The 72,089-nt window shown below is 40.3% G+C and overlaps 1 protein-coding gene and 3 long non-coding RNA genes across 6 annotated transcripts in view; all 4 read right to left on the reverse strand.

The window, feature by feature from the left end:
• Positions 1 to 1,220: 1,220 nt before the first annotated feature.
• Positions 1,221 to 12,676, reverse strand: ZFP64 (ZFP64 zinc finger protein). The gene is made up of 6 exons (XM_056354809.1): positions 12,428 to 12,676; positions 11,649 to 11,888; positions 10,164 to 10,325; positions 9,109 to 9,171; positions 8,242 to 8,493; positions 1,221 to 4,395 (listed from the first exon to the last, which is right to left on the reverse strand). Exons 1-6 carry the CDS (start codon positions 12,480 to 12,482, stop codon positions 3,095 to 3,097), a joined length of 2,073 nt encoding a protein of 690 aa, XP_056210784.1. The 5' UTR covers positions 12,483 to 12,676; the 3' UTR covers positions 1,221 to 3,094.
• An 18,203-nt stretch (positions 12,677 to 30,879) lies between these two features.
• Positions 30,880 to 47,852, reverse strand: LOC130156525 (uncharacterized). Of its 3 annotated transcripts, none has more exons than XR_008824447.1 (5): positions 40,010 to 47,852; positions 34,992 to 35,153; positions 33,969 to 34,123; positions 32,996 to 33,832; positions 30,880 to 31,790 (listed from the first exon to the last, which is right to left on the reverse strand). It is a non-coding gene; the product is annotated as an uncharacterized LOC130156525 (long non-coding RNA). The 3 variants fall into 3 exon arrangements; XR_008824448.1 differs by having other exon boundaries at positions 32,996 to 33,137; positions 33,676 to 33,832; positions 33,969 to 35,153; XR_008824446.1 differs by having other exon boundaries at positions 33,969 to 35,153.
• Positions 47,853 to 47,982: 130 nt separating this feature from the next.
• Positions 47,983 to 53,913, reverse strand: LOC130156268 (uncharacterized). Its single transcript, XR_008824364.1, has 3 exons — positions 53,328 to 53,913; positions 51,464 to 51,643; positions 47,983 to 48,879 (listed from the first exon to the last, which is right to left on the reverse strand). It is a non-coding gene; the product is annotated as an uncharacterized LOC130156268 (long non-coding RNA).
• A 3,980-nt stretch (positions 53,914 to 57,893) lies between these two features.
• LOC130156577 (uncharacterized) overlaps positions 57,894 to 72,089 on the reverse strand; it is a 21,268-nt gene continuing 7,072 nt past the window's right edge. The window contains exons 4-5 of the long non-coding RNA XR_008824477.1: positions 59,149 to 59,231; positions 57,894 to 57,992 (exon numbers count right to left, since the gene is read on the reverse strand). This is a non-coding gene — a long non-coding RNA (uncharacterized LOC130156577). The remainder of the gene's footprint in view (positions 57,993 to 59,148; positions 59,232 to 72,089) is intronic.

The raw sequence follows: 72,089 nt of genomic DNA on the forward strand, positions 1-72,089 counted from the left end.
AAACAAGTATGTTGAGGGCAGATCAACTTAGATTCTTTCGTATTACAATAAAGGGAAAAATATAATAACTGGTATTAAAACCTAGATCACCGATGGACTGGTTAATCCTATTCAAAGACGTAGCAGAGGTTTTGAAAGCTGAGAGCATAATTTGCTATCACCATTTGTGTTGCTCAGTGTTGTAGTTTGGCAAAAAAACCCACAGTTGGAAGAATTCTCCTGCCCAACTCAACTCTAGTTTGATCTTGGTTGTAGTTTATGATTTACTTTGCTATGGTAGTGTAACTGTGGAGCAGTGCTGGACCACTGAGGTGACCTGAAGGTGCTCCCTCCCCCTGCAGATCAAGTAGACTTGGATGTCCCCCTGCACCGAGCCACCCCAAGCTTGCCCTCCTGCAGCTCAGCTGTCCAGCACACACGCCACAGCCTGGGCAGCTCAGCCCCGCCAGGCCCTCGTGTTCCTGGGGAAGCGACTCCAGTGCTGCACATGGTCTGGAACCACTGTACGCTGCATGAAAAATGTGTATTTACTGTTACCCAACTGAAAGTTGCCCATCTTTCGCCACTGTTTACAAAAACTATTGTTACAGAAACGCTGTACACAGCCTGATGGTGTAGACCAAGCACATATGTAGACATACATTTGGAGATGGGTTAATAGCGAAGAACTGCTACTATGCCATGCATTTTAACTCAAAGATAACACAGTGTTTGATCTATGCTGTTCAGCGATCATTTAAAACCTGGATATCAGGGACCACATATAAGATGATCAAGCACTTACCTGTGATGCCTTTTATCTTCAAAATGCTTTACAAGTAGTCTCAGCACAGCTGAAATGTGATCACAGAAAACCATCCGGTCTGTGCTATAGGTGCAACAACGAAACAATGACTGGGGAGCCACAAACCAGCAATGCCAGCGTTAAAATTTAAAGTATCTAGGCTTTCAATTTATTGTTCTCAATGAATGTTCTGCAGTGATCTCATGTAGTAAAAGCCTCCCACCTACTTCTAATTTATGTAAAAAAAACCCCACAGGTGTACTCCATGACTTGGAACTGGGTCTTGTCAAGTGCTTAAAACACCTGTCTGTAGGGAAGAGGTAATTAACAGGTGACAAACCTGTATCACCAGAAAAGTTGGAAAAGCAGCATAGGAAATAATAAACCCTGAAATACAACTGTCAGCTTAGAAATTTTGCTTTGTAGGGCAAAGGGCTAGGAAACAAGCCTTTAATAATGACTTTAATTAAGCACTGATGAACTCTGTCCCTCTAACTGGGGTGTGGTCTTTTCTGATATCCACAAGCTTCAGGCACTGTCAGACAGTTCAGATCAAAAGCCAGATTTTTAAACCAAGGTTATTTGGAAGGTTTTTTTGTTTTTAAAGGATATAAATTTAGAATCAAGGATTAGGAAGGCAAAAAGAGATACGGATCTTCAAATATACTATTTCCTATAAGTAATGAAGACAGTGATATTGGAGCATTAAAGTCTGAACAACCCTTATTTCAACAAAATCCAAAGGTCACATTTTCAAAAACAACCTGTACGACTGTACTTGTGAGTTATGATTGCATTTTCCTACTCGTCATTCTAAAGCAGGAAGCCTTACACTGTAGATAGAGTAATACCACACAGGGAAGGAGTGGGGAGCATCCCCCCCACCCCCCAATAAAGGTTGTAGAAGCTAAAAATTTCAAACACGAGGCCTGTTCAGAAAGCAGCCCTATGTATAAGTTTTCCAAGCATGTTTCTAGCAGATAAAGCAATCCTTCAATGTCTCCCACTTGCAAATACTGTGAAATTTAACTTGACTTTGATTCCCCAAGAGGGAATCTCAGAGCTGGTTTTGATAACGGTCTCTTTTCAGTCTTCATGTATGTTAACAACTGTCCTTGGGATGCTGTCTGGCTGTGAAATGATCTCCAATTTTTGTAGATCCAGGCACCTACAGAGCCATCTATTTTCTCAAGTTGAGAGTCTGTTCTTTAAATAGAGAGCTTGGTAGTGAAGATAATATTAGCTAGCACTACAAGAATGCTCACCAGATAGGACTATAATTGCATAGTTCAAAATACAGCCTAGAATTCATTCATTATAGAAACATCCATCATATAATGGTAAATTACTATCTCATTGTGATCCAATCTGAATTTATGCCAGAGTTTCAGACCATAGATTAGAATCTATTCATTTTATATTTCAAATGGAATTAAATGTTTTTCTTTTTCCCCTTTAACTTGAAAGGAACAGAGCCAAAGCGTAATGCACTTTTATCACCCATGCCACAAAAAACAAGCAGCATCAAAATAAAAACAAAATTTAAGAGTGTTTGTAAAAAATATATTTGCAGTTGTTTTGCTCTTTAAAACACAGGTGCCTCTGACAGAGATCACTGTGCCATATACATAATTTGCAAGAGTGTTCCTGCTAACAAAGTTAGTTATTACTGATGGATGGACAAAATTCTTTTGTTTGCCACAAACAATCACCTGGTCTTCCGCATTAAGTATTTCCAGATTAAGTACCAGGTGCTAGCAACTTGTACAGATATTAAGGAGCAGCCCCCTTAAATTTTACCAGGGCTGCATCAGACCCAGCAGTAGACATTTCTTACAGAACAACAATCAGCCAGGTGCAGTTAATGTATACATAGCATGTAACTGAAACGGACTTCACTTAAAAATAAACTGCAGAGTGGCTTGGACTGTTACTTTTTCATGTGTGCATGAAAGAACAAGTCTGCTGTGAAGGTAGCTCATCGTAAGATGAGGCTTTCTCAATTTTAGTCAGCACAATACAAGAATCATATTCTGGGAAGCTTAGGGCTTGGTGAAATTGTCAACAGCTGCTTTGATGCTTAGATTTTACAAAGAACACAGCCTCCAATTTCAATAGAGGCACATAAACATACACATCCTCTCTTTCACATATAAGATGTATGTTTCCACATACAGACAAGCAAAATGTGTAACTGCAAGGTATTTGCCTTTGTAGGACAAATCCTGCATTCCCTTACGTCCTATGCATTTCTGCTGATCTCAGCACTGCCTCTGAGATTGAAATTTGTTTAGTAACAGTACTTTGTGACTAATCCGGTATGGAGTCTGCTGGACACAGCAAAGCTGTATGGGCTCCACTTTGAATGATAGAATAGGTCTGCTTTGGGGTGTCTGTGTGAGAGGATGAAGAAAAGATAGGAGGAGGGGGAGCTGAAGTGGACACTGTTATACTCTGACCTCCATCACTAACCACAGTCACTTCTGTTGCTCCTTCTTGAATCAAAGCATTAAGGCCTTCTAAGTCAGAGCAGCTGATTCCAGAGCTGGTGATGAAAGCTTGGTTTGCTGAGGCCTCGTGACTGCTGACGGGAGCAGCAGGAATCAGAGTCTGATGTAAAGCACTTCCATCGCTTTGGTCATGGGTTGTGAGAAGAACTGCTGGTTGTGCCACAGGCCCTGCTTCACTTTGAGCTATGGGAGGCGGAGGTGGTGCCAGCAAACTGACTTGGCCCAGAAGCTGCAAGCGGCTGTTGGCTGAGAGGTCTTCCTGATTCTGGCTAACTAATGTAGGAGGCATAACATTCACTGATGCAGCCTGAACAATACTGTTAGTCTGAGGGACCTGATGACCCACAATGATCTTGACCCTTCCCTCATTGTATGGAGAAACCTGAGCAGCCTGAAGTGGGACCTGGAGGTGACTGACAGTAATTGGGGCACTGGTGTGCCGACTGGGATCCATCTGGAGCTGCAGAACAGCCAGTTCATTATTTTTAGATCCATTATACATACTGTGCTGCTTCTTATGACTCCTAAGAGAATCTTCTCGGACAAAGGAAGCATCACACAGGTCACACTTAAATGCTCTCTTGGCATCCAATTTGGCAACTTGCCTGGAGCCACCTTGCTTTGGCCTATCTCCTTCCTTCTTCTCCACAGTTTGCTTCTTGGTCTTGACTTTGTCGCCATGAGCCTTCCTCACATGAGTTGTCAGATTGCTCCGCTGCTTGGTATCAAAGCTGCAGAATTCACATTTGAAAGGACGATCTTTGCAGTGAATTCGCTCATGCACTTTCAGAGCTGCCTTGTTGGAGCAAGAGTAGTTGCACTCGGAACACTTCACTGGTTGTTCTGGCTGATGAGTTCTTATGTGGTGCCGAAGGCTTGTTTTGTTTCCACACTGAAATTCACACTCTGGACACTTGAGAGTATTTTCCATGCTGTGCTTGATACGGATGTGTGATTTCAAGTTTCCTTTCATGGCACACCGGACCTCACAGAACTCACATTTGTAAGGTTTCTCACCAGAATGCACACGCATGTGCCTTTTCAAGTCTGAGTTGATTTTAAATTTAGCAGGACACATCTGACATTGGAAAGGAGCATCTCCTGTCAACAAAACCAAGAGTTAAAATTAAGATGAGACACCAAGATTCACTGGAGAGACCAATACTATGATGAATTATGTACAGCTGATTTGTTCTAAATACCTGTAAACTCCCAACATATTTTCAAGATGTAGAGAACTTTAATGGCACAGTATTTATCATCTGGTCTGACATATTTGTGTGCAAACTCTCCACAAGCATGCTTGCCCACACCTGTTGCTTTTTCATGTCTGCATCTGTAAGATACTCTCTGGTTTTGGTTCATTTTGTGTGTAAAACTGTTCAGTGTGCTTCAGAGAAGGGACTGAAGCTTGTAACTTGTCCCTCTTTAGCAACAGTGGATCTCAACTAGTGTTTAATAAAAATAAACACAGTAATTTTAACAGCTGCTATATTTTTGAACCTTAAGAAAACAACAAACACATCTACTTCTCAAGTTTACACTACAAGATGTACAGGGAGGCTTGCAGGTTAACTTTAAGCATAGGTAAATGGTAGGCTACTGCAGAAACAGATACTCAATGTGCACTGTTACTGCTCAACCTTTCCTTACTGCCTCAACACATTCCTTACTGCCTTTCTTGTACATTTGTTCACATGGTGAGTTAGATCAGCTGATAAGAAAAACTGATTACTTTTTTTGGCCTGGTTCATGTGGTATGGCACAATATTACTGCTGGCACAGGAAGGCAGTGGAAACTCTTGTTGAGAACATAGGGAGATGCAGGGCCAAAAGTCCATACCTAGGTCAGTGTCAGGTAACTGTACAAATATAGCATTACTACAGTTAGAGAAGAGGAAAAAAACCAAAAGGGATCACAGCTACAGAAACGCAACTGGAAAAGACAAATGTGAGACCAATGAAACATGCCTGCAAGTATGTGACTCTAGGGCAATGTGCTTACACAGAGAAGTAACATTAAGCTTTTGTTTTCCTGGCATTTCAGCAACCAGGGAAGAGATATTTGCACCGTGTTTCATACGTAACCACTTCAAGAAAATTTAGTATCAGTTTGTATTCATGCAAACGGTATAGAAAATATTCATAAGTGCTTTTTTTTTTTTTGAGAGCAATGCTGATCCAGAAACCTAACAACAACAGTTGAAAGCCTGTCAAATTCTTAACTGATAAAAAATGGAAAATGAACCAGAGTCATCTGCAAGATCTCTATAAGCCTATTTATGTCAGACTACCTACAAGAATAACCATTTGAACTGCCGGGATCTAAACCGCTATTTTGCATTTTCTTTATTTGCAGGCTTGTGTCACAACATGCATAAGCAAATTAAGCTGTAGCTCTGTTTAGTCCATAATCAATTCAGGGTAAAGACCAGTGACTCTGTTCTGAAATAATTTAAAAAAACATCCAAAACAAACCTACCAACCCAACTAAATAACTGTTCACTTTTTCTTTTTAAATCTAAATATATAGTTCTCTAAAATCTACCTAAAGACTTCATGCTCAGGTATTTTATTTTGAAAAAGTAGAAGACTTGGTTTTTAGGTTCTAAGACACCCTTGGTGGGAGAAGGAAAAAGAGACTGTACTTAGTTCAGCAAGCATTTCTCTTCTTTAATAATCAAACTGCAAATGGATTTATTTTATAAGTTAATATTTTATAGAGTTTGTGATAGCTGTATAATTTTGCATAATTTACTTATCCAGCTACGTATGTCATAGGTTTAGCTGCATATTTTTCAAATCAAGTTGTGGCCTACTGTGCTAATCCATGTATCTGTTTAATAATTGAGATACATGGTGTATTATCTATATTAAACAGATTTTTATTAATGAAGATGCACTGTTTGTTCATCTAGTTTATTTTAGTCTCAGCTGCACGCTCAGCTACTGAATTTTTATCTGCTTTGCTCATGAAGGCACAGTATGTATTTCAATGACTTAATTTTCACATACAGGATGGCAAAATGTATGAAAAAGAATTAATAATTTTACAGAATATAGCAAAGTATGTTGGTTCAGTTCATGTAAAGAGCGATCTATTACTTTTCTTCATATTTCTGTTCATACATAATTGACACTGACAGAATATAGCTCAACAAAAAGAGTGTGTGATCCTGGAATTAATTGTAAGAGTAGTTTTACTCAAATTAACAGGAAACTGATCTTCAGATGACTAGTTCAACAAGTAATGCTATGTAGATGATCTCACTCTGAGCAATGTAGATTAGACTCACCTTCTAGAGAATGACTAATTCCAGTAAGCAATATATTCTACATACCAGTCTTACTTTTCTCCTAAAACTGGCTGTGTGCATAACAGCTTAGTAACCCAACAAGAATGAAACAATTACTTTCAACATTCTTGTGCCTCCTTTCAGCAAATCAAGAAAATATTTCTTTACAAAAGAGGATTGTTTTGAGGAAATGGATGAGACAACAAAACTGAAGACTTGAATTTTAGCATAATTCAGTTGCTAAAAATACAACAGACTGACCTGCCGAAAAGAAAGAAGGTAGCCTAAACCCCCTTTCCCAACTACTGCAATATTTAAACTCACAAAAATCTGTCTGCTGGAAATACAAGAGAACCATGATCATCCATATCTTCTCCCACAGCCAAATTCAGAGCATACCTGTCCATGTCCATAAATGCACAAGTATGCACGCTCTTGTATGACACGCGAAAAATGCAATACTGTATTCTCTGATGACTGTGTTTACTAACAGATAACTCCTCATAACAACCCATACTATTTTGACTGACCATCACATCATCTTCTCCAGCAATACAAAGAGGGAAATTTGTAAAACAACTGCCTGGCAGTCCTGCCTATTCCATCACAGGAGATTTGTGAAGTATAAAAGATTCTTTTCTGCCAGAGACAGATTGGTTTAATGCTCCCCTCCTTCACAATGCACAAGGATTTATTTTGAGTAGATAAAAGAAATAAATCCCCATCTTGCACACATCTGAACTAATGTTGTTCAGTACTCTAATTCAGAATCAGATGTAGGATAGGTTCAAAGCTAATCTAGTAATCACTGAACCATAACCACCTTGCAGCTAAAATTCACAGAACTAATCAAATGTATAAAACACAACACAGAAAGTAATGCAGTACCCTGGATTAGGTAAAAAACAACATACAAAGACAACTGTATAAAGACAACTGTACAGCAGTGTCTCTGCAGCAAATGTATTCTAGGAACAATGTATAGAAGAGAAATCTGATTGAAATGAAACTTTGGCAAATAATGCAAATATAAAATGATACAATGTTTCTAAGCCTGGAGGCTAAAGCTTTCTATCCATACAGCAAAAATGACATGGGCAGAATACAGTTCCAGCTGCTCATACTACACTGTTAACGTCCATCAGTCTGCACATGGAAGGTACCACAAAGAAAGGTCTACAAAAGATGTAACTTCAATTGCTGATTACTTGATAACTTACTAATCCAAGAAAAAAAAATTACGCAGTAGAGGTTTGCGCTGATATAACTAGTTCAATTTTAAAGTAATTTCAGTGTTTCTAATATAGCAGACCAGATTTGAGAGACACAAGATAGGAACCTAGATGCTCTTAATCAATCAGATCCTTCAGTTCTACTGGTTTGAGAACATCTAATATGCTGTTTCAAAATAATTTTAAAAGAAAATCTACCAAGAGTCATATCTGTCTTCTGATTATTTCCAGGTACTTAATAGTAGAGCTGTATCGCTCTACTAGATTCTGTACCCATGAAATTCACAGAAGCTAGATGCCTAGGTGCTTTTGAGAACTCAAATAGGCCCTTTCTAGCATCTCTTGATACCTCTGTGCCTTTTGAAGTCTTCCCTATGACCTTCAAACTTTTACAGATCTCAATTTTAGTATAAACGTACCTGTGTGGGATCTGAGATGTACAGTTAGCTGGCTAGAGTTGCGGCTTGCATAAGGACAGATCTGGCATTTAAAAGGACGCTCATTGGAGTGAATGCGCTGGTGCTTGTTGAGGCTGCTGCTGTCAGCAGCTGCATAGTCACAGTGTTTACATTTGTAAGGCTTCACCCCAGTGTGAGAACGCATATGCATCTTCAGCTTATCTTTACGACTAAAACATTTGTTACAAACTTCACATTTATGGGGCTTGTCTCCTGAAACAAACAGAAAAGCATCAACAAATCAAGATTTTTTGTACTATAAGGATGTTGTTGCAATAACAGAACCCAAAACCTAAAAACCTGAACACTTAAGAGAAATGGGACTAGTTTTCAAAAAACTGACCCTGGATTTTGGCAGCCATCCTATCAGCTAAGAACTCTTCTATGCCCCAGAAGGCTGCATGCACATTGCAACAAATTTAGAGGCCCTTTGGAACTTTCTCCCTGTATAACTCTGAAATTGTTGTTTAGGGGAAAGGGAGGTGAAATGCTGGAATCATTGTTCTATATGAAGAACAAACTAGGTTTATGCACTACCACCACACTGCAGCCTGATAAACACATGGTCTGCACCCCCAGAAATTTACCTGTGCCTTAAATTAATGCACAGTGTTCATGTCTTATAGCTGCAAAGTGGTACTGCTCACAGTTGAGCATGCCATACCCAAAAAGGGGCAATCCTCCAGGCACAGAGAACTACAACACTAGAATGTACAGACATACATGTACCTTCTAACAATAGACACATTATTTTGCAGGAAAATAGCTTTTGGCAAAAAACAAAAAGGAGGAAACCAACCAAAAATAAAATATAGCAACTATAGAAACCTGTGTGCGTTCGTAGATGACGTTCCATATCCTTCATGCCATAGGAAGTCTTGAACTGGCAACCTGAAAATGGTAAGATTAAGATCATTAAATTAATGGAAAATCTAACAAAATATATTACTACCATATTCCCACAATATTCTGGGCATTACATTTATTTTCAAGAACATTTTCTGCAAAGTTCAGTATTAACAGAAAACAATTTTATCATCTTGTTTACTCACATCTACTTCAAATAGTGACTGGCTTACCTATGAACTTTAGTTTTCTAACGTTTCCCCTAGGAGGCAATTCACTCCCTACATTACCATTTTCCGTAAGCTTTGAAACAAATTCCCTGGAATCTCTGCCTATATTTGAGATGCTCTTTACAGTACACAGGGGATGCTGGGGGGGCTAATTCATTCCATGTATAACTTCAATTGGGAACGTGGGTAACAGCTCACCGTTCAGGAATTCTGTCCCAGTAGGAAGTGCTGCAGTTTGAGAGCACAGAAATGAATGCTAAGCATTTGAAACGTGCCTTTCAAATGAAGGCAAGCTTATGAAAAGAGAACACAACTTCTGCTACCATTAACTTGACTACTCATCTACACGACTGTCTCTGCACACGTCTTCTGAATCTTGCATGGTTTTTACTCTTTAAGGTCTCCAAACACTTTGGCTCAATCCATCCTTATAAAAACACTGACCAAACACAAAACATTTAACTCAAAATGCTGTACGTTTCTCACATACAACAACACAGTTAGCAAAAAGGTAACAAGACTCTGATCTTACATTGCTGTAGGTGTAGACGTGGGCCAAAGTCTATACACAAACCCACTGCAGCATCACCAGAGTATACCACAGTACAGGACCAAAGTCCAAGGACATGTGAAATCAACAGCAAAACTACTACTGGTATCAATACATCACACCCTTAGTAAGGAGGGTTGCATTCCAGGTTCTGCACATCTTAACTGCTTAAGACAGCCAGAGCTACTGTGCCTATCATTACATGAAACCTACTGATCTTAAAATGAAAAGGAAGAAGGTAAGAGTCCACAACTTACCTGGATAGCAGCAGTTTAGCTTCTTCTGTGTAACTGAGGAAGTGGATTTTCTTGAACGTACTTTTGGTGGTGCAGAGACGATAGCAGCAGTTGGAGGCTCACTGCTCTCACTGGGCAGGTATGTTTGATAGCCATGCTCAAAAACAAACTCTGGTGCAGAAACTAAACACATAAAAGACCTTTATTTGAGAACATTAACTTCCCCAATCAGAAAAATCTAATAAGTTTCTAGGTTCATTAATTACTTCTCTGTTTTTTCCAGCAACATTCCTGTTCCTGGGTTCCTATTCACCTGGCAGAGGGGGAAAGGAAAAAGGCTTTTCCCTCCCTTGCTATCCTGCTATCAGTACAACCCTATGCAGGCACACTTGTCTCTCTCTGAATCATATCTGACTGCACCATTCAGTTTCTTCCGAAGTTCATTTTTTTCTGATGGCAGTCCTGGATTTGCATTAATAAAGGTATGTTTGTTTTTCCAACACTGGCTGTGCTACAGTCCGAAGAAGAAAAAACCTGAACTTATTTATATAGCAAATGTCAAAAGGCATCACATATTTTTTTTTTAAATTGTTAACGAAGTTCGGCCTCTTTCAACTATACTCTTTTTAGCTGTTACAAGAATACCAGGTGAGACTCCCTCAGCCAAAGTAGCAGCTTTTAAATCAATTAAACAACACTATACCCCAAAAGTGCAGAGGGATATAACTGCCTTCATTTTAAAGATGAGTAAATATGAAGCAGAAAAATGACTCATCCAAAACCCACACTGAGTTGAGGAATTATAATACAAAAATTCCTGGAAGCGAGCCCTAAATTCAGTGTGTTTCACTGCTCTTCCACATTCTCTGCCCTAATCTATCTAATTAAAATAAAATAATTTGGATTTTAGTAAGGTCTCAGACCAAAATAAAACAGAATATAACCACATATAGAAGGGCAAACCTTCACACGTGGAACAAAATTCTAGTTTTATTAAAATGTCTCAAGGATCAGGACCTCACTTGAGCCTTCACATAAGTAGAAATTTTGAGTAATATTTTCCCCGCCAATTAGTTGGGGGAGCAACGTTAGGGAATGCAGTGTTCTCACATAAAAAGGCCTGGATTGGTGCCCGACAGCAATTCTGTGTCTGTTTTTCATCAAGAGCACTCTTAGAAAAATAAAATGTATAGTAATTTGATTATTTTTCATAAGTATTGACAATTTTAATTAGTTTGTTCACGCTGGTTATACAACAATCAGACTTACGGAATCTTCTAAATGAACTCGTGTATCTCAATTAGCAAATGAAGTACCTATTGTCATACCAAACCCACCAAGGCAGTGCAGCATGCCACTTGTTTTCCTTCCTTTGCATGCAGGTACGTGATGACTAAAACTTATTTTAGCTTAGTGTGGTGGGGACAAATGAGCAGAGGGCTACGAAACATTGCTGCTTTGCACAAGCTGGGTGCTTCGAGCTCCTGGTATGCAACACCGCAATACCTGTGATGGTCTGGGTCTCCGAAGCGATGGTCCTGGTTGTGGTTTGTGCCTGTGTGGACGGCACTGTTTCTTCCGACACAAACTGGACCGTACTGGCGGCCCCAGCTGTCGCACTAGTGAGCTGGCAGCCACTTTGCTTGTGCCCAACGAATGCGTCGAGGTTATTGAACTGCTGCTTGCAGATGCCACAGATGTGGATGTCGGGGGTGAGCTCCACCAGCACGGTGGTGCTGCCGGGAACTGGGGGAACAGGAGCACGGTCAAAAGCTCGTCCTGAGGAAACCGGGACGGCTGAGGCCGCCCCAGCCGACACATGGCCACCCTGCTGACCCTGCGGGCCCGGGGCTGCCCGGCCAGGCCCAGAGCCCCCCTCCTCCCCGCGGGCCCGGGCTGCCCGGCCCAGCCCAGAGCTGGGGGGGACACTCAGGGCACGGCGGGGCCGCCCATGCCCGCCTCCCCGAAGGCCTCGGGGTCCCGCGGGGGTCCCCGCCGCCGCGCCGCGGGGAGAGCACTCGCCCAGCGGCCGCGCCCCGCGGGGCTCGCCCGGGCCCCGCCGCCCGGGCCGGTGCTCCCGGCGGCCCGCAGCCCCTCACCGCCGGGGCGGCCGCGGCGCTCACCCAGATTCCCGGGTTCCCCCCCCAGTCAGGTTCCCGGGCTCCGCTCCCGCCCGTTTCATGCGCTACTCAGGTTTCGGGGCCTGGGCAGGTCCCGGCTCAACTCGGCTTCCGCCGCGCGGGCCCCGGAGCGCGCATACCCCGCTGGCGCGCAGCGGCACTTACACTGCACAGGGCCGGGGAAGGCCGGCGCCGCCCCCCCGCCGCCGCCGGGGTTCATGGCGGCAGCCAGCCCCGCACGCCGCCTCTACCACCGGCAAGGGGCTTATTACCGACGGGGAACCTCTCCCCCCGCACCTCTCGGCCGCCGAGCAGGGGCGGATGTGGAGGAGCCGAGCATGCTCAGTGGCAGCGGCGGGGCTGCGGCTGTCCTCACCGACCGCCGGGCTGAGGGCTCCCGCCGCTTCCCCACCCCCCAGCTGCTCTCCTTTCTGCCGGCCTGACGGGCAGCCCCCGGCGGGCCCTCACAAGCCAAATGCCGATATTAGGCCCTGTGGCCGCCAACGCGGGGCCTGCGCGGTCCGTGAGGGGCGAAGCGCCCCGGCTGAGGGGGGGGCAGCCCGCCCCGGCCCGGCGCTGAGGCGGCCCAGCCTCCCGCCGAGGCCTTCGTCTGAAAATTGGGGCTTTAGTTTGCCTCGCAGTGCTTGTGTGATTTGGCAACGAGTTTGCGCCGACACTGGGTTTTACATCTTGGGGTGGTAGAAGCAGTGAAAACTGCCTTGTGTTTTGACTTTTTGGGTCATATTGCTGGTCTTCATTTTTTTTGCTACCACAACACTAATAACTATGCAGAGAGCTAAAGGGATTGCACGGGCATAATTGCCAGTAAACCACTCTGATATTCCCGTTCTTTCATCAGCCGGCCCTCTCAGGACCTCTGGTTTTACAGGCCGTTTGCCTTGCACGAGCCCTCAAGTTTTTCTTCAGTCGTGCGCACCCAAATCTCACAGATAGTTTTGTTAGTAGTGCCAGATAAGAAGCTGACACCCACTGAAGTTACTAGAAAGCCTCTCCATTGTTTGGGTGGGTTTCTGGGTGCAGACCTTGCTGTGCATTACAGGCAGAGTGTTCCTCAGGCTGAGGTTTGGAGGGAACTCTCCCCTGTAAGATGACAGCCATTTTTATGGGGAATTGATGTATTTTGCACCAAGTTCATTTAGTGCTTTGCAGCAGCTGACTGAGTCAGCCATTTTGGAGTGCCAGCTCACGAAAAGTTACGTTGCTTTGCTCTATATTAAATATGCAGCTATTCAGGAAAGACCCACGGCATTATGTGTATGCTGAGTAGAAAATGAAAATTTGGAAGTCAGATAGCCTTTATTTTGGGTCAATGCCTTTTGGTACTTGAATTTCACCAAGCTGTAAGACACAAAAAGCTCTATTTGCATGCTATCAGTAAAGACTTAGTTTGGCAGCTGAAGTGTCTCACAGACACATTCCATCTATGTGCACTTTGCATCCAGTTCAGGCTCCTGCTGCCTCCAGACTTGTGTTAGGCACCGATATTTCTTCTCTGCTCTGGGGAGTGCGCAGTAGTGGGGAGGAAAACACTTACCTGGCGTTACAAGGGTAAAGTGGCAGCAGAGGGAGGAAGGTGGACTAATGTGGGAAACTGGAGACTGTGTAATCTGAATGAATGTGAATGGGAAAACAGACTATTAATTCTGCTTTCTGCTTGCAAATTTGATTTTGTTGCTGAATGGTTTTATAGCAGTGTAGATGTAACTGTGTATTCATTAATAAATGCAGAATATAGTTGCTGTATGCACTAAACATACCCAGAATTTCAGATGCCAGTTCATATTACACTTGAAGTTTTATTTTCCTGGGAAAGTGGTGTCCGCTTGACATTTCCGTTGACCCATTTTGCCAAAACAATATAGCACAGACATGGGATTGTTAGGGGGCCAAGATAAGACACAAAAGGTGATAATCCTAGTTCCGGCCTTTGAAACATGCTAAATGTGTTGGTAGCACATCGTAGTGCTGGTTGCAAGGATCAAATTTATCTCACTTAAAGACCTCAGGTATATTTTAATGCAATTTTAGATTAAAATTTTTATTAACGCATTAAAATACTAACAAAGGAAACCAAATAAACTCCACACAATGCATATAAAATGTGGAACATTACTAGGAGTTTCAAAATTTATTCAGGACCACCCCTCCCAGCCCCCCTTCTCCTCCAAAATAATAAAAATTAAGGAATTTATATTGACTCTGGAAATACAGATGGTTTTATGTTAGCATGGCTACACAGCCAGCACCTATAAAGCATAGCACAGAAATAAGAGTACAGTTAGTGCTGATGAGACTGTTTTGGGAATATATCCAAAAGAAATTAAACCTTAGAGTAAGAGTAATCAACCCAGATCTATTTTTCTGCAGTATAGATTGAGCTGTAGAACTGTAAGCTGACTTTTAACTCATTTTGCTGTTTTTTCCAGAACACTATGACCCATTTCCAAAGCTGACAGAGCGTCTGCCTGTCTCTCTATTCCACCAATTATAGTTGCAGTCACAGGTGTACTTTGGAGTACATCATAACTTATTTTTATCTCTTTCTCCCTCGTTTTAATGCCTTTTCATTAGGATACAAGCCTGCTTGACTTGATTAGGAAAGAATAAGCATTGCGGTTTGTTAAAAGTGAATTTTCACTTACCAAAGACCAGTAATGACAGGCAGGCTGTGTGCCCCCTTTTGACTGCCAGAACAAATACAGCAGGGAAAGAGCATTGCAGCTGTACTCACTGATGTGCTTGCTCCTTCAGCCTGGGTGTCAGGGTAACAATATTTAATTGATACAGGGATAGTCTGAGGTTGCACTACTGAGTCAGATATGAATGGTTTCATGTCTGGTGTGTTACCAGCGCTTTTAGAAACATTTGCTACATTATTCAATTGGACACTATTAACGGGAGGTGTTAAATTAACTTGCAGGAAAAGATTCAGAGCTAACTGTACTGCTGCAACTGGCATCTGAAAGAGGAATTCCCTCCACCCCTTCCATCATTCCTTCCAGCTGTCTTGCAAAAAGCGCTTGGTCAGTAGCAAACTGCTTAGTTCCCTGTGCTGGCAAGGTCTGAAAGCAATTGGAAGGAAAGTGCTCAGTCTTGGACTGCTCTTGCGTTGTTCTTCCCATTTCTGGTATTTCCCAGCATGCTGCAGATACAGCTTGGCTGGGAATTTTCAGGCCTTTTTTCATAGGGGAAGAGGAGATGGGGCCAAATTAATACTTGTCTTAGGGACATATGAATTTTGATAATGACTGTGCTGGGAAAGATTTTTGAGGTCCAGGCAGCTACACGTGGTTAAAACCAGAGGAAGAAAGACAGCTGTACAAGAAGAACCAGTAGCTTGCAATGCAGGCGCCTGTTGTTCAAGTCTTTGGCCTTTTATATCTTAAGGGACTGTTAACTGTCAAATAGCTCTCTCTGGGTTTTGTTTTACATGCATGATTAGAAGAAGAAGAAGAGAAAACCCCAGTCAACAGGCACTGACTTCAGTGTAATGCAGAGCTTGAAATACTTCTAAAAATGCTTCGTTTCTTTGGGATAACAGCCACTGTCAGATCCATTGCTATTTACAAGAACTCCTGCCATACGGCACTTCCAAATATAATCATGTAAGGACCTGTCTTTAAAAACTTTGGACTTACAGTTATGTCGCCTCTTTGCATAAGACCTGCGTAGTGAAATGTTCTCAGAAGCACACCAGTATGTGCATAACATAGCTTGCAGAGATACCGGTTATTGGTGCACATTTACAGTGAGAGCTCTTTGAAGCTGGCACTACTCACTGCTTGTGTTTCAATGGAACTTAGCCTGATAAAGACTCAATTCTTGCTTTGGCATGAACATTGAAAATACCATTATTATCTTATTAATAACTAATAACACTTACAGATCAGGACTTTATTGAACGATGTTCTGGACAGAGAGTTTTCATTTTCCTGCATGAGGATTGATGTCTGAGAGTATAACACCGTACTGAGCACTTGAGTCATCGAGCAGAGCTCTGCTGAGATCACACTTGACACTATTTCCAGCCTTTAAGGCATAAATCAGTATGCATGTGTAATCTTCATCACCCTTAACCTGACTGAAATGAAAATACTGCAGTGCTTCAGGCTCCCTACAAGTGCAGTGCAAGCAAACAAGGCCCAGAAAAGACAAATGTCAATCACGAGAGAGAAAGAAAAAAAATCAGACAGAGGCATAAAAAAAGTCAGGCCTCATCAGAGCCTTGGAGACAGGCGTTCCTGGGCACTGTGTTGGACAGCCGTGGCCTCAGTGCTTTCCTGGAGACAGACATTTATGTACGACAAGAAATGTGTAGACTTTTACCTTCATACAGAGCTTCCATCCACCCTCCTGTCATCTGAGATCACACAGGGGCAATGTATCCTACCTTGCAAGCTCGGAGGAAAAAACCCCCACAAACCCGAACCCATTGAAGTACTGGGAAGAGAGTTATCAGTTGAGCTAGACAGGAGAACAAACCCTGACACAGAGAAAGCCCTTTAAAATATTACGTGATTTATTGGTCCATTCACAGTAGATGGAGGAAGATGGGTTTAAAAGAGAAAAAAATTGATGGAAACCAGAGGTATAAATGAACAGACGTACCAATAAGATGTGAAAAAAACCCCAACCGTATTGCAAGAAAAGAAAAGTGGTCACTGAAGAGGGGAAGCTTATCTCTCTTGAAGGCCCTGGCGCGAAAACATCACAAGTGACATCGGAATGTGGCCTAGGGGACAGACAAAAAAGGAAATGTAAATTGTAATTAAAATTTTCAGACATTAAAGATAGAGACAAATGAACGGTGGGTTTAGAGAAAAAACCCAGGCAATTAAAAGAACTTAAAGATTCAAACCCAATTTTTAGCATTTCATAATTATATTGATGGATAATGACATACACAGCAACATAAATCCACTGAGCTCAAATTAATTATGTTAAAATAATAGCTAATCTGTCTCTGTGTTGATAACATAATTATGATGATGTTTTCAAATGTTTCAAAATAATGCCATTTCAGTTCATAATGCAAGGTGGGTATTTTGCTATTTAATGTATTTGCTATTTATACAATATTTTCAGTGGCATTGCTTTCCTCTACAATAAATAAAGTCTAAATAATCAGTTAGTACCTTAAGATATTTCTTACTGCTGTATGAACTGTAAAATAATTCAATATAAAAATATTATTCACTGAAAAAGCACATTGACATGTGTGGTTAAGCCTCAAATGAGTACTGTAACAAAATAGAAATGTATTTTTGTGTTGAGATGTCTTAATTATTTACTGTCAGAAAGCAGACCTAAATCCACACTGGGGAAATTTTCAGGGTTTTATGGGGTTAACTGCGCTACTATGATACACTGTCTTTCACACTGTCTTTCATGTATGGAAAATACAGTTATGATTAGAAAAGGTACCTATACTGTTTCAGGATTGAATTCAGATTCTTAGGGAGTTTCTGATGATGTGCAGTTGCTTCTCAGCATGAACTGTCCCTTACCGGCTGCCTGGCAGCCCTGGCTGGTGCAGTCTCCTCGCTCCGTTACCCTTCATGCAGATGGAGGTGCGGCAGGACCAGTACGTGGGAGCAAGTGACCAGTGGGAGCAAGTGACCAGCTGCATCAGTGGACGTGGACCTGAGCTCTCCTGGTTTTGTCACTGCCGTAGCTGGGGCACAGGCAGGCTGCAGTGGCTTGGGGCTTTGTGCATGAAAGTGCTGTTCTGATAGCAGGCTCTGGTTATCCTTAAGAAGATGTTCTATGCCCCTTTTTTCCCCTGAGAGTTGTGTGGGCTTCAGATTTTTGTGGAATTGGAATATCCCTAAACTATTGTAAAATTGTTGGATTTTTTGAAGGCTGGTAATCTTTTTTCCCCCGTTAATCTGTTATCTGCAATTCACTTCTTTCTTTGCAAACCATTTCTCTGCCATACCTTTCCTTCCTTCCTGCACCTCTTGTATCTTTGCATTTCTGTTTCAATTCTACTTTTTTTCTAAATGCAAATTGGCTTTTATCATAATCTGAACAAACTTCTAAAACAAACTTACGTTATTATGATGATGAATGTCACACCTGAAAATAAACTAGTTAATTTATGCAATATATTTCAGCACATTTTTATAAATATAGGAGTACAGTAAAACCCCACTGGGACAAACATGATAACAAATAAATGCTGGATCTAAGATTGTGTAGCTCCAGTCTAATATTTAGTCATTTTTATTATTATATTTGGGTTAAAAATGGAAAGCAACACCAGCAGAGGGACTCCCTTGATACTCAGTGGAGTTTTGCCTGCTCCCTAGCAGGGCATAGAGGTAATTTTATTCTAGAAGCTTTAGAATGCTTTACAAGTAATAGAAACCAAGTGGGAAAAGCATATTCCATATTTTAGTTCTGACATTCTCATAGAAAAGAAAATATGTAAAAAATTAAAGATTCAAAATACTTGCCTGTGATTCAGTACGTAAAGACTTTCTGGTGTTTTTCAGAATTCCCTTGAGACCTATAAATGCTTCTGAGCTAGAAGTACCCATTGTAGCTATAGTCACTTACGCCACTTTATCAACCTAACGAGCCACTGAGTGATGCTATTCCCAGGTTCAACTCTACTGGGGAGGGAAAGTAGAAAACAAAACTGAAATTTAGACAGAATGGAATTCCTAAGAGCCAGGACAACTAGAATTTATTAATTCATACACTCCAAAGCTTACCAAAAATAATCTTTTTCCTTCAGTTTTTCGCTATAAATCTTACCATCTTTCACAAAGTCTGTGCATATAGAAAAGACTGCAGGGTTTCAGTACAAGCAATGCCTGTCAGTTTGCCACAAAACCACCTTTATTGGGTTGCCTCTTCACACAGCTGTGGTTTCTGCAAAGGTTCATAAAAGTGGAATGTTTTACTGACAGTAAGAAGGACTTCTGCTTGTATCTTGGTTGTTAGAGAACAAACCTCTCCAACTTTTAAATCACAAGATTTCTTCAGCTAGATTAGTTGATGATAGGTAAAAAGAAAATCCCTAATTATACATCGGTTACTAAATACCACGTCCTGGGCATGGGAGCTACAGCTCCTGACAGCTGCAGGTTTTTCTTACGAGGGAAGTCCTATGCTGAGTTTACTGGGATTATTCAAGTGAGCAAGAGCAGAGTTTCTTTTTATGCTATTGTAGATTACATTTGATATTGTTAGAATGATAACCAAAGTATGAGAGACACTTTGTTTGTATGCAAATTTTAATTAACTCGGCCCTGACACAGAGAAGACATATGACTCCCGATCTTCTTTGTCAGAAATAGCGTGCAGAGAACTCTGCAACTGAACTGTAAAAACATACCGCTATTTTACAAAGCATCAGAGGATATTCCGGCTAGAAAATTCTATCTACTTATCTTGAGTTATCAAATTATTTAGCTTGGTCAGTCCTGATGCAAAATGATAATGGTGATGATAATTAAAAAAAAATACTGTTTTTTCACCACAACTATTCTTGAGCTCTGTACCATCCACTGCACAAGAAAATAATTTAAAAAATTTAATCCTTCTGAAAGATGTCATTAGCTTTGTCTTCATGTGACAAGATGTTGCTACTTCATTTTTTCAGGCACTGAAAAGATCATGAAAAGGGTAACAAACATGAGGGGGCACCATCTTAAATTCCTTTAAAGTAACATCCGCATGCAGAAATCACAACTAGGGAAATACTATCTGGATTTCAACTGCTACTTATCTTAATTTTACAATTAAATCTTTTATCATGATAATATTCCCCATGGCCATACGGGTTTGCTTTCTGGGAATCCTGTAACAAATCCATTGATCTATTGTCAGGCTTCCTGAGTTTCAGAGCCTATGGCAGCATATTCATTAGAAGCAAATTTTATGTTTACATTGGAAACTTGAACTTAAGAATTAAATTTATTCAGTCAAGAATCAGAAACATAAGATCTTCGTGAAGAAGGCAGAATATAATATTCTTAAAATATATTTGCTCATAAAGAACTATAGTATGAAATGTATCTCCACAAGCTATTTTCTGAACAGGGCCCCGGGGGGGGTGGGGGTGGGTGGGGAGCGGCGGAGCCTTTTGACGATAAGCTCAGAAATAGACAAAAATGAAGTATCTGATAAAAAAAAATTATTAACTCAGATCTGTTGAGTGACACACCTGAAAGGTCTTCCAGTAATGATAAAACTGTGATGAAAATGAACCTTTCATAACTAGGATCTACTTTTGAAGCAAACTGGCTCTCTGTTTCTGTTATTTTTTCATGATTTAATACAAAACATACAGAAAAATAAAACCAGAGTCATATTTTCTGTGTTTTTCTTGGAAAATGCAATGAGAAACATCATCTACAGCATCCTGCCTTCTCTCCCTTTCTCCTTTAGGACCAGCACAGCTCTTAGGATTTGCTGAAAAATCTCTATTTTTGGAAAAGCGTTTTGCATGGGTGTTAGTGTCCGGGAGAGGGTGCTGTTAGGTTGTAGTTGTAATTTTTTTTTCTCTGTTTATACGGAACGACTGATAGAATTCAGTATACTTTCAAATCTCCTTCCACACATTATCTTATTTTAGGCTCATTAGTGTGAAATTCCATTTTAAATAGCATAGCCTAGCTCTGAAAACTTCAATACCAGCATAAATTCTTCCTCAGCTATATTAAGCAGAACACCTAACAAGTTTAAATTCCAAAGGTCCTTTGTGTCCCTTGACTAGTTGTTACCTGTATCTTACGACATAAAGGTAACTTCGGGTAATATAGTTGCCGTTCCCTGGGGTTTTCATAAAATTCTCGTGAAAATGAGATGCACGTCTTGCAAGGATATTTCTTTGAATGCTCACAAATGCTCACAAAGGGAAAAAAAAATATCTCTGAAAACCAAAGAAAGAAATAAAAACACATTGCACACCCAACTTAGCGATTTTTCAGTTTAAAATAACTTCACTATCATTATCTAATTAACAATCACCCCCTTCTGGGAGGTGAATATGTTTACCTGCATTTTGCATGTCAGGGGAAACTGAGGCAGAGGGGACTTGGCAGCTGTAGCCAGGCTGCAGGCAAACGCCCTCCTTCAGGCCCAGCTGCCCAGGGAAGATGCTGTCATTTTCAGGTCCTTGTCACCACCCCTGGTGGCTCACGTAGCTGCTTCCAAAGTGAATTTGTACTTGCACCCTCATGGCCACAGCTCCCATTTCTAAGATGAGGACTATCAGACACACCAGCTTAGGATGTCCTGTAGTAATTACTTAAATGGGGCCTGAGGAAGATGAGGGCCCACCCTAGGTTGGTGATACACACTTCCAGCCCCTTTTTAATTGCTGGGGAAGGTGATAATTTGCCTCCTTCAGGATCACACCTGCTCACCCAGCTCATTCTCTACATTCTCAAATGGGCATTCAATTCCAGGCAAGATTTATCCTGTGCGATGGGTCAGCATAAAGCGTACACACTTGTGTCAGCCTTTCTACCCAGGATTGACTTTTACCCCAAGTTAATCTTTTGACTCTACTGCTAAGAGAGTTGGAGAACTGCACTGACCACTTCAAGATCGTAGGTTGAGCATCCTCAAAGAGTGGCAGCAGCTGAGTCAGAGCAGCAGGTGTCATTGTCAGGCAGGGATGAGCAGCAGCACATGGGGCAGTCCTGAGGCTTAGGGACAGAGGAAGACTTACTGTTTATGGAGGTTTAAGATTTTCTGTTGCCAATCCTTCAGTCACACCAAAATTCAAAAAGAACTTGATACCTACAACTATTTGTTACCTAAAGGCCCTTCATCTTAACCATCTTCCAAGTCTAAGTTTGTGGTTAGTAACAGTAAACAGCTACTACCCACCCTATAAAAAGTATTGTTTTATTCAGAAAGCTTGGAGAGCAAGCTTAAATTTATAATTGTTACTGAATTAGATCCAGCACATTCTGTGGGCTACTTATTTAATGGTATCTACCTGGGATTCCTAAGCCACTCATGCATATATCTAAGCTTAAAATAGTTGGTTGCCTTTTACTTTTTAAGGAATAAAACTACCCTGCAAAGTTTTCTAGCTGACATTCCTTGAAAATCAGCAAAAGTTTGTGCAGAACATTTCGGGGAGAAGCGATCAACATTTTCTAGAATTTATGGGACGAACCACCTTTGTGTGAGGTTCACATTAGTAATGTCTCCTATTTATGTTCAACAAAACCTGAACTTGCACATGTTGTGGTGCCTTTGCTTCTCAGTTTATATTGCAGCTGTTCTGTGCAGTAGGTAAAACAAAAGGTTTTAATTAAAACTGACATTGCTGCACCTTCTGCTGTTAGTGACAGTCCTGTTGAAAAGTATCATGAGAAGTGTGGAAGCCCACTGCAAGAGCCTGCCCTCCTGTTTGCATCCCAGCATTAGTGTGCCTCTCAATCTGGCAAGTGAAAACATCCCTTGAACATTTTTTTTTTGATGGAGAATGACTTTTCTGACAAAAATTGTTGTGCAAAGTATGCAAACAAATATTTTTCATTGCTAATTTTGGGCAAAGACTGAAGGAAATAAAGATCACTCGGTGCTTTTGAAGCTATCAGCCAAGAAGGACATTCTCCATCAGTTCCCAGCAAAATGTTTCCAGCTTTTCAAGGAAAAATAAAACGGGTTCACAGATTTAACTTTTCCAATTAAAAATCAATTTTTCACAGAAAGCCGTTCTGATTAGTTTTAATGAGAGGTAAGCAATTGTAAATGACATCCTGTGTCTACAAATTATGCATTTGGGTTCAGAGCTGCCCTGCAGCCTCCATTTAACACCAGAAGGACCTGGTTCACAGTCTTGTCTTGTACCACTTTGACATTTCAAGGATTCACAGGAGCCGGTTTACTGCAGGGCAATGCCCATTAACCCTGCCTAGCAGGGCACGTGAATTCTCAATTACATGATGCCGTGCGCCCTCTCCCCATCCGTTTTCCCATTTAAAGCTTCACTTTTCCCTTATAAAGGAATTAAAATATTTACAGGAAACCATTGCATGGTGTAACTACAGAATCAGGTCTAGTGAGGGACCCAGCAATCTTTAGCTGTAACACTGCCCCATATGGACTTCATTAGCCTATAATTTCCTAATGTATGTCAGAGATGAAGCTGAAATGATCCTGAATTGTGGGGGAGAAAGCCTGGCTTAAAACTACATTTTCCCTCCCACTCATTTTGTGCACTCAGCCAATTAAAAAAATTCTGTTCCTGATTACATTATTTCTAATTGTAAATATAATTATGAATGCATAAACTGAGCCACTGAGGCATGCATTTAATTCTGAAACCTGAAGTCATATTTCTGCCAACATATTCTAGTGAAAAGTCAAATAGCAAAGGGTTTCCTACTGTTAAGAAATTGCAAAACTTCTGTATCGTCCATTATTCTGACAATGATCATTTTGATTTACTGCTGCTCAACAGTGTACTCAAAAAGCAACCCAATTCAGAGAAGAAAAACATATCAACAATGCTTTAAGAAACATAAATTATTGAAAATATTATTTGAGAGCCTGTAGGGATTGACTTTCTTCAGTGTCCCATAGTTGCCAGCTAGAAGGGGGATACTGGCCACAATGGTGAGTGGAGAGGGTCTAGCTGAAAATGGGATAGTAGGCTGTGGCCGCAGCCAGTAGCAACATTTGTACCTTTTTATATGTTCTTATGCTCTTGATTGTACAGGCAGAAACAGAATGACAATCCTAGCCTGGAGGAGTTTACAGCCCCTGTAAGATCAAAATCCAGTGAACTGGCAGACAAGAAAATGAATGAGATGACTTACAGAGAGATTTCATATTTGCTTTCACAATTCTGTTTTGTTTGGGGGTTTGATTTTTTTAAAAAAATCGAACATTCAACTGCCAGACGTTCTCCAAATCCACTGTTCTCCCCCTGACACCAAATCCCACCAGTTTGGAAAATGTTGTAATCTGGAAAGCATGAAAGGGAGTATGGAAATTCCACAGCCACTTGGTCAATCCTTAACCCAAAGGCATTGTTCAGTCTGCAGCTGCCACACCATGCTGCGGCGGCGGGAGCGCCCCAATGATGTCCATGATTCCTACATATTGTTCAGAGATCACTCTGAATCTCCAGTATAAATAGCACAGGATAAACCTCAGGGCGTTTTTTCATGTTAAATGGGAAGCCAAACAAAGCAGCCACTCTTCATAGATCAAGTGCATGACTGATGAAGAGAGAAAAAAATACAAGGGCTGACCATCACCTATTACCACTTCATTACATGTTATTTATGTTACATGAGCATTTGGTGGCATCAAGCAGGATCCGTGGCTTCACTGTACAAGGTGCTGAACAAATACAAGAGACAGTCTGTCTCCTTAAAACCTTGCAAAATAACTGTAAGATGGCAAACAAGTAAGACCATATGGACATGTAAAGCAATAGTAGGAAGCAGGAATCAGCACAGCAGTTCAGCATGACATGAGTTTTGATCTGCTTATGAGTTGAATGGATTCAGGCTACAGTTGATAAGCTTATCTTGAAGTAAGACAGAAGTTCGGCTGCTCAAATTCCTACCGTTTCACTGCCATTATACAGCTGAAAGTCAAGAACTGTCAAATTACATGAATAATATCTATCCATATTTAATACAGCGAACTGTTGACAATTGCCTCTCATCCTTCCCTTCAGTGCATGAGCCCCACGAAACAGTTAGGAATGATCAGACTGAATACAGGCAGATCTGTGGCCACATAACCATGCTCCAGATAAGAAACTCTGTGTCTAAAATGGAGAAAAAGAGAAGATAGCAGCAAACACAAAAAAACAGAGAGATAATTCTTTCTGGACCCCAGCAAGGAAAAATGTTGGAGATTGTGCTGACACTACTGATGTTACAAATACTCTGAGGCTAAGGATAATGCAGACTACACTTTTATTTCCCCGTCCCCGTTTAGAAACAATCACATTATATCTTCTTATAAGATATGAGAAAGATTGTTATCTCATATAATGAAAACCAAATGACAGGCAGATAAACTTAGTAGCTGTTTATAAAGTCTTGTACAGTATTCTCAATGGTATACAGATAAGGAAATCACATAATTGAAATGGCTACAAACAGCATTAAGAAAGCATATAAGAAGAAAATAAGGAGATCAAATGCAGAAGGCAGACAAATTTTAGATTACTGATGGAAGCATTCTTGTAAGGCAGTTTGATTTCTCCTGGGAGTTGAGCACCTACTTCTCCTCTAGGCACATGTTGTCTGAACTCACAGCCTCATTCCTTCCTTCAGTGACCCCCCATCACCCTCACCTATCTTCGAGGGCTCCGAGGCTTGACGACACAGCTCCTGGAACAACCGACAGCTTTGCCTAGTATTTTAAACTCTTTGCCCTTTAATGTCTTCAAAGCTCTCTTTGCTTGAGCATCTTCAGAAATGGTAATTGAAAGGCACTCGCTGCTACTTACTGTTCTCTTCAGAAACTTGAAAAAAATAAAGTCCTTTCCTATCGAAATAAACAGCAATGTATTTTCTTAACTTTCTCAAGTACAGAAATACCAGGGAAACATTTTTAACTGTAGGTAGAACAACAGCATGAGAGTTTCTGCTTCGGGGCAGATTTAAAGTGAAAACACATTGTTAGTGTGAGATTTGCTGGAGTTCTTGGACCTCACAGTCGAGCACAAGCAGAGGACCTGTGTTGTGTACTCCAGCGCAGCATCTCAAAGGAGCTAGAATTCAGGTCAGAGTGGAAGTCCTTACACTGCAATAAACTTCTCTAATTAGAGGAGAAAAAAAGGATTCAGCTGGACAGATGAGCGAAAATCAGGAGAATCTTGAACAAACATCTCAAGCATTAATCATTTATATAGAAAGAAGAAGGAAATCATCAAAATAATTGAGCAATTGCAGACAAATGCCACAACGCCTTGTATTGCCAAAAACTCATCATTGGAAATGTATACGTCTGATTTCCAGGTTTATTAATGAAACAAAAAGGCATCTACAATAGATAAATAATACATCATATGGAATTCACACAGTCTATTTATAATAGAGATCAGTGACACCTATCAACTCATATTAAATCACATCATGCATATTTTGCCTAGTCTGCACTTTGTCAATCTCTGCTTCCCATTTCGTTGCTGTAGTAGCTACATTTAACGAAAAAGTAAGGCACAGACCAGTTGAAAGAAGTCATTTAAAAAATCCCTGAAAGAATGTTTAAAAGAACAGCAAAGATCAGCCATATTTATATGCCTTAATGGTAATGGTGCTGTATCCCCTTTTAATTTTTACAGACATTTAATGAATGCTGTTCTGATGTTAACAGCTGTATAGCAGGTATTTAGCTAACAGATTGGCAAATCAGATTTAAGTTCATACAATGAATTGAGGTCACAGAATGAGTCAGTAGCAGGTTTGGGATTCAAATTGGGTTATCAACGTTCTGAGCTGTAAAACTGAATTATCCTCCATCTCTGACCTGTGTCCTAATGAAAAACCATGGGATAAAGTGGGTTCTTTGAAAAAGAAGTTTATTCTTGAGTTCGTACTAACATCACCATTAAAACATAACTTGGGTTTAGAAACATTCTTCAAAACCAGCATAAATAAGTTATTTTGCGGAAGAATTATTTACCATAAGAAGAAACAGAAATTTATAAATCAGTTCAGAGACCTGTAGGGAAAAAGTTATTAGTTACATCATCAGAAATGGGGTCTAAGGAAGCTGAAAAACCTGGATTTTACATGCAGCTTTTAAAATATAATTAGTGATCTAACATAAATAGACGTCACTGGCTGTAGTAATGTCTGTGGCAAATAAATAACAGTCGAACACAATAAAACTCCCTGTAATGTACTCCGTTGTAATATTGATGGCAGCATATGGCACACATCTGACAGCTGTTAAACAGATGTGGCAATTAGCAAACCTTATGGTCATGCTGTTAAGATTATTATGCAACACGTTCTCCAGTAAAATTAGATGACTTCCTACTTTCTGTAGCTTTACACATGTGGAGTGCTAGTCTAATGTCCCATTTAGGCAATATTGTTAGCTAATGTCTCCTAACCCATATTTTTTTAGTTGATGCCTCATAGAAGATTTAGAGAAATCCAGAATTTAAACAAGAACAATATCAATTCAGCTGTGTAGCAGATACTTCAATTATAATAGCTAATGGACAAATTGAGAGATAAAAAGACTTTTCTATCATGTTGAAATTCAATGAACAGTTTTCAATTAGGCTCCGAGTATAAAAGGGAAAAAAAGAAAGATACTTTTCCTTGATGTTAACATTGCGGGAAAAGATGAGAGTAACTTCACTTTTTCATTATACAGAAGAGGTGCATATAATGATGCATATTTAAATTATAAATCAGGTCACTATCTGCCAAATGAAAGCAATATCAATTAGAGCTAGGGTGGATCAGGCTTTAAAACTCCTTATATTTAATGACAAAAGTATGACTGTTACCCTCACCCAGCCAACAAAGGGATAATTTAAGGCAGTAAGAAATCAAAGAGTGATGTCACAAAAATAAGCCCTCACAGCTTTTTGGATAGTATTATTATAATTAATAGACTTCCAATGACTTTTTTTTTGCGGGTTATAGGCTTTCACAAAAGCATTTATTGCAGGCATAAAATATAAAACTCTAAAGAGTGGGTTTGACTAAGGTTGACTTGAGGGTCCTTAGCCTTTCTACTACAGTAATTCCTGTAAAATCATAGTTTCATTTATAGGCTCAATTTATAACGTTGAATTTATGCCAGTTCATCTGATATCAATCATGATAATAGCATGATCTATTGTATGTCACTTGTGCTAATGCAAATTAAATATCATTACATTACAAAAAAGCCCTATGTTAAAATAACATTAAGTGTGTAACTTTAACCAAAAAAATTAAGGCTGAATTAGCAGTTTGGGGTGAGCATATATACAGATAATAAATGTAAAACCATGCATATCTTATATATGAAATTATATACATGCTGAAAAAGGAAAAGCTAAGCAAAATATAAAATTGATTAAGGCTTGAGTAGCAGGATTAACACTGATTTTTCCCCCTTCATTGTAGTTAAGGTCGAGTAGCAAGCAGTTTATTATCTTAATTTTTAACCACTGTGGTTTTCAGACTATTTGTCACACGAGTATCAGGAATCAGGTCTTAAAAAAATTTCAGATCTGCAAATACAGTCCTTTGAATATCTCGATGTTTTTATCACACTCATCATTATATGTATGTATCTGGGTGTAAAACTATCCTATTCATGTCAGCTGAAATTATTTATAAGTACAGGTATATAATATAGTTTTGAGATAAAAGTGTGATTTTTTTTTTTAAATTGTGAAAAAATTGTTTTCTTCTTTTTGTTATTTTTAAGATTGAGTAAAGTCTGTGTTTATACTTACCTGCAGAAGTGGCAGGACACCCTATCCAGATTAAGGAAGACACATTTCCATGCATAATTGCAGGAAATTTTCCACATAAAATTTGGGAATATCTGAAATATTTGTGAAAACCTTCATGCTAAACATTTCCTGCAATTTTAGGCAGAGTAAACGCTTATCAGCTGTATCTTTGTGTGTTAAACATAGTTTACACAGCTTAAAACACCTAGTGTGGATTGTTGGCATTTTCTTCTTGAAATGAGGAATGAGATCACTTTGCTTGAAAACGTTGTTTGTGAATTCTCCTGGCCTTGGAAGTTCTGCAGATCCTATTACATTTCTTGGTTATAGATTAGACATGGGTATTTATTTTTAAAGATAATTGCAATGATAAAATGTTGCCCATCCTATTATAGCCGGATCTGTGGTGCTCTACCATGGTTCCAGTAAGCTCCTGCTGCAGACATTATTTTTATTACTCTGTGATGGTTGTACATACCTCCCTTTTGCTATAATAACTGAGCATTTTGCAGTCATTAGTATACCCACCTGTTTATTGATGGTTATTAAAACATCAGAAAATGCTATTGCTTTCCTTTACTGGTAGGGAAATGAAGCACAGAGAGGGGCCCGAGTCACACAGAAAGCAACTGTGGAGAAGCAACCATGAACCTCCCGAATCCCCAGCCAGTGCTCCCTTCCTCTCATCTTTCTGCGAACCTTCATGGAACAGAAGCAAATAATTTTTCAAGTCGTGGCTGCTCCCGTTAAGCTGAGATTGACTCATGTTTTAATGGGATACCTTTCTTTCCTTCCTGATAACCTGGAAGGAAGGAAACAAAGTCCTTGTGGTATGCTCTGTTGTGGCACTATATTTGGGTTCAGCATCTCTGGGCAATACTTTTCCCATCGACCAAGTTTTGGATGATTAACTACACTCCTTATACGTGCATCGAAGAAACTCAGAAGATCAACCTAACGAAAGACTTTGCACATCTTCTGTACGCCACAGACTGCTCTCTGAAGACATTCATTATTACACATTTTTCCTCCTTCAAATGGTGGCATTGCTTGTCTCAGCGGCAGAACCGACACTTTCCTTCACCATTCATTGCAACAGATGTTAGAGATATTCTTTAATATTGGAAGGAAAAAAAACTCCTAATGGAGATCTTGGCAAGTGAGTGAAAGGAAAATAGATTGTTTTAAAATATAGTCATAGGTCTTTTAAAATATATATGCTTCGACAGTGATTTGGTAGTTTAAAAAGTCTATTATTAAATTTGTTTTAAAATATCTGTTTACAAAGTCTTATATGCTTCTTTTGTTATCTACTTTATGTATTAAAATGCTAGGCTTTCAATTGCATTTATACATACTTCAACCTACTTTCATGTACATTTGAAAATTTTACCCAAAGTTAAAGTAAACTCAGTGCTTGTGCTGAATTTAACTCTTTGCCACAGGATGAACCCAAATGTTTAACAGCTTTCAAAAAGGTCTTAGATGTTTATTTACATTTATAAATGAGTAATTTTAAGTCTGTCTGTCCCTGAAATAATAATTCTTCAGATGATAAGGCGACCAGTAAATGATACACACATGCACTTTTGCACTTGGTCTATACATCTGCTTAACTTTAAAGAAGTGAGCAAATCTCTGCTCACATTATGAAAGTTCAAACATACGGAAATATCTGCTAGGTTGGGAATGCAGTTATGAAGGAAACCCTTTATTCCCATGTCTGCCCAATGCAAGAAGCTTCATAGAATCATGGAATCATTTAGGTTGGAAAAGACCTTTGAGATCATCAAGTCCAACTGTTAACCCAGGACTGCCAAGTCCATCACTCAGCCATGTCCCTAGGCACTGCATCTACGCATTTTTTAAATACCTCCAGGGTTGATGATTCCACACCAATCTGGGCAGCCTGTTCCAGTGCTTGACCCTGTCCGATGCAAGCTCCTGCATGACCACCCTTTCAGTGAAGACATTTTTCCTAATATCCAATCCAAACCTCCCCTGGCACAACTTGAAGCTGTTTCCTCTTGTCCCATCACTTGATACCTGGGAGCAGAGACCGACCCCCACCTGCCTACAGCCCCCGCCGGGCAGCTGTAGGGAGCGATCAGGTCCCCCCGAGCCCCCTCCTCTCCAGGCTGAGCCCCCCAGCTCCCCCAGCCGCCCCCCAGCCCCGTTCCCGGCCCTGGACACGCTCCAGCCCCTCCGTGTCCCTCTGGCAGTGAGGGGCCCGGCACTGAACACAGGATTCATGGTGCGGCCGCACCAGTGCCAAGTGCTGGGGGACAGTCCCTGCCCTGGCCCTGCTGGCCACACCGTCTGGGACACGAGCCGGGCTGCTGCTGGCCGCCTTGGCCACCTGGGCAAATGTTAGATAGTGACAGAATAGACCAGTTGTAAGATTTTTCTTGCAGTTTTCTCTCTATTTTAAGGTAGTGGCTGGTGTCAGGGACAAGAAACTTGAACCACGCATCTGGTTCCAGACAGAAATTCTGCTGTGGTAACATGCCCAAAATGATACCTTAGAATATGCAGAGTTTTTGAGGTAGCTTCACTCTCCAGAGGAGGCTGACATACCAAATCAAACCCTTCTAAATGCACCCTGGATTTTCCATGAATTATTCAGTCTGCAAATAATTTATTAGGTGAATTTAACCCCCTTTTTCTGTTCATAGATTGCCCCTAAGCATTTTTAGTTTTCTTTCTGAAATTATTAAGTGACTACTTTTTATGGATAGATTTTAGGACCAGATTCTCCACAATGCTAAACTGTTTGGATCTGCCTGCCGCTGCATGCGAGGCACCTCTGTGCCGTTGCATAGGTGTGACAGGTCTGGGGTTTTGCCTGCTACTCATAAACCTCAAAAAAGAGTGAGGAGACATGGCAGAGTTTTATCATACCTAGTTCTCTACCATAGACTACCTTTTAATGACTCTAAACTTGCAAGATGATCCAGCAGCAGAGGCAGACGTGACTGTGACTATTGTGACCCCCAGGACGGCTGGTGGAGTTCCTTCCACACGCTCCAGGAGAGCACTGGGAATCCTGCCCTGTGTCTGTGAATTGATGCAAACAGCTCACTGAGGGTATTTGACCTGAAATACAATCAAAAGGCATTCTTTTCAGTAACCTCCTTGAAATGCTGCATTGCTGTAAATAAAAATAAGGGCTTAGGGTATTGAAAATACCACAAAAAATGGCAATAACCATCTGACAGTGCTCATTTTCCTATTTGACAAGAGGAGCAGGAATGTGTCTTTAAGTAATCGATAGAAAACTCAAGAGATAGCAGTAAATGAGTAACTGTCCAAAACTCTTAGGGAGGTCATAGATACATATTTCTTCAGGTTTCATATTTGGTTGGTAGAAGCAGCAAATGCACTCACAACTAATTCCATTCATTGGGAAATAAGAACAGAAAGAAGATGGAATGGAAAAGAGCAGCATCAAAAGTGCCAGCACCAGGAAGAGATAAAACCAAATCAGTATTCAAATTACATGCATGTCTCAATTTTGCTTTGTTATTGTGTCACTATTTTGAAAAGCCCAAATTATGCTCATAAAAACTTAAGCTATCCATACATATGTATGAAAGTATTCAGCTTCAGCAGGGCTGAGACAGACAAATCTGGTAGTGGGTTTCTTTTCAGGTTGTGAGAAGCAAATAATAATCAGGTGTAGTTGAGTTGTGTGAGATATTGGAGTCCTGGAACCACCTCCTTTGTCTTGTTCTTCTCCAAGAGACAAGGAAGAATATGAATGTATTCTGCTTCCCGTCTGGGGAGTCATTCCACTTTCCAGTGAAGACAGTGGGAAATTGTCATTGTATTCAGTGCATGGAACCAAAGTGTTAATATCCTGCTACAATCATTCATGCTTGCCCACGGTGCCTACCACACATTCCTCAGGAGTTAGAAGATGAAGTAGTTCACGTAGGATGGCTTTTAAAAATGCAAAATTCCATACATGTTGCAGAAAGTTATAATGGCTGTTTTGTAAGACAGGACATAAACCCCATCTCACATTATCTGGTATGTCATGGGTCTCCTGGTGCCTCTGGGTGCAGATTTCTCAGAGCTTTGGCCTCAGTTGTCATCTCATTCAGGATGGCTCACGCTATCCTCCCATCTTCAGACTAGAACGTGAGTTGTGTTAACAGAGATTTAACAGATCTGAGTAGATGGGGAATTTTTAATCTCTTCAGAGGCTATAAAATTAGTAACCAGAGATTCAACGCTCACACGTGTCCAGTTAGAGAAATTACCTCTTAAAAACACTCTGTGTATGAATACACGTTTACCTGATACACAAGCGTCTCCCAAATAGTGCTGCTTCTCACAGACCAGTTGAAGAGCCTCCTTCCATGCTAGAGCACAGGGACTGTCCACCTCCTTGTCCTCCTCAGAAGCCTCTCTAACATTTCAGCGTTCTCTTCTCTAGATCTTCAACGTACAAAACAGTTTTATCACATTGCCTTAGATGAACATTATTCAGTTATGTCTACCCCAGGCATTGCCTCTGGAGTGCTCATCTGGAGAATGCTATTTCATTATATGCTCATTTTTCAAATAGTTTCCATTTATGTATGATCATTGCAACTGTTCTGCAGAGTCTTAAAATCCAGATGTACAATAACCTCCCCTTAGTGTGCAGGTAACAACCTGTGCTCATAAATTGGTTACAAATCAGTTGCCAGAGCATGATTTCATATCAGCACTACATCCCTCACAAACACTAGTCAGAATTTCTTGGTATTTACTTTATTAAGTCTAGGACTTGAATCTTTTGCCTGGTAGAAACTTTGGCTTAGTGAGTAACATTTTTATATATTTTTGTTTTATTTTTGTCTGCTAGCATCCAGGACACTGAGTCACAGATCAAGATCCCACTGAGCTGTACAAACACAGATCATACAGACAGGGCCTGCCCCAGAGAGCAATATTTTAGAAGGGATTTTATAAAAATAGAATTAAAGCTTACCAAAAGGCCTGAGAAGACAGCCCATTTATACACCTGCAGCAATTACATTTTGGCAGAATACTCTTGAGATAAACGTGCATATGCAGAACTTCCTTGCTGTGATGGAGAACGTGGATAATAAGAGACACAGCTGCATTGTCTCCTCAAAACCACTCACCTTTGAATATAAAGTGTGAGGATACAATGAAACAATAATATTGTTTAGCAATTCTGTAGCTTTTTAACAACTTCCAAGGACTGTAATACATTCACCGATTAATCCTCACAGCACCCCAGTGAGGAAGGTGAGTTACCTCTACTGTGTACATCTTCCTGGCAAGGCAGGATTGTCCCGTGCAGTGCATCATCCAGCACATTCTCTGCAGTGGAATAGATCTCACCTTGAAGGAAGGTGTGGGGTTTTTTTCTCCTTTTTTTATTTTAGGATATTCACCTTAAACTTCTCATTCTATAAAACTGGGAAAAGGTTATTCACAAGGAAATGTATCACAGGCAGCCTAAAATATGGGCTAAAAAGTGCTTGTATAAAACAGTTGTGTCTGATAAGAAAAACGATGGAAGCATATGCTACAGAAAATAAAAAGAAAGAAAGAACTGCAGATTAAGGTGACTAGAAATAATATGTCAGTGATACCCGTGTCACCAAAAACTAGAAGACTGATGATCTGTGTGACTGAAAGGAAGCAAGTGGGCGGCGAGAGCAGGAAAGGGCTGTCAGCCATGAAGATAATGTTACAAGGACCCACGCTTTAGGTTTTCAAAGCTGAGTAAAGAATTAAGTTGCACAGTTCCAAATGAAATTAGTGGAATTTGTATGTATCTCAAGTAAAAATGGCATATGGGGAGAGGTTTCACATAAAACGTAGTATAACATGGAGTATTCACGATGGACAACATTAAGTAGAAATGACAGATGCTGAAGGCAACTGGTGAGCAAATATCCAAATTAAGACATCTATCTACATCTTTGCTGTTTACTTTTCCCATTCAGACTGACCAGATGAATTAACTCATAATTAAGGGTTTGAGCTTACCCCTTTTAATCTGCTTTAACAGAAGCCAAAAACCAACCAAACAAAAAGATACTGGGGATGACTGACTCTCCCAACTTGTGCACCTTCACTCCAACTCTGTTCTTAAAACACTGCCATTTTTAAAATATATTCAGTGATGTGGCTGATAGTAAACATGAGCAAGTGGAATTCATCCGTTTCTAATTTGGACACTAAAGTGTCACATATTGTGAATGTTGAACAGGTACCTATGATTTTATTCGGTACTGCATCAGGACTCTTTGGTCTCCTTTTCCTACAAACCTCTTAAGGGTCTTCTCTGTGCTGTCTCTCATATATGAAAGGCAAAGGATTCTCAGCTTCTCACTCTTCTTTCTTTTTCCTTTAAAGATCCATTTCTGTTGGGACTTCTAGGCTGCCCAGTGTTTGAAAGCCAGGGTGATGGTCAGTCTGAGAGCTTCAAGTCTAGTTTATAGAATTCAAGGAAAATCAGCAGAAAATTACAAAACCAGTAACAAGTTTATTAAATGCATATATTTTACTGCTTTCCCTAAGTTTTGTAACTGGATTGTCTTGGCCTGCAGCCCCCAGTTTTGATTAGAGAGTTGTAATATAAATATTCAATAATAACAACCATAATAAAAATGGGTAATGTAACTCCACCCCTTCCTTCAGGAAAATTTTATTCCACTGAATGATTGCAAAGTAGCCCCAATTTTAAGTGCCTCTGCTTCAATCTTCAACATATTTCTTAGGAAGATTAGAATATTCTCCCCTGTTCTGTGATGAATTAACTGTGTTTGGTCGTATTTTTTGAGGGGGGCAGGGGGAATTACCATATCACTATATGCACAAGAGATCAAATGTATGATTAAAAATATTTATAATACTGATGTGGAAAAGAATGATATGTTAAACAGATAAGCATATAATAATGCATGTCTTATCCATAAAATTTAATTTATCCCTTGGGCAGGGCATAAACTTTGCTCAAGAACAACATGTTTTCCATCTATAGATTGCAGAGCTAAACTGCTTAATTTTACAGCAAATTGATCACTGCTGTAATATTTCAGGAGCAAAATGATCCTCAACAGTCAGTTCAGTTTCAAAAGCCAAAATTTATAGTTCTGCTTCTGATTTAGTGATAAGGTTTTTTAACATATTGGGCATTTCATCACTTTCTATCGGGAGTCAGCGTTGAACCAACAAAGAAATATTTTTGAAATCAACAACAACAACAACAATAAAAAAAGGGACGTAAATAATATACATCCAACTGACAGAAGAGTTTAATATTCCCTTCAGACTGGTAGGAAATTACTCAGATTCCTGTCCTTGTAAACATGTGTCCTGGCCCGTACAGGAGATGGGCTGTACTGCTGCAGGGGTGGAATCATGCAGGCTCCAGAGCCCAACTACCTTCCCGAGTGCTAAAGAAACTATTTCATTGATTTTCCCAAGTGGCTAAACTTCATTTTACCCAATGCAAATAAAATTTATTAGATCTAAAGTTATTTGACACTTTTGATATGTTTAAAATAAATGTAGAGAGATTTAATGATGTGAAAGTTCATGACTCAGTAAAGATTGCTCCCTAGCTGGGGTCTTAGGATAGACACCTATAAAATCAAATTATTATAATCACAGGAGTCATGAGAAAAAAGTAGGCCCTGCTGAGCTCTATTCACAGAGTTTTTGCATTCATTATACTCCTTCTAGTTATGAAACAAAGGGACGAGGTAGGCTGAAATCTCAAAAGGTTTTATCAAGTAATTCTTTGCAGCAGCATTTTGTGATTACTACAGTGAATTTTTAGAAATCCAATTTGTATGCCAAGAGAAGAGGAAAAAGACATGTCTTCTTCATTACCTCAGTGTGGTAATAAATGCTCATCTTTGAACACTAACCCCCAAAATTATGGGCACCGGAAAAATAAAAGTAAATACGTGGATTGTATTTGTTCCGTTTATCAGAGAGTGTTATTCAGCTACCTCTGGAGTAAGTTACTGACAAAATACCCAACTTAAAGACATTCTCTGTGTTGAAAAGGTCAGTTTTTAAAAGGCTAACTCCCACTGACCGATGTTATGTGTGATTTAGGAGAAAACGGCTCCTAAAAATCCTCCTTAAACGTATATACATCCACCTCCTCCGTTCTGATACCTAATCAGCAATACCGCGTGGTTGTATTTTGGGGAGTGTCATGTATTTACACACAGGAGAACATGTATATGGCTGTTTTATAATCAAGAAGATTATTTCCCAAAGCTGCTATTGCCTTTATGCATATATCTGCACACTGACCTGGGACACACTGAATGGGGACACAGTAATTGGGTCATTTGCTTGGGCCTGGTATTTCTTTGGAGGCTTAAAGGGTAAAAAGTCTCTGTGCACAGTGCAGAGTGTGATGGTATATTTTTCATGTTTGTGCTTTATAATAAAAACAAGAGAAAGGAAAAGATCAAATGCCAACTTTTTTTTTTTTTTTTTTTTTTGGTGAGGAAAACAATAATTATGGGTGAATATTTCACCTGCAGTTATTTATAACTGGAGTTTAGATCAGGGAGATATCTCAATCCTTGATGGAAGCTCACAGTCGGCCGTGCAGACGCTTTGTCTGGCCACAGTCTGTTTGGCTCAGTGGGATTATCCTGGGGAAGATGATGCCAAGCACTCTGGCTCCCTTTAAAAACTGAGGCAAAAGATTTCAGCTGCAGGCTCAACTAATTTAAATGCACATGTTCTTCTTCAGTCAGTTACATCCATTAGTTGATCGAGCAAGGAAACCTTCCCCACGTTTCTGCTAATAAGCACTTACGCAAATATTTTAGAAACATGGATCTGTATTCTCAACTTGTGCAGTTTTACTGAGAATAGTGGATAAAAGGTGATTTATGTTAGCCAATATTTCAAATGCATTTTCTAAGGCTCAAAATTCAGCTCTTTGGAAATACATGCAAGATTTCTGATGGAAGAATGCACTTGAGGTTGTCAATCTTCTTTTAATTAGAGTTAAGTATAGGAAATCCTTTACCAATCAGTTGCGATTAAAGAAGAACTGGCCGTGGATGATTTAGTGGATTTGTTTTACTTTGCATCATCTTCCTCAGATGGTTTTCACATAAAATCCCTTCTTCAGGTTTTAAGCTTTACAGTTGTGCTCAAAGACCTGATCAGCTATCCTGCAGCTGAGTGCTATAGAAACCCATAGTAAGAGACAGCATGAACAAGTGTGAAATCTGGGTTGTCTTCAAATTAACTCCGTGTCCGCATGCTCAGAACTGTCCATTTGCAAGGTGCCTCACCAAAAACCATGAACACATTGGTGGTCATAAATGACGTACTGTAATTATGCTTGCCAATGAATGCCCAGCAAAATATTTTAACAAATGCTTGCATCTGAAATGGGTGTGTCTGCACCCAAACCTCAAGGTGAAAATTAGGTGAAATGGCTGCATGCTGATCCCCCAGTCTGAAATACAAAATATCTATCAAGTCCAGGCTCTTACGAAAATGGGTTCACATTTGCTTAGTAGGTTCATAAACCCTAAGCAAACATTTCAGCGAACCAGCTCACAGTTTTGAAAGTGTCATCCCAAACCTGGTTTCCTATCAGAGACGTTTTCTGTGCTGTAACAGCAGTAAGTACAGGGTTAGCTCCCCTTTACCTTTTCCCTTTTTCATGCTTTTGTGCATTTCTTGGGTTCTTCAGTTCCCTCCTGCTGTATTTCAGGCTGTGCGCTCTCCTCGCCTGAAATCCTTTCTGTCTTTATCTCTGTTATTATTCCCTCTAAACTTTCTTTGTTACCTGCTCTGTCTCCTATTATTTCTCCTGTGTCATCAAAAACTGACTCCATACAGTCTGCCAATTAGCCTTTGTCTGTCAGCACATTCATCAGCATCCCGAAGAGTGATGGTGAATGGCAGCGCATGGAAGCGCTATTTGATATGCAGCTGTGTGTCCTTGCGCATAGCTATACCGTTACTGATGAAGTGGTAGGATGTGGCTTAGATTTCCTAGAGCCAAAACTTTTCGTAAGAAGCAGATAGAATTAGTAACAAATGAAACAGAATGAATTAAGAGAAGCTGTTTCAAAATTAACAGCTAAGTGCACAGAACTTTCCTGCATTTAAAACAGACTGTTATGAATATGGACCTCCTATGTATGCAAAGTGAAAAAGCCTGACACAGATATTTCCAGGAAACAAAGAGAATTAACGGTGTAATCTGATATTACATACCTGCAAGTGAGTAATGCAAATAAAGCTGCTTCTGTACTTGTTACAGGGAAAATAATATGACTTTGGTATAAAACACGCATTGCATTCTTTTGTGGAAATACATAAGTATGCATTATTCAAAATTCAAATATTAATGACCACATAAATATTCTATGATCTTGGCTATTACTTTCAGAACAAACATTTTAATTTTAAGATGTCATATTTGTAAAAGCTGTATTTTGAGTAAGAGCGAGAGAGAGAAAGAGAGAGGCATACCCTTCTAAAGGTGTCTCTGTCTTGCCACAGTGTCTTTGCTTGCTTACCAAATACATGGCACGTTTCAATTTCTTTTAGCTCTACAATGTTCATCTGCTTAAAAATTTACAATGCTACTATTGGAAAAAAAAAAAAAAAAAAGCATAGGAAGAAATAAAAAGCAAATGCATAGGTGTGTGTTTGGATGAACTGTGGATGTCTGAAAGTGCATGCCAGTAGGTAGAATTAGATTTACGAGGCTGGGTTTATGTGTGTAAGCTTTAAAGCAAACTTCAAGGGTATGTATGACCAGAGCAGTGGGATTATATGAGTAGCCTATAAAACTACATCCTCCTATCACTACATCTTTCCTAAGGGACATTTCCAAACTAATCAGAAAGGAAAGCAAAATAATAAATTATAAAATATTAAGCACAAATGAGAGTTTTGCCTTGTCTAGACAGTCTGGATCAGATTTTCAAAGGAAAGCTATAAGAAAATTTTATACATGCCAAAAGTCAGCTTTTGTATATGCAAATGGATATTTATTACAAATGTTGCAAATGGATTTCCAGATACTGTTTCAAAATCAGCCTGCCAGATCTGAGTGAGCTAGATTTTCCAGGGACTTGACACACGCCCTTGCAGCCAGATTCCCAGAAGAGCTCAGCAGCGGTATCACAGTGGGGTGGGATCTGTGAAGCACTTTGAAAAAGCTGGCTCTCACTTATTTAATTAAATAGAAACATAGTGCTTATGGAAATCTCAAGTTCATTGTAATAAACATATAGAACCTGGCCCTAAGGTGTTTTGAAAATTTGCACGTTAAGCCTTACCTCTATTAATAGTTGTTGATGCGGATCAGTTCCCAGGGCTACCTGAGGAATGGAAGTGCCTTGCAGGCTGTTATGGTGGCACCTTGAACCCTTTGAGGGTCTGGAGCACCTGCTGAAGGTCACTCCAATGCTTTCTTGTGAAGCACGTCAAGTCCCAAGTGCACAAACTGGCATGGCAGAGAGAAAGACCAGCCTAGTATTTCTCCTAGAAGGTCTTTAATCATTCTCATCGTTCTTGGCTCCTGCTGCCAGAGCGTGTGGGGTGAATAGAGGCTGCAGCTTCCCCACAAGCACAGGCGAGCAGGGGCACGCTGCCTGCCAGCGATGCAGCAGCTGCTGCGTGTTTCATCCTTGAGGTCCTCTGCCGGGTCCCGAGGAGCCGAAGTCCGGGGCATTGGGCAGCCCCTGTGCCTTTTTAGCTCTCTCGGCTGTGTGTAACACAGCACAAAGATCATTCGCATGGAAGACATGCACCTGGGGTCTTCTGCCCACTGTTTCATTTACTTAGTTGTAAAAATACAGTCTGCAGCCTCACTTTATATTTAGAAATCACTACGCCTCAAAAGCTTGTTTTGTTTTGGCTTTCTTCATCAGCATTCATTGGTTTGCACCCTTAGCATCACCCTTTCCTCGTGGTGGGATGGGTGTGCTTTGAGAGCGTTCTCTGGGAGGAAGAAGCCATTTCGAGGAGCTTAGCAGAGGCTCTGATTTTCAAAAGAGTTGGGATTTGGATGTATAAAAGAATATCTAATTAGTGCGCATATGTGTCACAGTGATAAACAGGGATAGTTACAATCATTTGTATGCACAGAGGCAAGAAGTCACTTCTAATACTGTTAAAAATATTGAAAAGTCGATCTCAGAAAGGTTTCCACAGGGGCCGGGGGGACTATTTAAGAAACGAGATGCCTGGAGAAAGATGTATTGGAATAAGATTTTATGACAGCCTGTGCATCCAGATACCGCTCGCACTTTGGTGACCACAGGAGTCACAAGGGGCTGGGTGTAAACTGGGTGTGTGGCTCGCAGGTGTGCCCTGGGCCGCACAGAGCTGGAGCAAGCTCAGGAGCTGTGGGAGGCTCCTGGGGTTCCCTCTGGGCTCCGTGTCTTCCTTCACATTCCTCCTGCCTTGTCTCTTTTTAGGTAAAGTGCAACCCCCTGCACAATGAGGATAGGCCTTGAGCTCCACAGGGCCCAAAATTACATTTGGTTTGCTTCGGGTGAGCATCCAGGCTGCACCCAGGTAACGAATCCCTGCGGCTGAGGAAAGTGGTGAGCCTTTCCGTTCTTGCCTGATGCCATGCAGAAATGATTTTCCTCATCTCCGCATGCTTCTCTCTCACACAGTTTGTGTGAACTGTGAGGTTTTCACTGATTTCCTTATTGCTCTGTGCCACCCTGTTTGTCCACGCAGAGAATGTGTGCATATTACACCACATTTTATGTTACTGGGCAAGTTTCTGTTTCTTCAGCTTCCTTTACATTGTTTACAAATTCTTGGCAGAAATCCTGCTCAGCCAGTGACTGCTTAGCCAAATTAAGAAATGCTTCTTGTATTTACTCTATAGAGAAGTGCTGGTTAGTGTCCTCTATAAAATGAGTGATCAGCATACTGATAGCAGGAGCTTTTTATTGCTTAACACCGCCCGGGTAAAGCCAGACTTCAAGCTTGCAGGAATAGTTCTTAGGCAGTGGGGCTGACTTTTTGTTCATGCTTTTAGCGTCTGAAACTGCTGCTGACCAAATGGTGCTCAACAGAGTCACACCTCGAGGATGGGTTTTCATTTTCCTTATAGTTACTATTGTGTTCTCAGAGCCTGGACAGTCTCTTTAATGACAGTTTATCCGCAGGTTCCATAAAACCAGTCAAAACCACTGAAGAAGGAACCTTCAGGAACTTTGCATGACCACAGGCAGGGTGGGGGGACTACTGCTTTCTTGGTGGGTCGCTTCCTATTAGCAGCTCTTTGGTGGACGTGGTATTTAACACCAGATCGACTCAGCAGAGGATGCTGAGAGAAACACAGTGGTCACCAGGTGCTTTAACTGATTTACAAGCCTGAAGTTTGTATTAGGGTTGCTGGATTCTGCTTTAGGTGCACAGACTGGCAGCTTGGTCTGCTCAGCACTAGCCAGGGAAATTGAAAGTCCAAGAACATTTCTGACAGTATTTCAGCCCCAAACGACAGGAGCTTGCAGGGAGCGGCTGCTGCTGCTGGCAACTTTCACTCACATCCAAGTCAGAAGCAAGAAATAAAAGTCCTTCCACTTGTGAATCTCTCTCAAAATCAAAATCCTCCAGGGTGGGTTTTGGTCTGATCACTTGAACCTGATTTAAATATGAATTCAAAAGTATTGATGACTGGATATCAGGTTCTGGCCCTTCCAGTGTCCCCTGTAATTCTGACACTGTTGGCTTCTTCCCGGCCAGATTGCTGCGGTGTGTCAGTTTTCTCTGCAGCAGGCGGCACACAATTCTGCCTTACATTTTACCTTTGCATTTTCATCTCCTGTAATTCCTTCTGATACATTTCACCACATGATCTTTAGATAGGGTTTGCATTTGCTCTTGGGCTGTTTCTACTGTCCTACATATGTCAGTAACTTTTTGCAGAGTCAGACTATCTTCCCCGAAGAATTTTCTATTGTCATCACTTTGGAGCCCCACTACGGTTGCTGCCCCTGTTAATTCCCTTAAAAAGATACTCAGTTCTGTGTCACCAGCAGGTCCGTATTGTACTGGCTATCCTCCATGAGCTACTTATAGCTCCCTTTGGCACACAATATAGAACACATAAAAATCATATGAATTCTTGGGTGCTAGATCACATACATCAATGCAGATATTAAGATCTTGATTTACTTTTATCTGGTTATTTGTGTAAATGCTAAGCATTTGATATAAAAGCTGTTATTTTCCGTACCCCTCAAAACAAGTACATGCGTTGCATTCTTTACACATTTCTGTGTACATGTTTTTTCAGCCCAGAATTGTAACACTGTACATTATAGAAGAGAGATTTTCATAGACACAAATGGGAATTACGTGTCCAATTCAATTGACTTTTAATTGGAGTTGAACAACTACAAAGCCTTTGAAGAACCCTGCTACACTGAACCTCTTAATTTAGCCTGAACCTGTTGATGAAAATCCCAACTCCTAAGCAGCAGCAGGGAAATGTTTCCTTTTGCTCCAGTAGCCATGCTATCATTCACAAAATGTCCAAGGAGTTTGGTCTTAGTACAGTTCATATCTGGCTGAGAAATAAACTTACTCTGATTTTTTTACCTTATAGTCAAATAATACCGAAATGTTACTACAGTTAGCATGAAAATCAAACACCTCTGTTTTAGAAAATAAGTTATACATGTTTCCTATTACTAAGAATCTACCTGTTTTGTAGTAGAAATAGACAATTTCTTGCTTAGAGTTGGGATATTTTGAGTAAAAAAATATTTTAAAGTTATTTGTTCAAATGATAGAGTTGTACACATTATACATACCTTAATAAACCATACTTGCTGATTAAAATAATTATAAAACTTTTCCCAATTATTTTTGAGCTGTAATCTCAATACATATCTAACTCTTTAATGTATCAGAAAGGCAAACATCAAACCCAAAAATGTTACTGGTGAGGAGTCAAAAAAAGGGAAGCATACTTTGCCTGCTCTGATGATGAAAAGATGACCAGAATTTTAGAGATTCTGGCTTAAGTCACAGAAGACTTTTTAAAATAAGGATAAGGCAGAAACGCATTTTTTCAACTTTATCTCTCATTGTTCCCTCAAATCCTTTACATGTCACAGCATTATTTTAAGGCAGCTTTATGTTTGCTTTTGTTTCTATTAATTTGGTACCTGAGGTAGTGGTGCAGTGGTTGGTTTTCAGGTGCTGTGTTCAGTTCCTGGAAAAAAGGCAGTCCTCCTTGGGTTGATAATACGTCTGGCACCTGCACATGTACATCAAACGCATATTTTACTTTTTTCCTTTGTATTCCACGTATACAGCAGCAGATAAGACTAGACAAATGCACTTTCATTGACAAAGACTCAGAGAATGCTTTGGGGTGGAAAGGATATTTGGTGATGGTATCTTGCATAGTTTGTCCCCTCTGCACCATGGCAGGATTGATTGCTTTATCACTAAATGATCCCTGATGGATGAGTATTGGGTGTAGGCATCAGTTAAATGTGAGGATGATAATTCAGTTTTACTGATGCCACTGAAAGGGGAAGTTAATCTATTAAGTTGTTTAGAAGTTTTACAATTTCCCATAAAGTGTTTAAAGCAGAGCCTCTCAACCTTTGCCACTGCATGACCTACTCTTTCTTCTTATCCTCCTTTTTATCCATGCATATAGCATGGAATTAACCTGGTGGCCTCCAATATAGCATGGAGGGAGGCAAGGTGATTTTTTCCCTGGTTAAGGACATAAAGGACCTCATATACAGATCAAAAAGAATGGAGAGATTTGTTACAAATTATAGGGGCTAATAATCGGATGTGGTTTGTGTCACATCTAATATCTAGGCTTGGACATCACCTCTTTGGGATCATGGTCTTGGTTCGTGGCCTGGGTCAGGGTGTGCTCCCAGGTTTGCTCTCATCTGCATGAGGTTCTTGCAAGACACCTCCTTGTGACTGCCTGTGTGGGCTTCAACCCGCTTGGCACGGCCGTGCAGCCTGGCATGCTCAGGGGCGCAGGGCACCATCCGCATCGGAGGCTGGCTCCTCTACACTGGGGAACATGAATCCAAGCGCTTTGCAGCGCTGGCTGGCTGGCACGTGGGGTGACATGTGGGCAGCAGCCCAGTCCGGTCACCCTGGGCCAGGGAGGAAGAGAGTGAGAACTGGGCCTCCTGCAGACACAGTTTCTTTGCCGGGACGATATTGCTCTGTGCCACCTCAAAGGCAACGCTTGTGCAAAGCCACCCCAGCCCCAGAATGATGAGGCACAGGGAGAGATGCAAATGAGAGAAAATTAGAATAAAAGAAATTAATATTTGATGCATACAAGCATATGCACATAAATATAAATACATCTATATCTAAAATAAAATAGTTTTTCCCCAGAGTGAGTGAGCTATGTTTGCTGCTTGGGTTGTGCCGTCACTCATGAAGATGATGCAGTACAGCCTTTTACCCACGCCGCTGCCACCCGTTCTCCCACTGTGTCTAATGGTGATTAGGAAGGTCCCTGAAAGCTCAGCAGAGAAAAAAGCTAGAGGACAGAATTATAGTAATGGAGAAAGACAAAGATACAGAAGAAAGGGAATGGATATTATCAGCATTTTACATTTTTGTGCATGAAGCCATACAGCATTAGGCTGGTTTGAATAATGCAACTGACAACTGTCAGAAGAAAATTTGCTGGTGTTGGACTCCACCCCAAAGTATCCAATTTAGTGCGTATCTGACATAAATGCAAACATCTGTTTGAAATGGGCCAGGGATGAGATTAGTGAGAAATTCAGTTGTGCTGGGAAACCAATGGCAGGGTACCCTGCTCTTTGAAGATCAGTAAGAATTACCACAGAAAAGTTACCTGATTTGCCAACAAGCTACCAGATTGCTGTTTCCTCTGTTAACTGGGTTAGGAAAGTTTTCGGGGAAGATGAAAATCGACTAATGAAAAGGTGAGAAAATATTTAAAAAGAAACATGCAAGCCAAACAGTTGGCTATTGACAGGATGGTGCAGTAGAGGATGAATCGCTCAGACAGATAATGGTCACAAACCAAAGCTCCTCTGTGGATAGTTTGTCCTTTTAATGAGCTGAGCAGGCCTTATCTAACACGTGCTGAGTTATCACCAGCAGTGGAGGATTAGGTCAATTAATAGAGATACCTGCGTACTTTTTTGCCTGAACAGGTTTTCCCTGGAAATTACTGATTATGTAAACCAATTTATTGTGTGGAAACGTATCAGTTTTGAATTAGTGTTTGTCAGGACGATTTCTTGAGTTTCAAGGAGATTTTATGTTCAAAAGCAAAATAAACCTCAGAACCAATGGTAGGTAAGGCACTCACCAGCCATGGAGATGCACGTTCAAATGCCTCCATGATGTTGGTTCCTTGGTAAAATTCATCCGTTGCAGGTTCTCCTTCCACAGAGCAAATACAAAGGCAGAAAAATTAACTAGAAATCAGAATATTTGGAGTATTTCTTCCAGCACAGAAAGTATCAGAGCTTTGCATTCCCTGTACCTGCTTCAGCTACATTGCAGTGAGAAGCAACCACTGCCCGTTCACTCGTGTCACCTTTTCTTTGTAAAGCTCGCTGCTCTCTCTGGACTGTACAAGAAGAAAGGAGACCCTGTCAAACAGCCACTTGCTCAGGTTCAGAAAAGAAAAAAAGGATTTGCTTCCGATTTTGTTGCCAGGTCAAGCAGAAATCTGGCACTGTTATTCCCCTCTCAGCAGGCTAAGAGGTGTGCTAATGGATCCAGGAGACCACAGCACTAAGTTGGTTGCAAATCATACTCTGTCCATGAGCATGCGCTGGTCAGACAAGTGGGAGGTAGGCAATACCCTCACCACATCTATTCCAACAGCAGCCACCACCTGTTACAATCCCCCTTTCCATCCTTGTGCCGGCCAACACAAAGTTGAGTAATTGTGAACAATTTGAAAAAATCAGTGTTTGGTCTTGAAGACACAAAGATATTGTGTCCTCCTCCCCCAGACATGGACTTTCTTCTTAAGTGGAACCAGATAGTGCTGTTCCATTCCCATGGGCTTCACTAAAACTCATGCACGTGCAGGTGAGCATTGCCCTGGAGAATGTCTTCTTAAATCTGAGCTTACTAAATTGATACAAGCAGGACAGTCTTTTGGAATGGTAATTTTGCTTTCTGAACTAGCATTTATTTGATCTCTGTATCAATGCTTACCCACAGATCATCAATGCACTGGGGAAAACGTGTGGGATCTTCAGAAACAATTTTTAAGCAGCAATAACAAAATCAGAATGATGGTCGCTATTCAGGGAGCAAACAAAGCTTCACTTCAGAGTAAACATACTGGAAAAATAAATCAAAATGCCTAAATGCCTAAAATTGCCTGTTAGCTCAAAGTCTTAATCCATCCTTTGCAGACCTCCAGATTACTCAATGGAGAAGAGCAGAAAGAATCAATAGAAATTACAATAAATAAATTCATGGAGTAAGATAGGGTTCAGATGAAGTAAAACTCTGACTGCAACTTTGCTTCAAACTAAGCAGAACCTTTTTCAAGTTTCAGAAAAGTTTGAATAATTTGTTCTAGAAGTGAATAAAATTTCAGCTGTTTCTTTACTCCCTGATTCAAGTGGAGATTTTAACCAATATAGCGAGTGAAACGTTGTAAGTAACAGAGAACATGAAAGGACATCAAAGGTTCAAGGAATGAGGGAAGAGTCTGAGATGCAGAAGCTGTGGGTTCAGTTTGAAGCACTGTTCCTGAGCTGCTTAGAGACTGGGCAGAATAATTCATTACTGAAACCTTGATTTCCTTTTTAGCCCTTATTTATTTAGAATATAAGACAGGCTGGCTATAGAGAGGGGTGCACTGAGTCCCTTACTACTACTGTAACAAACCAGCGATAATAATAATAATAATAATTGCTGCTTTTTGTCTCTGTGTGACAATTCCAAGTTTGCACTCTCAGGTGTAGAGGGTTATGTTCTTCTATATATACAGTTCTACAATTATTCAGTAGACTCGCAGATTAAGTGCCCAGCTTATTCCTGTCTACACTGATATTTACACACACTCAAATCAGATAAACAGTTCTAAAATTCTGGCTCGGCGCACATTACGAGTTAGGAGTTGTAACTCAATCTGAACCCATAAAGTTTTTGAATTCCTCTGCCCCCCCCCCCCCCCCCCCCCCGTGAATCAAAGGGAGTGAAATGCTGAGGCTGTCCAGCATTTATAGCTGTTGGTTGACAGCTGCAGGGCACAGCCCCTGGTACTCACACACCCAACACATTTTTGTTCCTGAGCCAGCCAGCCCTTCGGTTTGGTGGCTTTGTCGACTGCGCATCTTCCCCTCTGCGCGGACGGCGCTGGGCTGCGCTGGCTACCGCTGTCCTGCCACTGCGGTCTGAAAAACAGCATATACACCACCAGATTTTCATTTTTGCTCAGGGTATGAACATTCCTCTCGCAGGGAATAGGAGGCATCCTGGGACAATAGTCTGCTGGCATCCTCGCAGGAGTCCTTGGGGAGCTCAGGTGTGTGCTCGTGGCACACATGCCATTAGAGGGCAGCCAACACTGCTCCAGTAGCCTCTCCCATCATCTGTTTCTCTGCCATGTTTAATAGGCTTTGTCTGGTTCAGGGCAAACCCCATTAGGCATGAAAAGGCAGAGCTATGTAAAGAAACTTGCACTGACAGCCTGTTAAATGAATAAGATTCTGCAGGATAGTGGGATTCAGCTGTTTTGGAAAAAAAATATACACACACAGACACACATTTTACATTTTTTCGCTTTTTTGTCAGTATAAAAATAGGATCTCAGTTTGCTGAATGTATTCTTAGCTGCACTGTGCTATCATTCACTGCTAACATCGCAATTGCCATTTTCTCTTTGTTGGCCCAACCACATGAAGTAATACTCCCGTGGCATTGTAAACCACATGATTTTTTGCCAAGCCTTCTGATTCTTTGATTTTACAGACTTAGGCAAATACATCTTGCTAAAAAATACTCCTGGATTTGCAGCAATTAATGACGCAAGCGGTCAGTTATACCTCTGAGAGCTCAGTTGCATGTGCAGGAGTTCAGCATCTTCCAGAGGACTGGCTCAAGCCCTGCGCGGCCGTGCTGCTCGAGTCCAGGCTTTTGCACTCAGTCACAGCTAGTTCCATCCACGGTCATCAGGCTTACAGGTTTAATATGAGACAGAAGTGTGAGAATGACAAAGTAACTCATACAGTTACAGACACGTAGATTAAATAATCTAAGCATCGCATGCTGCTGATGTGAAATCAAGGCAGCTTTTGCACTTGTAATTTCTTTACAAAAAATGTTTTTGTTTCTTTTTTTGCTTAAACCCATGGATAATGAAAACTCAGTTTTTGACAAGCTTTCCTGTGCAGTGAATGGGACAAACGTGTTTGACTCTGGCCACAACTCCCAATGATAGTGAGAGGCTTGAGAAAAAGGGTCCTTTAAGTGCTTTTCTGTTTCTACAGATCTTGTCACCGACACTGCACGCAGCTGGTGTAGTTAAGATTAGGACTGCAATTATTTTTTGCTGACTCTGTCAGTTTGAGCTTTTCTAGCAGAATTTCTCTAGAGGGCAGTAAGGATTCAAAGCTGCCTCAGTGCAAAAAATAATAAAATATATATATATATTTTGTAGAAATGACAGATCATCTTTGCACAGCAGTAAAGGTTACAAGAGTGGGTGCACATGTTGCAGTGTAGGGTAGAACAGCTAAAAGCACATAAAGCATACTGTACGCTCTTTCTTCTCATAACATCACCCAGACTGATATTTCATTGCACATTTGTATTCTAAATTACTTAAAGTATTCTGCTTTTAATCTTGATAAGAAAGGGCCTTTTTGTTAGGGAAGATTCGGTTTGGATTAGTGGATGGTATGATAACAGGGAAACAAATTGGAAAAATAAGTCAAGGGTCCGAAAGGAAACCTTTGGTAAATACCCTGCAGGGCTGGGACTAGAATTGCTTTTGTGACTTAACGTGCTACTTCCAGAAAACTGGGGATACCGAAGCTAGACCTGGGTCCGAATACAGTGTGTGTGATCATTCTCTGGCTCCAGCATTATATTTAACAGCGGCAAATATAAGAGTGCATGTATAATACCTGCTGCGAAGGATATAATGCCTGCTGGATTTTCACAAATTAGGTAGGCTTACTGGTAAGAAAGACATGAGGTAGTACTGAGGGTATGAATGTTTTGGAGCTCTCCTGCACCATCCCCATCATCTTTGCACACCCTACTTTAAAGTGATGCAGCGAGGGCACCTAAGGAGATTAAATTCCCTTTAATACCTTATAAATCTCATATATCACTTAGGAAAACAGTGTATAATGAGTTCCACACAACTGCTGTTTCTAAGAGTTCATAGCCCTTTCCTCCTTGTTTTCTCCATACATCTAGTTTTGAAGCCTCCAGAAACAGAGCAGAAGTTTTGCGGGTCAGGTCCTTCTACCTTCACTGTCAGTGGGCAGTACCATGTAACCTGCCAGCCAGGAGGGCGAGAGGAAAAAGGAGCTGGGTCTGTGCGGGTATATTTCCAATCCTTTGATGATTATACTGCAGTAGTAGCTCCGAGTTGATCTACTTAAGGCAGCCCGAGCTGCACGTGTGGTTATTTGTGTGTTCAGTGCTGTCCTAATGAGTTACAAGTGCCTGGGTGAGCTGGAATGCAGGGACAGAGTCTCTCGCCCTTTCCAACAGACCTGTTCTTCAGACTCTCCCATTCTTTTCTGTCTCTATTCCTATGATTTTGTGGTGTTGTACTTTAAACCTGGAAGGGCTCTGGGAGTATTTGATAAAGTCCCTCCAAGACAACACTCACATGACAGACTAAAGCTTTCTACTGCATCTGCTTTTGTCCCACTGGCCACGATATAAAGTAAGAAACTTGTATGATGCACGCAGAGGAAATTCAGTTCTTGCCTTCATTGTACTTAAGCCCGCTGGGTTAGCAGAGCAGAAGATCCAGAATAAAAATCTTGGATAGGGTTGAGGAAGCTAAGGTTCAGTCCCACACCAAAGACCATGTGGGAAGACAGGTGACCAGGGATGGTTGTCAACAATTATAGCATGGCCAATACTTGACAATAAAGTACCCCTAACTTAATTGCAAAATTGAAGCTGTTATTAAGCTTGGTGATACCATGAATAACAAAAGATCTTTGTGTACTTTAATGATACCTTTACATAATAGCGGCTATCTCTATTTCAATGTAATAACCATTTACTACTCATTTTGTATAGGGCAGGTGTGGTTAAATTTGATCTGTGTTGTTTTCAGCCAAATGCAGGCCAGCTCAAGTTTCTGCAGGTGCCCGTTTTGCCCGTACAATGAGGCATAAAGCTCAGAGGTACGAGAGGTATAATCAGACATAAAACTGAGATCCAGTTGTTTATGGTACCTAAACAAAATAGTTGAACCCTAAAATCTGAGTTCACATTGGTGTGGGGATTTGGAGAACCTAACTGAAAATGTGGTTTACAATCCAGTAATTCAGGGGAGCCAATGGATTTCTTATCTGTGTTATATCGAGGTTCCCCAAATTCAGTTTGCTCAGAAGGTTACAATAGCAACTGCTACTGCTTGCTGATTTTTTATTAACTTCCAAGGCACATGTAGAGACGAGGGCATGTGTCTATCCCTTCCTTTCTCACATGTGCTGTATTTTAATACAACCCTCCTCCTTCCAGCAGCATCTTTAGACCTCCCAACTACTTACATCTTAACTACTTACCCAACTCCTTGACTCATCAATGTCTTTCAAGTCAGATCTCTCCAGGACAATATTGCTCCTGGTCCCTGAAGGCTCACTGCGCGGGCTGGTCCTGAGTGGAGCTGCCGAACAACCTTGCAGTCGCTGGATTGCTGCTGTATGCCCCAGGCAGGCACTCAACCCACCTCCCAGGCAAGGGATCTATGTAGGAAACAGGGAGCTGCCTCTGCACATCACATCTGAGTGGTTCACACACCAGCCGTAGTATGCGATCGTGTTTTGAGAACTTCAGACGTATATCATCATCAACATATGTGCAAGTGTTATGCCAGAAATTAAAGTCTGGGGCAAAAATATCAGTGGGGCACTTGAAATAAACAACCAAGACACAACTTTTCAAAACAACTAGTTCAAACAGAAGATTGGAATGTTACGAACAATGTGAGGATGGGCTAGGTTTTATTGTAAGATTATGTTTTTAAGGAATACTAAATTTAGGATCTAAAGATGTTCATACTTGAATATATTTAAATAATTACTCTGTAAAATATTCATTCTACAACCAGTATTCTTGCTTTTCAGGTGTCTTAGCATCTAACAAATCTGTATTCCTGACCTTAAAAAGTATGTTTCTTGCCTGAAACAGATTTAAACAATAATGTAAGATGCCATAAAACTTGAAACCTCCTATGTCACGTCAAGAGGAGATTTCATTCAATTCCTTCCATATTCGCAAGGGAGTTCAGAGTTTTTTAGCTCAGCTGCATCCAGCATTTTCACCTGAGACCTCTTCCCTTCCCTCTCACTGGCCAACCATCCTCTCTTAGGCTGTAGCGTCACAAATGCATTTTAGGTGTGGGTTGACGACCGTATTTTAAGCAGCCCCCAGCTCATTTCAGACTCGGTGCTCTGACAGTTTTGGTGGTGCAGTTGTTTGCACACCACGTACGGAACCATACTGAAGATTTGTTCTCATGTAAACCCAATCCAGGTTAATTTGCCAGTCTTTCACTGGGAAAAAAGGTGCTAATGGGGAAGGTGCTTGATACTAGAAATGGTGTCAGAAATGGTTTCCTGACCCATGGACAGGTTTTGAAGTTAGAACTTTCCCCTAGTCAACATTGAGATAGAACAGACAGTATTCCAGGTTTTTCATGAAAAATGGGTTGTAGCCTTGTGGTTTGGCTCTCACTAGGGCACCCAAAGCGACAGCTACACCATGGTGAAAAAAACCTGTCCCCTTTTCACCCGACACATTGCATGTGACGAAGATCATCGTTGTGTGTTTATATCAAAAATACTGAGGGAGCTTTCACTCCCCTGTTACATTATTTGGTACGAGCAGTGAGGCTCATAAATAGGGTTAGAAGTTCCCTTTTGAAAGAGGAATATCCACCTAAAATAGATCTATTTCAAAGGCAGTGGCCCAAGAGCAATTGCTGTTTGGGGTCCTCAATATAATTCAAACCACACTGTCTCCCAGAAAAAGCTTTTAGTTAAGGGGCTATGATTTTAAGAAGGCTTTATACCCCATATGTGCACTATGGATCATGGAACTAGGAAGCAGTAAAAGTTGAGTACAGCTAGTATACCAGGGACTGACAGCATTATGACTTTTATCAGTTGTATGAGAAATAAGTCCAGTCTTAGTAAGACAGTTAAGCCAATATGACCATACCCCTATGGTATAGATTTATGGTACACGGTCCACCCTATAAAGCAATTGTTTAGAAACCAAGGGCTTAAAAAGCCCTGTTCGGACAAGCAGTCCTTGTTCTCAAGTTCCATTAAACTTCCTTTGCTTCAGCCAGAGCAGACCCAAGAAAAAGCACCAGACAAGTAAGCAGACTGTGAGAGACCCAGGCCAACAAACATACCGCCTTACCTGTCCTAGGGTAGTCCAGTTTGCCTCGCAGAAGCATGTAAAACAATAAGCCAAACAGGAATTCGTCATCTGGAAGATACATGGACCAGTGGAGCAGACCTGGACCAGCTTATTCTTGGCTCTACCGATACCATCTATTGCTCGTGCCTCAGTTCCCCCACCTATGTAACCATATAGGTAAAACCATTTTGCAAAGCCCTTTTACATCTGTAAATGAAAAACATATAAATGCCAAATGTTGCTGTAATGAAAAGTGTTTTCCTGGGCTGTTCGAAATCAGTGGGAAATCCATATTGGACACTGCTTCTGGAATGTTACTGCAGTGACACCGTTACAGCAAGAGTGCTTTCCCCCAAAAATATAAAGGCTTGCAAGGATAAAGTAGATCAAGTTTAGTGGTTCAGGATCAGTCAGTTACTCAATGTTACAGCAGTTAGAAGGAGGTGAAGGGAAGATGGGTGATTTCAGTAAGGTACCTACAGGGAGATGTGTGCCAGGATTCAAGCCTGGTGATTCATAAGCTGTTCGTCAGTAGCTGTTAAATATCTGCTTTTTGCCAACGCTCACTGTTTCAGTCTGCCAAAGATACTGGATAAACAGTCGCTGTAAAAAATTTATAGTTTCTCTGGGGAAAACAAAAGCTTTTTGTGGCATAATACAACATCATAAATTAAAACTTTTTTTTTAAATTAAGAAGTTACATCATGTTTTGATGTAATGTGATGTGGCAGGTCATGCTTTTAATTTTAATAAGCTTAAAAAAGAGAGACAGAGATTGAGATTTGGGAATATAAATATTGTTTCTGAACCTATAACATCTCTTGTTGGAGGCTAGAGAAGCAGGTTCACCTCTGCCATCTGGGTTCAAGTCTTATTTCAGGAAAACAATTTGAAATGACTTCTGGAGGTACCAACACCAGTTAATGAACTGAATTTCCACTCCACAGACCTTCCAGGAAATTGCCAAACAGCATTAGCACTTCTATAGTATTTGTCATACTTAAGTATTGCTGTGCTTTAAAAAGCACTGCCCTCTCCAGCTTACCTTTCCTGAAGTGTCCTGTAACTTTCAGGTATCTTCAGCTTCAAAAATTCCAGTATGAGACATCTGGGACTGTATTTCAGTGATGTTTACAGTAAGTGCCCGCTGATTTCAGGAGCAATTGCAGGGCTCCACGTGCATCCCTGAATGGTCTGAACCCTGCATGCATTTAGTCACATCGGAGGTGACTTCACTAGATGGCCGTGGCTGTGTCCTCTCTCCCTTGGTCTGACACCACCAGATGCAGCTCCGGAGGGGGATTGCCCTCAACCTGCGTTGGCTTTGGCTGCGGAGACATCCTGGAGCTCTCGCTGCCTGCCTTGGCAGAAACTTGGCACTTTCTGGAGCAGCCTTGCATAAGCCTTGGGAGAACGAAATAGGAAATGACTACTGTAACACAGCTGAGTAATGCGGTTCATTTTAAGCCGCTCAGACAACCACCTCACCCTCTGCTAAGCCCGAGGCAATTGGTTTGGGGCTGTTCAGGGCACTTGCCTTTCATTCTCATTGCTGATTTCTCTCTTCAGGCCTCTTATTTATTCTCCTAATAGTTAATTTTTCCATTCTAACTCTCATTTTTATATTTTTAATCATATTCAGAATAGAGGAAAAAGGGTCACCCATTGTCCTCATAAGTGACATCTAGTCTATGGCTTGACTGACAGGAGGTACCATTAGAATAAGCAACCCCTCTCTGACTGAGACTATCCATGTTAACATTTCTGTACTCTGGGCTATATATTTGATTTTACTTAGCTGTAAATTATGAGTGACTCCATCAAAGTCAGAGGCATTACTCCAGTGCTAACACAGCATAGGTCAGCTCAGATTCACGCTTTCAAGATTTCAGATGCCTCACTCGGGCTCCTGGTGTATTGCTGGCCACTTCTGTTGTTCTGTTGTGTATGTGGCTGGAGTGAGCTGGCAGAAGTACCTGATACTCGAGCTTCTCACAGGAATCATTGCCTTGAATTTCTTGAAGATCAGGTTCACGCTGGCATTTGAACTTGGCTCTGGAGACAGAATCGTACAGTACATTACTATATTGTAAATCATATCAGGGCAATATCAAAACACAATAAAAGTTAAACAAAACATCTGAAATAATTTTCTCTGTGTACACAGAATATGTCTCCTTGGGGTAAAACTGATCTTTCAATTCAGGGTTCACATGGAAGGTAAACTGCTGGAGACAGAGAAAGTTCAACGCAATCAGCTGAAAACAATAGGCCTAGATTAAACATTACCAACGTTCCACTCCGAGTAGGAAAAAGAGTTTCCTTTCAGTTCCACAATTTCACACTCTATGACTGGTTTCCATACTGATAGTTTCTTTCCATCAGGAAAAAGCTAGGAATGTTATGGAGAAGGCTGAGCTGTTAGAGGGGAGGAGGAACACATAGTTTTGATTCACATGAGAAGGAACAGGAATAAAGTTTACAAAACTCGTTTCAGGAGGTACGAAACCATGAGATCAAAATTTACATGGGCAGCCTAACTGCTGGAAAACAGGGTGAGCAGCTGTAGAAATTGGTACGTAGAGAAAGCGAGGAGGGTCAGAGGTGTGGGAGTGCTTAAGTATCTTTGCAACTGATAGAAAACAGAGAAGAGATTTTTAAGGACTTCATACTGTATTCTTTTAGATAATGAGAACATAAAATATCTGGTTCTCATCTTTTTTACACTTATGTAAAATTAGGCTCAACTCAACAAGTTAATGGAGTTACATAGGTTTAAATCTGGCGTAAGTGAGATAAGAAACAGGCCCATCAGTTCATTAAGGAGTTCATTAAGTGCGACTGGAATATCTTGCAGAGCCTGTGTTCCTGCAAATAAAAACATGTGTTTGAGGCCAGAGGAAGGTATTCTGCGTGCCCTAATGTGTACGTGCACAACTAGCTGCCTGTTTTACAGTGCAAAGCTAGAGGGCTCTGTATAGTTGCATCTGGGAGTGGGCGAGTATATATTTGTACAACCGCAGCACTTGTGCATGCAACAAGATCGATGCACATGCAGGTGGGTCTAACCTATCATCAGTAACAAACTGAGCACAGAAAAATACGCCCAGGTCCGTGTGCACACAAGACCTTCCATTGAAGTAAACTTTGTCATGACTTCTAGGCTTGCAAAATTATCCTGTTTATGTTTATCTCACTTATATGTAAGTTAAATATATAACTACATTCCACCATTCTGTGTTTTCTGCCGAGGGATATGCTTATGGTCTTATGATGCTACTCAACCCACTCTATACCAATTTTACTCAAACATCAAAATAAATGCGTATTAAAAAATCCATCCACAGGAAGGATCTGAATAGCAAGGGAACAAGCAGCTCCCTCAAAGACCATATTCCCCTTCCTGATTGATGGGCTCCATTACTTCAACTTTGCTGTTTGATCAAATGGTAAATCATGTAAATATACCATGTATGAGTGTCAAAGCAGTTTTGAAGAACTGAAAATTTTTGTTTAAGTTATAGGTCAAGCAGCAATTTCCCAGAACAACTCCTAATGAAAGCAAAGATTTTCTTCCTTTTAAGCACACATCAGACCAATCTAATTTACTAGGGAGAAAATTCACTTTAGTGCAGAAGGACAATCCAGACGTATACACTACTTATGCCCTTGTTAAGTGAAAATTGGGATAAGTGGTACTAAGTGGGTGCATAGATCTTAAGCTTGTCCTCTTCAATAGGGTGAATTTTACCCTTAATAAGAAGTATAAGTAGAGCATCAGTGTTGTCTAGATTCTTCTGAGGACCATTAACACACAGCTGAGTTTCACCATAAAGATGTAGTAGAAAATGTAAATTAATTGAGAGCTGTTTTACTAGTTATATACTTCTCGCTTATTGCTTTTCACTTGTAAACTGTGGACTCTGTTACGACTTCTCCAAATTATGCTGAAAAAAAGGTTTTGAATTCATTTCTATCAATCCTTCATGGGATTTCCTTATGCATTTCTATTCAGTTTCTGCTGTTTGTACTGCTGAAAATGTATCACATCACAAGGACATCCTGCAGATACTTAATTTAGTCTTCATGTGACTCGCTACATCTGTCCTTGAGAAGGTCTACTTCAACAGACTAGAATGCCGAGGAAGGCAAATGAAACTCAGATACACGTGTTTGATACAGGCCCTCAGAGCAACCCAGATCTTCACAGCTGCAGTTCCAGTAGCCTGGGAGGGACCGATGAAGGCCACATTCAACCTGGGAAAGAGTCAAAATATGCCTGAGGTAGCACCAAGGGACAGCCCGGTTGGGTTGTTCAAGTTGCCCTTCCTTTAGACGGCACTAGCAGACATGTAGAAGGCCAGGTTCTCTGGTTTTTAAGGTACATTACCCGTAGTACTCAGGCTAGTGTAACTCTCTTGAAGTGAACTGGATTTAGAGACACAGCTCTGCAGTGGAGAACGCCGCCAGAAAATACGTAACATCAGCTACAGGTTGCCACACCTTCATCCTGGAAAGAAGAAATAAAAGGCCTTCCAAGATGATTTCAGAGCAATTCTGACAAACCTTGTCAAAGCTGCAGACTGACCCTGCTCCTCTCAACTTGGTTGCATTTCTGGTTCCAAGAGGTGGTCCCTCATAACATTTCATGGCTACTCTCCACACCTTGGAGGGATGAGAAAGGAAAATAACTATCCTGAGCAATCTCTTCAAAGGATTTCATTAGATGTTCACAAGTAGATGGCTTGAATTGCTAATAGAGCCTGGAAGATTCCCTTTTCCTGTTTTATTCTCTTTTTTTCCTAGCTTGACCCCAAATCAGTCTTCTCTTTGGTTCAAAAAGCCTCATTGTCCCAGGGAAATGTAAATGACACCTTTGTGTGAGAGTTAGTAATTTTGGCTCATGGCCCTCATGTCATTTCGTTGCTTTGTACATCAAAAGAACGTCCCCTGACACAGACATTGGTTTACCTTAGCTGGAGTGACTCATCATTTTCCCACAATTAAGTTTTTGAGCTTTAATGCAAAGCAGACTTATCTGCTTTGACAGGACAGTACAGAATAAACAGAAAAGACTAAATTTGTATTGGCAGCTACCACTGCGCTGCAGTTATGAGTAATACAGCCTAACTAGAAAGGACACCAAGAAATCAAAATAGATTCTAGTTGCTGGAGAACCAGAAAAGAAGAAATAGCTGTTGATCCCCAGTAACTGACTGTTTAGTATTGGATCAAGACACTGGATGGGAACAGCAGCAATAAATGTTCCTGGTCTTTCTCCTCTGTCTATAGTCTTTTTATTTCTTTTTTATTATTATTATTTTTTCTTTTACTTTCCTTTTTATGTCTTAAAAAAGGATATGCCCCTGTGTGTACTTTCTATGTGTGCTACATATACAAGAGGAAAAAAAAAAAATCCTTACGATTTGGACCACCATTCAAACATGCCAATTCCCTCAAGCCTGTGCCCTGCCTCACTCAGACCAGCCCTGCCCACAGAGTCCAACCTGCCCAGCTCCCCAGCTCCCACCAACACAGCGGGATGCTCGGACGCTGCTGCTGTGTGACCCACATGCAGCTACACCGGCAGAGAAGCTACACACTCCAGTGAGTTCAGGAGGCCTCCTGGAAACCATCTATCCCTACACTGGTTTAAATGCAAATTTAATTTATTCTGGCTACATCCAGAAGATAATTACATGGTGTCAAAGGTGCTTTTTGGCCATGGGCTAGGGGACATCTATCGCACCTGGAATTGCTAGCAGAGGTGTGGTAAGAGAAGGGAAGTGAATTTGTATCCAAAAAATTGGTTGAATCTTACCTTGGAGATACTTGGTTGTGGAAGGGAAATGATTCATGAACTCAGCATCCTCAAAAAAACGATCGCCAGTAACCTTTTTCTAACTGAGAAAAGACACGGACGAAGTTCAGATGGGTTTAATTCCACCAAGCTGGTGGGCCCAGTGTTTCTGACTGGCTGGATGGCAGTCGACCAGTCAATCAGAAACACTGGGCATGAGGACATGGATGGAATTTTGGATTATGCTCATCGCATTGCTCCAAATTGACGTGCAATTACTACATCTGCACACACAGATCAATAAACAGTACGTACAAATGAACAGAACTCATTGGCACATGCTTAAGCAAATTAGGACATGATTAAATAGAGTTAAAAATTTGGATTCAAAACCTTTGTACACTTCTGTTGTGATATTTTATAATTGCTAATTGCAACAATATCTGTGCAGGGTATGTAATTCAACATGACAAGTGTTTTTAGCAGCAGGTAAATAAGATCAGTTATTGAAAGAGCAACACTATTGCCAACATTGAGAAAATTAGATAAAAATGCAAGGTCCGAAGAGCCTCATTCATATCAGATATAACACAAGCTGGAGTTAACACAGAAAATTGTTAACTTTACATGTCAATAAATAATTTAGATAGTTTATAAGAGAACAGAATGGCTTGGCATGGTTTTGAGTCTTCAGAGTCTGTAGTAATACCATACTGCTCCGCTCATATATTTATATTTTGGACTACTCACCTATTGTATTCTATGTTTAAATTGGAAAGCCTTGAACATTAATACACCAGACACAAACTTCTCACTTTAAAAGCTCACTACCCAGTGCATCAGGAAGCAGTACTATGCTGTTGCAAAAAAGGTCCTGTGAAATATGATTTCATCGCTGGATTACGTCTAGGCTAACTTTTGGTCCTTAAGCAACACTTGGCATCCTTTCTTCAAAACTACTGCAAGCCCTCATCTTACGCTCTCCATCATATAAGAAAAGTGATGTCTGGAGAAAGCCCTAAGCAACTTCAGTTGGACTGTGGGAATGTGAGTTTTAACCTTTCTGTCTGCATGGGAAGCCTCGGGAAGTCGGTCTGATAGTTGTTGTGTGAACCAGAGAAGATATGCCAGTAATGTCCAGTGCCATCATTATGCAAAGAATAGTTCTCTAGGGAAAGACGAATGGATGTGGCTCTGTGCCAGCGTGTTTTCGGACTGCTGTAACGAGGTCTTCACTTTTAATTAATTTTTAAATACAAAGCATCAAGGACATGATATCCTTAATGAGAAGTACAGGACCATCTTGCAACATGAAATAATAGTTGCTGGATGTAATGCAAGAGCACCTCTGTGTGTATGTGTTTGATTGTAATATAGCATAAAAGAATATAGATGTGACCAGGTCAGCACACGTCCTGCAGGAACCATGGTTTGGGGTTTGCTTCACAGATCACCGTAAAGCGATCGGGAAGTTTTAGGCTTTCACAGGTCACACATATTCTGGATGCAAGCCTACAACCACAATGATGAGCAATGCGGACTCTCATGTTAGACTGCGAGTTCTGCCTTTCTTTGTGGCAACTTTCCCATTAAAAGCAAGGATATAACAAAGCATAGGTGAAAAGGATTAATGTAAGTGATCTCTCTCTCACCGAAGTTTTACATGATGCTGGGTACTTAAGACCTTGTATCCTTTAGCCCTCCAAGACAGTGACTGTGTCAGTTTGCTCCTCATAAATAAATCCCTGATAAACTGACCATCGCCTCAGAACAGAAGGAGTTTTTAACAGAGTATAGCCCTTTTGATCTGTTTGACCCCTGTCATGCTGAAACACCTGTATAATTTTGGCTGGAGCCTGGAAGGAGTGTTTCACAGCTCATAGCTCATGCGTTGCTTCCTAACCCCCTGCCCTGTTTACCAGAGGTACTTTTATCTGATTTTTTTTTTTTTTTGTGTTGACTCCCTACTTATTTCCTAGCAATCAGTCAATACATGAAACTCCCATATACATATATATGTACCTATGCAGTAAATATAGTCATACAGTAAACATTCATGCCCAAATACAGTCACATGCAGCATTCATAAATTAATGCCAGAGTCCCATGTCCTTCATACTTTTGTTTTCACTTTAAGATTCTTTCTTAATAAGGAATAATGAACATCAACACCCAGTTATTCAGTAAACCAAAGCATATAAGCAATTAAATTAAATTAAATTAAATTAGCACAGCCAAGCAAACAAAGCAGTAATCATTCAAGTCCTCTATTTAGGCTGCAGCCATAACGATAGATTGAAGAATAACAATACATTCCAGTAAAGACAATTAGTATTAATTTTTTTTTTTTTTTTAAATCTTAACCACTAAGTAAATACTATTTTTTGTTACAAAGGATTCCTTTTAAATAGTCTTTCCCTCTCACTCCAAATGTGGCAAATCCCAGGCAGAATTGGTCTTTCATAAGCTTCATGTTACTGGAGTATATTCAGCATTATCTTCTCCATACAGTTTTAGCTCATGTCCTCCTGGGAGTCTCCACCACTTTCCTTGAATGTACTAAAACAAGGACTAGCCAGTCCAGAACAGTAAAGCATGAAGACATTAGAGAATAGTCTTGGGTCAAGAATTATTATTGCTAGAGGCCTCCAAAATCTAGTTATGGGTTTCAGCAAACCCTGTGGGCTCTTATGATAATGCTTTTCTACAGTATTATTGTTATATGGCATTAAATCAGTCAGATTCATGAGCAACAAGAGGTCAATGTCTGATTGAAATTCATAAGGTCAAAAAGGAAACTAAAAATCAATTTATAAGATATGAAGATTTAGGTTCAAACTATATCCATGAGCAATAAAATTTCACATCCATAAATGTAAGAAATCAGTTATTAAACTTGAGGGGGGGAAGAAGACTTATTAAGTTTTACACACACATAAGGCAGCTAACACATAATTTTACCAGACATTACTGAAATCCTATGTGTAATGTAAGAGATGATGGGCTAAAATGCTAAATGGTTTAGCACTAAATTATTAAGTGATGTATCCCTAAGGTATTAAAAAGATAAGAAATGCAGAGCAGGTGTCTTTCCCACCAACTCTTGATCACTAGTTTAAGTGCATATTGATAACAAATGCACTTTAGAGGCAAAATAGTATTAGTAATATTTTTGCTGTATGAAAGCCTCATGTCAGAATGACTAAAAGCTTCTACCTGACAAAGAAGTGTTCGTATATATATATATATGTATATAAAATCACGTTAAGTGTTAGCTCCCTGTAGAACAGAAACAAAACTCCAGTGTATTGGAGTTAGTTTGATACTTACACACAAGTAAATAATGTAGGTGGAATAGCAACTATACCACACTGAGAATGAGAATTATAGCAAGCCCTCTTACCTGTTCTGAAATGAAGATGCATTTTTATTAAAATTACAGATTAATGGAGGTTCACGTAAGCCAAAAAGTATAAAATTGTAGCACTGCAGACACCTATGGTTATTGTAAGTCTAGCCAGTGCATTTCATAAGAGCTCTTTTTTCCTTTGCTATTAATTTTCTAGTGGTCCCACCTTTGGATTGGCTCTTTTGCTTTAAAGCAGAAAGCAAGCCGAGTGGCGGCGATGCCCTCTGCAACGCTAACAGTCCCCCCTGTGCAAACATTTGGGGTGGGATATTTGTACGCTTGCCAAGACAGTGGTGCTCAACTTTGGTATTTTGATCTCTTTATGTCCTGCCTCAAAAGCAAACTAAAAAAGCCCAACACTGAACAGCCCCCTGCTTCAAAGCCTGCTTCATTTTCCTGTTTCAAGCAATTCGCTTCTCTTGCCTCCCTCCGGGTTGGGTCTTCGCCTGTTGTTTCCACATGGAGACCTGGAGCCCAGGCAGGTTCAAGGGCAGGCGTGCGACGGGGCAGCCGGGCGCGGGGGCTGCCCTGCGCTCCCAGGCACAGCCCCGGGACCCCTCGCCTGCCTCCTGGAGAGGCTCTGGCTCTGCCCCAGCTCTGCCATATCCCTCTGCCCTTGGAGGAGGAGGCAGCATGAACAAGGCTGCTTACGAGGGAGGTGCAGTGGGAGCTGCTGACCTCGGGAGTACTGTGTACCTTCAGTGCTCCTGAAATCCCATGGGAATTTTTTTCAGTTGTTCTGTTCTCCTGTGATGACTTCTGCCATCCTTGTTCAAAAGGATTGGAATGTACTTTATCCAAACACTTCAGCAAAGATGCCTGCCTGAACTCTGACACTGAGGACTCCTTGGCAATCGCTTCCTAGCCTTCACCTGAACATTTATTTTACTCCAGCGAGTGTTCAGATTTCTTCTTGTTCATGTTCACTCACCTCCATACCAGCAGTGGGTAGGACTGCCTCCTCTTATTCCTACTTTGAAGATGGTTCAACTTGGCTTAGCTCCTTCTTCCTTATCTTTCTTTTGCTACCTATTCTCCAGCTGCTCAAGTTTAGTCATCTGTCTGCTCAGGACCTTGGTCTTTTTTCCAGATATTAACTTTTGCATCTTCTCCATTCAGTGCAGAACTCCCTTCCTGCCATGGTGTTATCAAGGAACGCTTTTGGGCCTGGGTTGCTGAAGCCAAGGTATTCTCAGAGAACATCTTTCATTTAAGAACAGAAGTAGGATATTGCTTTGTAGCTCTCCATAAAAGCAAGGGTTTGGCAATGTGAACTGTGCACACTCTGAAGACTCAGAAGGCAAATAATCTTAGTTATAACGTCAATATTGTGTTCATAATAACGTTTGGGGTTAGGCCATGACATTTAGAGCTGGATATATAACAGCGCCATTTGAGCTGCAGCTTTCATACACCTCCAGCCTCTTCTCCTTCAAGCCTTTCTCTTCAAAACATGCTTCTTCAATGAGACTGAAGAATCTGATAATGTTAATCTGGTTAACTCAGTTAAGCTGGTATCTAATTTTTCCTTAATAACACTTTTATTCTCTGCTGTTCAGCAAACCACTGGTGGGAGCTGCACAGGCTGAGGGACTGTCACGTACAGCTGAGTGGCTGTGGGATAACGATGGTGCACGGGGCTCGTGCAGACCTTTGGGTGGCCCTCACTGGTGTCCCAGCCCATCTCTGATGGGGGGCACCACCTTTCCCTGGCCAGGGCACCATCTGTATTTGTGTCCTAAAGCATCTTTAAAAGCGACACACTGCTGTGAGCGCCAGTATGATGATTTAAATGAGCTAAATAACAATATTTTAATGTCAAAAGAGTGGAAGACCAACAGAGATGTAAGACATTACAAACTAAAGGGCACAGTAGTTTGGTGATTTTTAATGGTAAAAAAACATTATGTGAAAAATTTGTGCCTTATCTAAGTGAAAAGAAGCAGGTTATACTCTTTGGATTGAAGCAGGTTGAATTTCACAGCAAAATCTTTCTAAGATGGCCATTTCGTCAGAGAGTATGAAAGTTTCCAACAAAATTAAGTCTTTGCCTTCATTTCAGTGGATTTTGAAGTAGAACCAGATATAGGTCCCAAAAAAATTCAGAAAACCTCTTTCTGAGTTTGCCATTTCTTATGTTTCTTGAATGTTTATGTAGTGGTCCCATTCCAAGTATAATGTTAGCCAAAGCAAAACAGAATTTGAAGAGAAGCTTTAGAATAGGGGGAATTAAAAATAGAAATTAACAGGATTCCCCCCCCCCCCCCCCCCCCCCCCCCCCGTAATATTTTGTTTTTCATTAGCCTTTTCAAGTTGGAGACTAGCATTCAGATTTCCAAGCTTTGCTCTCTGGCTGGGAATGCTAATAATTACTTCTGAAAGATAAAAATGTGAAACCCTTGGATAATAACATGGCTGTAGGGATTTAATGAATTCCTGTGGGACTAGCCAAATTGCAAGAGCAGCCAGCATTACGTCACTTGATGGTGATACAAGATGTGTTTGGAATAATCATGTAAAATTAAGGCAAGTGATAATTTTAGTGGTTTCCCCTTTACTTTTCTGTACATGAGCAAATTGCCATTGCTTAGGATTTGTTAATGTAATAAGAAACCAAAAAAAAATCAGGTTTTACAATGAAAAAGAACATTCTTATGCTTGTTTACAATGATTCTTTAGCAAAATTACCTAACAATGTTATGACTGTTATATTAGCAATATTTTAGTATAGTAAAGATTAAATTATCTTACAAAAATTATAAATCATTATGTAAAATTATACATTCTGTGGCTAGCAGGATACCTAAAAACTACTGTAAAAATGAAATAAGGATCTATTAATGCAATAAACCTACTTAATAAAAGTTGCTTTCATATTCAAAACCAAAATATTAAAGCATGCTCCATATCTGAAAGTCAAAAGTGAAAGAATAAATTAACTAAGGTTAAGAACCTTGTAGCAGCTGACTAACAAAGCTCTAGGGCATTATAAAATTTCATGCTCTTGTAATAAAAAGAATAAAGAATTGGCTAGAAGACCACTAAAAGTTAAAATAAATGAACATAAAGTAGATGAAAAAGCTTGACACAACTGAGACCACAAATGTGTAAAGAGCAAAGACACAGTTTTAAGCCATTAGAGGACTGAATTAAATGCAAAATGAATCCTAGTAGTAAATTAATAGAAAATTACAAAGGTAAATGAGCTCTGTTTCACAGTTAGAGAAAACTTTTAATATCATTTTTATATCTTTTTTTTTCCTGGTACTTGAAAACATAGAAGTGTGATGAGTTAAATTCTGGCACATGCCCAAACCACAAATAATTCTTAATATTTCTGCCTATAGAAAAGTCACATTTTATAGGACAGACAAGAGCATGATCACACAAAACATTTTCCACTAAGATAAGGTGGGAACAATTTACCATTTAAATCTTTATGAAAAATTTGTTTTATATAGTGTATTAAAGAAAAGTTTTACCTCTAAGCTCAGTCCCACCTTCATTTATGTAAGAGTTCAAAAATCATTATGAAGCAAGATCAAAATTTTTAGACTTGTTTTGTTATTATTTCTTAATCAGTGGTTAAGATGGAGAAGGGAAGATGTTAAGAAAAGGTGGAGGAAGTGCAAGATGCTGAAGAGCATATCATAACCTAAAGCAAAGAAACAATGTTTTCCTCACAAAGTGCAAGGCAGCCAAACCCTGTAACGTTTGCAAGATCAAATATAGCCCAAGCATGGAAACAAACACACCTCTGGTATTGATACGTTCTGTGCTCACCAGCAAAAGAAGTGTTTGCCTCTTTGGCCACTTTTGTATTTGGAAAACTTGCCCGTGATGTGAAAACTGGCAGACATTTGCCTAGTGTCTGCGCTGCAGGTGGTTATGAATCCAGCCTGACTCCCAAGCTAAAAAAAAAAACCAAAAAAACAAACGAAAGTACATTCTGACCTCAAAGCATCAATGATCAATGCTTTGAACCCCCAAATGCCCAAAGATGGTTTCATAGGTGAGGCTGGATCCCTTTGATCTGGTTACAGTGCCCAGAAATCTTCCCACTCTTTATTCCGGGGGGGTATCGCCTTTGGAAGGCAAGGTCCTATGCTGGGACAGGTTCTGGTGTGATCTTTGCAATCCAGTGTGCTAAGAGTGCAATTAAACACTGCAGGCGTAATCCATCTGTCTGCAAATGTCTATTAAAAGTCTTTCTGTGCAAACTGAGTCTCACTTTGTGTTTTGAAGAGTTCCACGTGACATAGGACCAGATTACCTCATCATACCAAGCGATACTCATGTTTATTGCCTTAATAATATGTTCTTCACCGTGGTCCTTGAAATAAACTGCAAGTGGTTTTCTAAAATTGTGAATGTGCTACTTTATTCTGACACCATGAGTGACTGGAAATAAAAGTTTTATGTCCAGTGTATGTCTGTCTCTATGGGTATAACTTAAGAGGGCTTTTAGGGCTCTCAGTAAAACTTCTGCTGGTTTCAGCTGTTTTAAGGAACCATCTTCCTCTAGTTCTTATTTTCTGGATTTTTGTTTTGGCCTTCAGTGCTCTTTGTGGGTATTTTACACCCACAGACTGCTCCACAGTAAAAATGTTGGTGTTCAAGTCTTGGCACAACTCCAAGGTTCACCTCATTGTCATCTCCATAATAAGCTTTTTTTTTTTTTTTTTTTGAGAAAACCTCTAAAACCTCTAACGAGCAAAGTTGAAGCTGTCACAGTAAGGATGTGTGGTTTGCAGGAGGTAAGGGCAGGAGTAGATTAGGAGGTCTGGTCCTGTGGCACATTGCTCGGTGTGCTTTAGCTGAAGGTAGCCGTTATTTAATCACTGATTTACCTATAGGGTTGACAGCATGACAGTAAGACCCTCCTCAGTTTGCTTCATTACTTTTCTCCTTTATAGAGCTGTAAAATAGCTTTCTTGAGTGTATGAGGAAGCACGTCCTAGGGGGAAGGCTGGTTCAGCCGTGTCTGTGGATGGCTTGCTGGACACCACGAGGAATGGCAACAGGGTGGCATTGAGCTTTAAAACATAGCGATGCACTCCTGGGCGAGGATTCCCTCAGGGATCTACCAGTACAGGTCAAGAGTATGAATTCTTGTAGCCACCAGATTTAAAATGATGCAAACTGAGTGGGTTTTGTAACAGCTACACAAATATAGGAAAGGGCATCAAATTGCTCTGCCAATTTTAGCCAGATTCAGAACCGCAGCAACTTTTGGGTGGAAAACTTTGAAGCTTGCTAAGTTCAAAAGGAGTAAATTAAACTCTCTTGAAATTAAAAAGCTAGTGGAAAAAGCCGAAGTTCAACAATGTTAGTGATAATGGACCCCTACACAGGCTTTCAAATTTTTGCAAGAGTACCATCACATCTCTTCATTAACAAACTGTCCTGTTCCTTTTTCTAGACCAGAGCTAGCACATCAATCTGACCACTTCTAATGAGATATAGGATAATACTGCATGGACCAGACTTGCTTGTCAGCCACTGCCTGATGGGTTTAAAGTAAGACACGATCCTTCATTAATTAACCTTCACTTTCTATGTAGATTCACTCATTGAGATGCAGGTAATTAAACCAAGGTCATTTCAAGGACTGACAGAGGAAAAACAGCAATGCAGAGGTGGTGTGGTTGTTTTGATAGAGGGCTTTCACCACGATTGTTTCAGTGTAATAGTTACACATGCAAAGGTGGCCTTTCTGGAAAAAAAGCAAGCCACCCTCTTTTTTAATGTGTCACCCCAAGGCTAAGTAGGTTTCAGACCTATCTTTATAGACTTCGCATGGCTTTCAGGATAGATTAGGAAAAGATATCAGTAAACTCAAGAAAATTCAAGCTAAAAAATTAATAATATATGGAACAAAGGCAGGCATGAACTTATTGGGAGGGCTTGGCAGTGACTGAAATATCCCTGCAGAAAAGACTCTCCATCTTGCATTTTTAAAGTAATATTCACCAATTTAAAAAGAACTACTTCCGATAGAAAACTTTACGTAGAAGTTGCGAGTATAATTTGTCTTGGTATTCAGATTCATTTCACTGACTTTTAACCCTTACAAATGCAGTGATGTAAACCTGCGGAGAGCGCTGCAATGCAGGCAGCTCTTCGCTCATTCACAGCTATAAGACTCCAATTATGAAACCGCTGTAGCTTGGGGATATAACAGTATTTTTGCAGCTCCTCCAAATTAGCTGTTAGACCAGTCCAAGACACGTGAAGTTCTAAACTTTGATCACTGTTGAGAGCAAAGTGAATATATTGAACCTGCAAATAGCCTTTAGCTCTTTCCAAGTGGCTCCCTTATAATTTGAGTGCTAGATTAAAGTTGTATGTTACAGATTTTAATAACTGTCTTCCATTTGGTTTGCTGAGTACCACTTGCTGGGGATTATATGACCTACTCACCAGCATGTCCCATTATGAGCACTTAACCTTGAAAGTTGTAAAGACAGAACATTTAATCTGTTAAACACAGTCAGAATCAGAAGGTTATATAATTACAGGTAATTTGGCTTAGCGCTTCTAACACTTTCCAATTATTAAAATAAATTTTACTGAAAATTTTCTTCTCATGGCATGGAAAAGAAATGATAAATACTGAAAAAAATGTGTATTGCAGAGCACAAATATTTGTTGAAATATATACATAAATTCATTTCAATTAAGGCCTTCAGTAGTCATCAGTGTAGTAAACTTTTACAAGCACAGATATGCAAAGAACAAAATTTAATGTTAACAGTTATGCAGGAATACTAGGAGTAGGTAAGAATGAATTTGAAACTCTTTTCCCACAAATATTCCGATAGGTATACATTGTAGTAGAGTTAGTCACACAGACATTTATCCACACAGCTATCACGGCTTGTATTTTGATATTTGAAGTGCAGAACAAATATAAAAAAGCCACGAGCATGCAGAGATTCACTATCTCCGTATGGAAATTCTACAGCTAGGCAAACAGCAAAATCTTTTCATTATGAAATTAAAAATCAATAACATTAAAAGCTTATAAAAAGTAGGAAATCATTCACTACAGAAGAAAAGGTCAGATAACACATAACAGATAATAATCATGATACCTAAAGTTGTGCTAGAAAGCATTCTGGTTTTATGGTGATGAGGGAAATACACAATTCTACATAGATTACAGAAGATTTATTCATTCTAATTTTAAGATAACTGATGTTTAAATAAAGAAATTTTTTTCTGTGCCGTTTTATCATCCACAGGTGTATCTGTACCTTGAAAACCACTGCCTTGAGTAAGTAAAGGGTTCAGGTGTAATGTTATTGTAAATGACTCTAGAATCAGATTTAAGGGATAATCAATCCTCGTAACTTGGTGGTTTATAATCTACAAATACTAGAGAAAAGTTTTACGTAACACTTTTAAATTGGAGGTAGAGAGTGAGATCCCAAAATCTCAGTGTCTGCTAATCTCAGCCTAAATGTTCATTTTCCGTAAGGAGCCAACGACTTGCACTGAAAATGATGCAAGCACCCTGTGGCTGGAGTAACGTGTACCGCTCTGGAACACACTTGACACACAACATCAGATGACGCCACAGGGATTTCCATTTCAGTCCTCCAAACCAAACCCTTACCTTGGAAATGGTTTTGTAAGAAAAACACATGCAGTTGCATTTCAGATGCGCACACAGTCACTGGCATTCCAGCATGTGATGGGCACCAGCTCACTTACCTTTACTGGTATGCACACGAGTGGTACATGGTTGTGAAATAGTCATGTACTAATTACATCTGCATTTGGCATGCATGTTTCATGTGAATTACAAGGACTGTAAAAATGAGCAATTAGAACTGCATTTCATTTGGAAATCTGAATTTTCAGCACCACCACCATTTTTCCCAGGAAGGCAACACTGTCAAAATGTTTTGTTTATGCAAAGCCCTAAAAGAAAAAAAAAAAAAAAAAAAAGCCAATCAAACTAAAAATATTAAGTCAGCTGAACCTGAATGGAGCTCCAATTACACCCATTTTTTTAAGCTTTTGTGAAAGTGTTTGAGCTTAATTAGGTTAAGCTATTTCAAAGCATGCCCAGTTGTAATTTGTTTATGATACAGAGTTGCTCTTTGATCATGAATGTTCATTTTTATAGAAACCCTGTTATCAGTCTCAGGATAAGAAATTAAATGAACAGTGTTTGCGGTAAGAAAATTTAGAAAGTTTAAGAAGCTCAGAAAATAGCTGACTTTTATTAATAAAAGACATGACTTAATTTAGCACGTGATGGCAGTAGGGTGAACAAGTTATTTTTAGGGTAAGAAAGGGAAACTAAGGTGTGTTGTTCACTTATGCATTCTACCTAAGATATGGTAGCCATTAGAGTATCTTTAATAACCTGATATCTAGTTTGAATTTGAACTTCACTGCTTCTTGGGTAAAGCACCTCTAATACCTGCTCATAATTGCTATCCTTTGAAATCTTTCCATTCATTCCATAGAAAAAGGAAACAAAGCACTCTCCATCCTTCAAGTTGCTGTTTGATTCTGCTATTTTAAAGAGATTTTACCAGGAATGTGAAAAAGGTACAATGTAGTGTAAGTGTCACTAAGAAAATACTCTGGCTCTTCATTTTTAAAGATCAAACCTTAGCTGTTGTTGGAATGGGGTAATAAGAACATACTCAGACCATCTGTATTTAAAAACATGAATTTAGGTTAGGGGCTGTAGGCTGGCTTTTTCAGTTTTTTTTTTTTGTTGCTGTTTTGGTTTAGGTTTTTTGTTTAAATCTTTTACATGGTGAGATGGGTGCATTAGCTGCACAGTTTTCTAGCTGAAGATCATCCAAAATACATGAATACATCTTGGCCTTTGGGAAGGGCTGTATTCACAGAGCATTTAAATGAGTTTTTTCAGATATTGCATAAAGATATTTTTGCACTCATAGGGGAATAATGTGGATCTGTCTAAGGTTCCCTGTACCAGCAAAGCTATCTCTCCCTGGAACATGCTACAGAATGGATAAGAGCTTCATATGCAAAAATTGAGAGTTTTAAGACCATAGTTTAAAACCATGTCCAGCTTTTCTTTTTTTTTTTTTTTTTTTTTTTTTTAAATGCAGCTGATAATGTGAGTTGCCTATATGCATCCTTGCACATCCAAGGATGCCATGATTGGTCATCTTTGTGTGATCTCATCTGATTTATGCACATATTAGTCACTGATGCAAATTAGACATGCAATATTTGTACACTTTTTAAAATGTAGGTCTTAATGACTCACTTTCCAAAACAAAACTAATGATGTTGAAGAGCAATATGCAAATATTTGCTCTTTGACAATGACATCTTCAAGAAGCAGCCAAGAATCTTGTATCATTAGTAAGGCCAATCAACTTATTCATAGTAAACAACTAAGTCAATGAGCTCAGTCTCTTCTCTTATTCACAATTAACTTTTAACTACTTTCACATCTTTCAAATGTATTCAATATCCAACATTTACTTTGAGTTATCGCCAGATTTATGAAGGTATTTTGTCAACAGGAGCTGGACACATACGCTGCTCATCA

This window comes from Falco biarmicus, chromosome 10, assembly GCF_023638135.1.
Source record: "Falco biarmicus isolate bFalBia1 chromosome 10, bFalBia1.pri, whole genome shotgun sequence".
Lineage (NCBI taxonomy): Eukaryota > Metazoa > Chordata > Aves > Falconiformes > Falconidae > Falco > Falco biarmicus.

What these genes read in the sequence shown, in the direction of transcription:
- ZFP64 (XM_056354809.1), bottom strand. Translation starts at nt 12,482, where the DNA reads ATGAACCCCGGCGGCGGCGGGGGGGCGGCGCCGGCCTTCCCCGGCCCT. An exon ending in GGAGACCCAGACCATCACAG is followed by an intron (nt 10,326 to 11,648) that starts GTATTGCGGTGT and finishes TTATGTGTTTAG; the next exon opens with TTTCTGCACCAGAGTTTGTT. An exon ending in ACATCTCAGATCCCACACAG is followed by an intron (nt 4,396 to 8,241) that starts GTACGTTTATAC and finishes TTTTGTTGACAG; the next exon opens with GAGATGCTCCTTTCCAATGT.